The sequence below is a fragment of the Benincasa hispida genome, chromosome 11 (genome assembly GCF_027475165.1).
Source record: "Benincasa hispida cultivar pf3 chromosome 11, pf3_genome.v1.1, whole genome shotgun sequence".
NCBI classification, from domain to species: Eukaryota; Viridiplantae; Streptophyta; class Magnoliopsida; order Cucurbitales; family Cucurbitaceae; genus Benincasa; species Benincasa hispida.
The window spans coordinates 8,729,267-8,801,355 of NC_143488.1; the positions used below are offsets into that span (position 1 = coordinate 8,729,267).

The 72,089-nt window shown below is 33.1% G+C and overlaps 2 protein-coding genes across 5 annotated transcripts; both read left to right on the forward strand.

The window, feature by feature from the left end:
- The first annotated feature begins 21,233 nt into the window (after positions 1 to 21,233).
- LOC120069014 (uncharacterized) lies at positions 21,234 to 23,286 on the forward strand. Of its 3 annotated transcripts, none has more exons than XR_016524848.1 (3): positions 21,234 to 21,542; positions 21,704 to 22,068; positions 23,087 to 23,286. XR_016524848.1 is itself a non-coding variant. In XM_039020671.2 (2 exons), exons 1-2 carry the CDS (start codon positions 21,608 to 21,610, stop codon positions 23,154 to 23,156), a joined length of 531 nt encoding a protein of 176 aa, XP_038876599.1. In that variant the 5' UTR covers positions 21,553 to 21,607; the 3' UTR covers positions 23,157 to 23,286. The 3 variants fall into 3 exon arrangements, 1 of the variants encoding a protein (XP_038876599.1); XR_005479417.2 differs by having other exon boundaries at positions 21,242 to 21,532; XM_039020671.2 differs by lacking the exon at positions 21,234 to 21,542 and having other exon boundaries at positions 21,553 to 22,068.
- Positions 23,287 to 26,931: 3,645 nt separating this feature from the next.
- Positions 26,932 to 29,579, forward strand: LOC120069029 (thaumatin-like protein 1). 2 transcript variants are annotated; one of them, XM_039020687.2, is made up of 3 exons: positions 26,932 to 27,256; positions 27,351 to 28,026; positions 29,254 to 29,579. In XM_039020687.2, exons 1-3 carry the CDS (start codon positions 27,184 to 27,186, stop codon positions 29,477 to 29,479), a joined length of 975 nt encoding a protein of 324 aa, XP_038876615.1. In that variant the 5' UTR covers positions 26,932 to 27,183; the 3' UTR covers positions 29,480 to 29,579. The 2 variants fall into 2 exon arrangements, with proteins under 2 accessions (XP_038876615.1, XP_038876616.1); XM_039020688.2 differs by having other exon boundaries at positions 26,986 to 27,256; positions 29,271 to 29,579.
- Positions 29,580 to 72,089: the final 42,510 nt, after the last annotated feature.

The window sequence follows — 72,089 nt, forward strand, 5'->3', positions numbered from 1 at the left end:
ATCGACTTTTAATAAGCTCGCTAGATTCTATTGGTACCTCTCCCTATATTCCATAACGAACAAAAATGATTTTTTTAATATTGGTACCAATGACATTGCTAAACTTTGTTGCATTATCACAAATTGGTTTCTCCCATATAGGATTGATCTCGATAGGAATTCTCACAAATGCTTGGACATGTTTATCCAAATCAATATTCCGAGAGTATCCGCGTGTCAACCTACTAGTCGCAGAATTAGTCTATGAAGAAATTATACGTTGTTTTGAATACAAATTATACAAACTATACGTTAGTTCAAACATTGGTTTAAATACAAATTACACATTTTTTTTATAAAAAGAAAACGTAGTTCAAACATTGGTTTAAATACAAATTACACATTTTTTTTATAAAAAGAAAACGTGTATATAAAATAACCTGAATTCTCTCCCACGGAGGATGATGCATCGATATGCTCGGACTCTAAATACTCCATTAATGACTCATCCTTGGTGTGATCCACCATTGTTCCCGTGCAGACAAAAATGTATATTATACAACAATATGTAATTTGTGAAATGAAAAATAAGATAATTATTTACATGATTATTTGATATCATCAAGATGTTCATCGAGACTCAAACTCCTATCAGAAGATGATTGCACATCATTTTCCTTGTCATTTATGAAGTCATCATTAACTTGCTGAATTATATGTTCTTCTATGACTATAGGATCAACATCAACTCTACATAAATTGATATCGTTCATTGATTCATCGATTATATTACATAATCGACAATTAATGAATACAAAAACGTAAAAAGTATCAACACACAGATATATGTGGTTCACTAACAGTGTGTTAGCTATGCCAATGGGGCAGAGGGAGAACAATATTATTAGAGAGAATGTTTTCTGAATACACCAAAACAACACCTTTAAGGGATAGTTTATATAGCGTACTACTCTAAACCCTAGGGTCATAATTGTAAATAACTACAAATAAATAAATAGGCTAAATACGAATTTTGAATAGGTTTCGAGGGCAACCCTTACTAGGGTGCGCTGTCCCTTGACCTCGACTTGTTGACCGAGCAGCGAGACCCTCATACTTGGTTGTTCGAAGTGCCAACAAACAAATTCAAGGCATTCCAATAGATTATACAAGGAATAATTCACAACTTCTAATAACTTAGGTTGGTCATTCTTATGTTCTATTTCTAGCCTATCCCACACACGCTTATTTTGCATGACTTGCACCACTTTATTAAGTCTTCAAATAATCTCGAATTGTTATCTCTTTCTTGGGCATTGCTATGCATCTCATTTTCGTTATCTTCTTCATTCACATCGGCAATTGGGCACTGTAGATCATTTATAATATTCAAAATTTTATTTTCTTCATCCATAACATTCATCTCTGTCGTACTTAATCCATTATCACGTATCGATTGAGATGTCTAACTCTTGTATCCCCTAGACAAGTTGACTGGTTCTCCACGATATACCCATTGATAGGGTTGGCAACGAGGCAGGGGGCGTCCCCCATCCCCGGCCCCGTGGGGGAAATTCTCTCCCATCCCCGCCCCTGTCCTCGCCATTTAAAGGCGAGGATGGGGGCGGAGATTCCCCTACTAGTTCTCGCGGGGATTCCCCATTTTTTAATTAAAATTTGATTAGTCCACAAAAAATAAACATTTTTTTTTAAAGTTTGGGTTTGGCTTCTTGGGCTTAGAGTTAGAATTTGGATATTTAATATTGGCTCCAATCCAACACTATACATTATAAACATACATATAAATAAATTATTTTATATATTATAAATATATATTTATAAAAATATAAATATATCAAATTGGGGGTCGGGGTCAGGGTGGGGATACCGTCCCTATCCCCGCCCTGTCACTAGACGGGGCCCTGAAAATTTTCTCCGGTTTGACCCCATCCCCGGTCAAACCAGGGATTCTCCGCCCCAATCGAGACGGGTCTTCGTGGGGAGTCGACCCCGCGGAGAATTTTGCCAACCCTACCCATTGATGATACGATGGAGATATTCTATCAATGATTAAATGTCATTCAACTCTATCTATTGGCTCCCACATTGCATTCATATATTTTCTGAATGAATATCTATTTTTCTCGAGTTATTAACATGAAGTTTTGCAAGTTCAAGGAATCATGCTACTCCTTCTACATATTCAGTTGATAACTTGTTCCTAGTCTTAATACACTTTTTATCCATTTTTAATAATATATTTAATAAGTTGAGCCTGTATGATTTAAACAATTAGTTATATTAGAACTTATACTTTCATCTTCTAAGTATTAATTTTTTGTTAGAAGAGTTGTTTTCTTTAAGAACAAGATTGAGTAGTGGAGGCAAATGAGTAATTAAAACTTAAACTTTTAAGTATCTAACAAAAATATTCAACCATAAATAATAAATCCAAATTAAAATATATATTTATACTTTTAATTTCATTTCATATCTTTCTTGTTTGTGTTTCTTTTTTGGGTGAACTTCTCCAACCATACTTTCTTTTTAATCCTCTTTCTTTAGTTCATTCTTTGATTTTTGGTATCCGAGGTTGTGTTTTTTTTTCCTCTTTTTCTTTTATTCTTATCAATTGTATTGTGGTTTTCAAATCCAAAGTCATTGGTTTGAATTTGGGGATTTCATAGGTTTTTCAAACAACCGTCGGGATAGCCTTTTTTAAATAAAAAATACCGTTTTTTTTCCAACCTATCTCCATGGTTTTTCAACACAACCGTCGGGATAGCCTTTTTTCCCGACGGGTTTTAAACCATCGAAAAAACTACTCTCTCCTGATATTTTTAAAGGCGTTGGGAGAAATTTCATCAAAAAAGAAATAGAAATCTTGTAGTTTACATTATGTCAATATTTTTAAGTAATTATGTAAGCATAATGGACTTATTAGAATTAAATTCAAATACTCAAAAACAAGAAATTTGTGGATTAAATTTATGATTTACCACATATATGTTTCTTGTTAAAAATTACTTGATCGGGTAGAATTTAGAATGTACCTTAAAACTTGCTACCATATATATTTTTTTCTTTTTAAGAAAGAAAACTTGCTACCATACTCTTTCTATTTTATTAATTTAAAACAATTATCTATAAAAATCTTATAATACTTTTTGTGAGTTTTTAAATTGGCCATACAAAAGAAAGTTGCACTTACCTTGATAGACAAGATGTAACGGCTCATACCAAACCTTTCTTTCTTCTAATGTCAATTTTTGCAATACTAGAGTAATCTAGAGATTAAAGTCTAATCAACAAAAAGATATATCACAAACATAAATACGTGAATGATATATTTGAGAGTGATTCTAAAAGGCTTAAAATAATCACTTTTGTTCATTTTCAGAATCACTTGAAAAATGTTTTTAATAATCAAATTATTAAAAACATCTTTCGAGTGATTATGAAAATAAATAGAAGTGATATGAATAAAACGAAATATGCGTTTAAAAGTGTAGAATTAAATATTGAATTGATTTTGAGTGATTGTAAAAGTGTATTTCAAAGTAATTTTAAACATGATAAAAGTGATTTTATTCATTTCAAAATTATCATTGAACAAGCACGAACATGAGCAAGATGGAAGCTATATTTTTTATATGATCTTCCAAATTTTCTACAAAACCTTTGACACACCATCTTATCTTATCAAGTAAGAAATTTCCATGCATATAGATAATGAATCTTAGCCAAAACTATACTTTTATTTTTCTAGATTATGCAAAAGCATTAGCATTGTATCTATTTGGCATGGTATTGTCGCTTATAAAAGGTAAATAAAGCTTTAAAGTTTGATCAAGTGAAAGAAAATTAAAAGGAGAGAGAAAAAAGAGAATATTATTTATTTAGTCATCGAGTTTCGAAGAATAGGTATATTTAGTCCATAAATTTTTAAAATGTAATTTTTTTAGTTAAGAAATAGATTCTAGATTTATGATCTCTTCTCTAGTCCCATTTTTTAAAAATTAGTTTTCTTAATTCAATATAACATATCATTGTTTAAAATAATAAAAAAGTTATTTTAGGGACTTTTAGTTATTTTAGCACAAGAAACAATGGAGTTCATGTGGGCTTTTAGATTGAGAATATGAATGTGAATATATGTATGAGATTTTTGAAAGGTGCTATTCCCACATCATCCCATGTGAGTTTGTTGACTTATTTTGGTAGTTAATTGGTTGCTTTCTTTTTGTGTTCCATCTCTCTCAAACCATCTCTAAGTCTTTTGACAAATCATCAGAAAGAGAGGTATCAAAATTATGGATATATTTTGTTTTTGGATCTCGAAGGATCTTGAAAAAGATTCTCCAAACGTAAAAGTTACGAGTATGTTTGAGAGTACTTTTTGTAAATATTTGCATATTTCATTCTTATCATTTGATGTTTTTGTAAGGAAGATTAGAAAGGAATTAGGACAAGATAACATCGAGCTTGCATATATCTACATGTAATATTTGTTTGATGCGACTTTTCGATGACAGTCTAGGAAGAAATGTGATGTGCAATATGCAGTATTATGTCATTGTAAGCTTCACTAATATGCTAAATATATAACTCTGCTTGGCCAAAGACGTATGTGGCTATCTTCCATGCATGAAAGATACACAAATATTTAAATTACGCCAAAGTTTGAGTATTTTGAATAGCAGAGAAAATGATCTTATATGGTTAGATGATCCAAAAGACGACTCTCCCTTTTATAAATAGTTAAAGTGGATAAAAAAAAAAGTATTATTATCTAATTTTTTAAGGAAAAAGAAGACTAATTCTAAAAAAAATAGAAAAATTAGGAAACTATTTATATAAAATAGCAAAATTTTAATATTTGATAGATGCTAATAAAAGTTTATTAGTAATAGATGCTGATAGAAGTTTAATATTAATAGATGTTGATAGAAATCTATCAATAGTTTTTTATTATTTATGTAAATAATTTGATATTTTTTTTATATGCGAAAATTTCTTGAAAAAGAATGTAATTAGAAAAGACCAATACTATTGTATTGATCTGTAGAAATTCCAAATGGAAAGAACAATCTTCCAAAGGCGCCGAAAGAACGATCGCGTGGTGTGGCGTCCAGCAGAATTACCATGTGTCTCTGTTTCAGCTTTCGAGGCATCATAATAACACGTGTCATCATACACCAATCAAATCATCTTTTAGATTTGTAGGTTAACGTCGTTGTTTAAGAAAAAAATTTCCAAGTACAAATAAATAATTTTACAATTAAAATTAGGTAAGAAAACATCCCTTTGTACTCTCCTAAATTTTGTTTGATAAACATTGGGTAAAACATTTAATTGTGATTAAACCTCTAAAATTTCATAAATAAATCAATTTAGAGTTTTAGATAATTTTTTAAACAAAACATCTACTCTAAACGTTCATTTTGTAAAATTGATATTTGAAGAATTTACACAAGTTTGAAAATTAATGCATGGATGATCTTCAAATGTATTCCTAATGCAAGGTCTAAATTGATTGGTTAATAAAAATTTAGGAGTTTAATGAACTTAAATTTTAAGTTCCATACAATATTGATCGAATGAAAATTGGAAGAGGATATAAAATGATACACTTATGAAAGTTTACAATTTTAATTGATACGAACCTGAAATTTGGAGGTATAAATTAATATTTGCCATAAAATTTAAAAGTTTCAGAATTAACTTAAATATTCGTAAAGATTTCGTTTTGAAAATGTTGATGAGATTAAGGCCACGTTTACACATGTTAAAAAGTAATCAATCAATGATAATGTAAAAAGTGAGTCTCAATTGAATAATTTTGTTGTTGTTTACCTGCTTTTCGATTACTTGCCGAGTAGGACCAATCCAATTGCGATGGAATCCAAGACCCTGTTGACACAAAATGAACCAGAAGAGCCTGAGACGATGGAACCTGAAGTTGCACCCATCTCTAAGCCTATAGAATACAGAATCGTGAAGGTACAATTACCACCATTCCCCCAAAGACTGAAGAAAAAGCAAAATGATGAAGTTCAGTATTATCGCTTCATGGAAATGTTAAAGCAATTACACATCAATATCCCGTTTACAGAAGCGATAGAACAAATGCCAAAATATGCTAAGTTTTTTAATGACATGGTGTCAAAGAAAAGAGGCACGGAAAAGTTCGCAACGGTGGCGTTAACGCAAAAGTCAAACACCATAATCCCACCGAAGATGTGCGACCCAGGAAGCTTCACGATACCCTACTCAATTGGCGGGATCTATATCAGTCAAGCGCTATGCGACCATGGGGCCAGTATAAATTTAGTGCCCCTTTCAATCTTCAAACAATTGAATGTGGGGCAGTTGACGCCCATGATGGTGACTCTCCAGCTTGCGGACAGGTCCTTAGTTCACCCTAAGAGAAAGTTGAAGGATGTCCTGGTTACAATTGATAAATTCATTCTACTGGTAGACTTCATCATTCTTGATTATGAGGCAGACAAAGATGTGCCCATCATATTGGGACGACCATTTTTATCTACTGGTCGTGCTCAAATTGATGTGTACAAGGGAGAGATCACGACGAGATAAATAGGAAGAAGCTCAGGTTTAACATCGTCAAAGCCATGAAGTATCCAGAAGATGAAGACCTATCCGAGGACGCGCAGCAAAAGTGTTACAAAGTGGATATTATTGGCCAACACTATCCAAGGACGCTCGAGACTATTCTGTGAAATGCGACAAGTGCCAACGCACGGGAAACATTTCATGGAAGAATGCGATGCCAATGAACATCATATTAGAATTGGAACTCTTCGACGTGTGGGGCACAGACTTCATGGGACCATTTCCACTATCAAATGGTCACAAGTACATTCTGTTGGCCGTCAATTATGTCTCCAAGTGGGTTGAAGCGGTATCATGCGTCGCAAACGATGCGGCGATAGTCTCCAGATTCTTGCGAAGAAACATCTTCACTCGTTTTGGCACCTCACGTGCCATAATAAGTGATGAAGGCTCCCACTTTGTCAATGGCGTCATCAACAAACTATTACTCAAGTACAGTATCTACCATAAGGTCACCACCGCATATCATCCACAAACAAACGGCCAAGCCAAGTTGTCTAATAGGGAAATCAAACTGATCCTAGAAAAGGTGGTGAATCCTTCACTCAATGATTGGGCCATGAAGCTTGACGATGCCTTGTGGGCATATAGGACCGCCTATAAAACACCTATAAGCATGTCCCCGTATGCGCTAGTGTTTGGGAAGACATGTCACTTACCGCTGGAATTAGACCACAAGGCACTGTGGGCAGTGAAGAAGCTCAATTTTGATTTGAAGACTGCAGGGGAGGAGAGAAAACTTCAGTTGCTCGAGCTAGACGAATGGAGAATTCAAGCATATGAAAATGCCAAGATCTACAAGGAACGTGCAAAGCGTTGGCATGACAAATGATTATGCGAAAAGAATCTCCAGGTTGGGCAGAAGGTCTTGCTATTCAACTCTAGGCTACGACTCTTTTCGGGAAAATTAAAGTCACGCTGGTCTGACCCATTTATAATTAAAGAAGTATTCCCGCATGGTGCGGTTGAATTAACTAATGAAAAAGGGACCAACGCATTCAAGGTCAACGGGCAAAGAGTCAAGATATATCACGGAGAAGACTTTCATCGCGAGAAAACCTCCGTGGACCTGAGGAATCCTGACTGAAGAAGAAATGAGCGGTCCCTGTGTTGATACCAGACACAAACTCATTAGGGATGCTTTTTTTTTTAGTATCCTTTTGATATCTTTCTTTCATGAACTTACTTTACCCTCTTGTACAACCACTACTCTTTAAAATTATCAACTCTGCCTTTCATACTTTTTACCCTCTTAATATTTAGCAATGATTGTAGTGAACGATTGCGATGGAGTTATGCGATAAACTAAAAACACGCGATCAGTTCGATTAACCTATCGCAATCGAGGAATCAACCCATCGGAAGAAAGGATGCGATCAAAGATGATGCGGGCAACAAAGCAAATTTGGAGGTTGTATTCTTCATTGACTCTTTTATTTCAAATTTTTGCACTGCTCGCATCTCATTTTAATATTGTTAAATTTTATTATCGCATCCTCTTTAGTTTGACGCAATCATTGAATTTTGATTACTTTATTTAGTCACCACATTCTTCCTCGTACCAATTATGATGTCAATGATGAAATTCATTCCTTTATTTCTTACCACATGTACTAGAGTCAACTTAATTTCAGGACAATCAATTCATGAAATATTTCTAGAAGTTAGCGGTCCACCAACTTTCTTTCAAAACAATTTTTACGAAATTTCCTAAGAGTATCACATGAGTTATTTCAGTCTATCAGCAATGAGGACATTGCTGTGTATAAATTTGGGAGTGCTAGTATTTGTTTTCAACCTTGCTACTTTTAGAGATTTCAATAAAAAAAAATCATAATGTTGAGATCGAATCCTACTCGTAGTTGGATGTCCGCATGACACCCATGGGGGCAAGCCAAAACGAAGGTGGGAATCGTGATCAACGCATAAATTAAGTGATTGCAACTCCACTGCCGAATAAAATGGGCATGAGTTTAGACTGAGAAAGAGCGCCTTGCTCGTAGTTGGATGCTCGCTTAAAGACTGCGCATCAAGATGACAGCATAATAAATCATGATGGGACGGAAAGCTGATGACGGTCGAATCCGAATTTAGTTGACAAGCCGTTAAAGCCACACTGTAGCAAGTACACTCAAATTTCGGTGACCATTAATCGGCGCATCAGAGCATGAGATTTAATGACTGACCATTATTGCAATCATTAGAGAGAAAGGCTGCTTCACCTTAAGCTCTATAAATACCAAAGGCCACCATTGTAATGGGGGTTAACAAGTTAGATCATATATACAAGTTAGAGAGTCATTAGTCTGTTCACGTACATACTTAGATTTAGAGGACGACGACGAGCTAGGAGACGAAGAAGCTGAGAGATCATTCCCGAACAGATCGAGAGACAGCTGGAAAGTGTTACAAAGGGAGAGAGTGCCAACACTTGCGAAAGCAAGAATATTCATCTAGACAGAGTTGGAGTGAAAAAGATAGTGTAAAAAGCCACGGGAAGCAAGACATTGCTTATCGGGCTTCTTTATCTCTAAATTCCATTGTTATTTTGTATTCAACACTTTATCTATAGAAAATGGAAATCTCATTTCAATCTATGTTCAATCTCTTCACACTTCGCATGAGTAGCTAAATTTTCGAATGGGTTGAGAAGTACTTAGCTAGCATGACCTAAGATTTACATTTTATGCGATCATCTTGTCTTATGTATGCGTCATTCACCCTTTAGAGATACTTAAGAGAGTAGTCTAAAGATAGAATCTAGACTTGAGAGAGTCAGATTAGAATCTAGGCTTGAAAGAGTCAGATTAGAACCACATAAGCAAGAGATAGAAACTTAGACATAAGTTCTATTGCTATTAACACATCGCATGCACCCTAGAAATAGGATATGATAGTATGCGGTCACCTTGTTTATGTGTGCATCATTCATCATCACATAGACAAGAATAGAGGCTTAGACATAAGTCCTATCGACTTTTTCGTATACATCGCATGCGTCCTAGAAATAGGAGTTATGGCATTTGCATTGAGAGATGACATGCTGTTATTTGTGTGTAGCATGATTGCATAACTTGTATGTAATCTTAGGAAGTGTTAGTTAAACCCCTTTTCAACCCATTCATCGTATACTCATGGTAACTCTCGATTTCATCAACTCTTTGTTCGAATACCGTCGCATAGGAAGTATACTTAATCAAAACACCATCTAACTTATTTGTTTTCACCACCGCAAGAGAATCGAAGTAACTGTCGCATATTTACTCAGTAGTCCCTATGTTCGACCCTGGACTTACCAGGACACCTAGTGAGGCTTATATTTGGGTCTTATTAGGAAAACTTGCATGTGCACTGCATAACACATACCACCGCAAACTCACATCATAATCGCATCACAATTCACAACGCATCAAGTTTTTGGCGTCGTTGCCGGGGATTACGACAGTACATATTGTGCTAACAGTAAACCTTTTTTATTTTCTTTGCAGCTTTCGACCTCTGTGCACTGCCATTCCTTTGGTAAGGGAAGATGCAGGTGTCGCATGAGCGAAGGACACATTTCTGAGCCCAACTATGACCCAGAGGTCGAAAGAATGTTCCAAAGAAGACAGAGAAACAACCGTCGACAACAACAAGAAGGAAATCCCAGAATGGCGGAACGATCGAAAGAAAGAGCCGTAAATACAAACAACATCATGGCAAACCCCATTCTCCTGGCGAACGACCGCAATAGACCCATCCGGGACTATGCGTCACCTAACCTATATGATTTCTCCCCAGAAATCATGAGGCAAGCTTTAGACGGATCGAGGTTTGAGATGAAGCCGGTTATGTTACAAATGATCCAGACAGCCGGACAGTTTGGTGGAAGGCGTGGTGAGGACCCGCACGCCCATCTTCGAAGTTTCATTGAAATCTGTAACACTTTTGTGTTTCTAAATATCTCAGCTGAAGAAGTTCAACTAACGCTGTTCCCATTTTCGTTATGCGATCAAGCAAGGAAATGGGCATATTCCCTCGAACCAAGGGAGATAACTTCGTGGGAATAGGTTGTAGAAAAGTTCATGAAGAAATATTTCCCTCTTACTGAGAATACAAGAAGAAGGAAGTTAATTATGAATTTTGAACAAGAAATAGACGAATCGCTCAGCAACGCGTGGGCGAGGTTTAAGAGATTGATGCGAGATTGTCCACACAACGGATTACCAGACTGTCTCCAGATGGAGATATTTTATCACGGTTTGAACCTTGTATTGTAGACAGCTGCCAATGCGGCGGCATCTGGTGGTCTGCTCGATAAAACTTATGATGAGGCGAAGAATATTCTTGATCGCATATCAAAGAATCATGAAGATTGGCAGAAAAGCGATCAACAAGTAAAATTTCGTGAAGGTAACGCAAACAATGGGGCCATCGCATCTCTACAGAATCAAATGAATGCAATGATTAATCTGTTACAGGGCATCACAATCAAGAGGCCTGGGACGCAAAGAGGGCAGGTCAACGCAATTGAACAGACAAGCACGAGTTGTGCTACGTGTGGAGAATCGCATCCGATTGAAGAATGTCCAAGGAACCAACAGTCAGTATATTTCGTAAAGAACAACCCTTTCTCTAATACATACAACCCCGGGTGAAGAAACCACCCCAATTTCGCTTAAAAAAATAATCAAGAAAGTTACCAACCTATGGTGCAAAAAGAAGTACCACAAGGATTTTTCCAGCGAACGAACGGTCAACCGCAACATCAAGCCAACACTCGCAAGCACCGCCATCTTCCTCTCTGGAGAGCCTATTAAAGCAGTACATTGAAAAGAACGAGACGGTCCTCCAGAACCAAGTGACTTCTATCCGCAATCTCGAAATACAAATAGGACAGATTGCAGGAGAGCTGAAAAATAGACCACAAAGGACCCTGTCAAGCTTAACGGAGCTCTCTAGCAACCCGGGGAACACAGGAAAGAAGCAATGTCAAGTTGTGACCTTGCAAAGTGGAAGATGATAGCGGAAGAAAAGAAGGAGTCGAGTAGGACCAATCTAATTATGATGGAATCCAAGAACCCATTGACACTAAATGAACCAGAAGAGCCTAAGACGATGGAACCTGAAGTTATGTCCGCCTCTAAACTTATAGAACACGGAATCGTGAAGGTATAACTACCACCATTCCTGCAAAGACTGAAGAAAAAGTAAAATGATGAAGTTCAGTATCATCGATTCATGGAAATGTTAAAGCAACTACACATCAATATCCCGTTTATAGAAGTGATAGAACAAATGCCAAAATATGCTAAGTTTTTTAAGGACATGGTGTCAAAGAAAAGAGGCACGGGAAAGTTCGCAACGGCGACGTTAACGCAAAAGTCAAACACCATAATCCCACCGAAGATGCGCGACCCATGAAGCTTCACGTTACCCTGCTCAATTGGCGGCATCTATAACGGTCAAGCACTATGTGACCTTGGAGCCAATATAAATTTAATGACCCTTTCAATCTTCAAACAGTTGAATGTGGGTCCCACGACGGTGACTCTCCAGCGTGCAGACAGGTCCCTAGTTCACCCTGAGGGAAAGTTGAAAGATGTCCTGGTCACAATTGATAAATTCATTTTACCTACAGACTTCATCATTCTTGACTATGAGGCGGACAAAGATGTGTCCATCATATTGGGAGGACAATTTTTATCTATTGGTTGTGCTCAAATTGATGTGTACAAGGGAGAGATCACGATGAGTATAAATGGGAAGAAACTCAGGTTTAAAATCATCAAAGCCATGAAGTATCCAGAAGATGAAGACCTATCCGATCCAGAAGATGTATATTGTTGAAGGATCTCTTATCGAAGAGTTCTATGTGCACGTTCGGATCGCTCCGATCTCACCGTGACCAAAATATAACAATATACATTCAAACTCATGTTATGCAAACAAACAGTAATTATCAGCATGCTATGAACAAGATATAACAAGGGAGAAAGTGTATACCAATTGAAGACAATCTTCAATCTTCGGAACTTAATGCAGCGAAAACCTCCTCCCGGTCGTCAACGTAGCACGCACAACCGCAAACTCACGACCGCAACGGGGACGACACCACCAGAAAAGAGCCCCGGGTATTCTCGAAGTGAGAACCCAAAGTGTGGTCTTTAGTGAATTTGGTAGAGGAAGAAGGAAGACCAGATCGTGTAGGCGATAAGTAAGTAGAAGGGAAAAAGGCGCTATCCTATAACAAAATACTTATCGTTTAGGAGAAGCTACACGATCGTGTAGGTTTTATTGAACAATCATTTAGGAAATGGATACGATCGTTTATCAAACTCGGCACATTATACGATTGTTTAGGAAAACTATACGATCGTGTAGGAATTAGTGTGCGATCGTTTAGACAAAAGGTGGACGGTCGTTTAAAAGGAGAGTGACTATCGTATAGGCTGTTGATTTACTTAAGCGGTCGTTTAGGTTTCACCAGCACGCTCTCTCTAATTTCTCTTCGGACGGTAGATTTAACGAATGATTCAAAATGAAATAATTTCATTTTTATTTCATCGGTTACAATAACCGATGCATTCCCACTGACCCATGTCCAAACGTGATAATTTGGCTTAGTTATTATATAATTAATCAATTAATTAATAATAAATATAATCATATTATATTTTTACCCTATAGTTTGATATTACATATCTACTATAGTATTTTCTCCTCTACTTGATATAAATCATATTTATATCTAATTTCCTCCAAAATAATGTATCTCATATATTTAGGCAACTATATCATATATAATTAACCAGTCATATTATATCATATATAATCGAACTTCCTCTTGTCAATTTGAACATTTCAAATTAACCCAAATATTGGTTCTCGACTTTATCCAAGCTACCCAAAGAACCTAATGGACCTGTGGCTCGAAGCTCTAACGGTCCGTGAATAGCTGACTAAACTCTTTAGCCACGAGATCCACAATCCGTTAACTGTTAGACATTCCACTAAAGACCAACAGTTAAACTCTTCTTACCACAGATATATTTCTGTGTCCATCGGATATAACCAATGATGAGTACGATGACCCTTCACAGTTGCTCGTAAGTACAACTGGGCCAAATTATCGTTTTTCTCCTGTAGTTACATCTCACTTCTTAAGTACCACTGATTCCTCTAATGAACAATACAACATAGTCTAACTATGTGTGAACACCTCTCGGGCCAAGAGAAGGTGTGTGGTGCTACATCGTTCAAGCCCTGGAATCAGCCCTTAAAGGAGCTATCTATCTACTTACCCCTGCCTCGAGGAAGGAGTGAATTCCATCTTGTGTAGCTAAGTTCCCAGCTCCCAAATCAGACGAATCCCCAAAATGATAGGTTTCAATCGAAGACCTGGCCACTCGCACCCATACAAATCAAAGGACCACCCTCAATGGCAGGAGTTCCCAACTCACTCAGAATTGAGGTCATGTTACCTATGGTCATCCTAGTGAAGTGAAGTCTCTATCATGAATGGTGTTATATAAAGAGACGTTAACACTTCGTGGTTAGGTCTTATACAAAACTCTTTGTATAGGACACACCCGCTCGCATGTCCCCAACACGAATGATCAGGATCAGACCATATGTGACAAGTCACAACACTTGTGACAATTCCACAAATCGGGTCACATACGTAATGTTACCAGGATAAAGTTTCCCTCTTACATCCATATACTACAGACCATTTTGGTTATCACTCAAGACATGATCCACTTGTATGTCACCACATACATGATGTCACCACATACATGCTTGAGTCACATACAGATAACCAGGGATTTTATGTTTATTGGTTTGTGGTAAAGCAAATAAAACATGTAACTGAGCAAAATACAAGATGTGAAGTAAATATCATATATTAACAACACAAGCGTTCGTACAAACTGTTTACAAACTACAAAACACGAGATTTTAGGGCATTAAGCTAAAAAATCTCCCACTTGTCCTAAAGCGAAGTGGGGTGTACAAAATACTAGTACAAAACAATAAACTAGGGCATAAAATCCTAGTACAAGAAAATCTCCCACTTGCCCTAGTCCAGCGGCGGGCGATCCTGTAGACCCATGCTCCGTAGGTGACCCTCAAACACTGTAACCGTGAGAGCCTTCGTAAACAGGTCAACAACATTAAAATGGCCTGGGTTAGACAAACCCATCTCATCTCCTCAACCTTTTGAGTTGTCTTAGAACACATGTCGTTAGACAAAGTGACTTCATGCCTGAACGACAGTGGGCCCCTTTTAGAGTCCTGCATCGAGTACTTGATCAATATCTTGTCAATGTATGATGTCCGAGACAGTTCTAGCACTCTGTTCTTACGATCCCGAAAGATCTGTATACCTAGAACAAACTGAGCCTCTCCCAAATCTTTCATTTGGAATTGGGTCGCTAGCCAGTTCTTAACTACAGTCAATAGACCAACATCATTTCCAATGAGTAGGATATCGTCTACGTACAACAATAAGAAGACTACTAAAGTGTTGATGATCTTCTTGTAGACACAAGGTTAATCAACGTTTTGGTCAAAGCCATACTACTTGATCGTAGTATCAAACCGTATGTTCCAAGATCGAGACACCTGTTTCAGTCCATAAAGGGACCGATTCAGTTAGCAAACCTTTTGCTATCTTCCTTGGGCTATGAACCCCTTGGGTTGCACCATGTAAATGGTCTCCTCAAGATTTCCATTCAGAAAGGCCGTCTTGATGTCCATTTTCCTGATCTCATAATTATAATAAGCTGCAATGGACAAAAGGATGTGGATTGATTTTAACATGGTAACAGGCAAGAAAGTCTCATCACAGTCGACTCTCTCTACCTGGGTATAACCCTTTGCCACGAGTTGAGCCTTGAAGGTCTGTACCTTCCTATCAGCACTCCGTTTACGCTTGTAGATCCATTTACAACCTATAGGTCTTAACCCATCAGACTGATCTACAAGATCCCATACTGAGTTGAAGTACATCGACTCCATCTCGAGATCCATGGCCTTGACTCATTCATCCCAGTCAACATCCTCCATTGCCTTTCAATAAGACAACGGATCCTTAATGTTGCCATCTGCTACCATAGCAAGAGTTTCCGTGAAACCCAGATAGCGAGTGGGTGGGTTCGCAACCCTCTCATTACGTCGAGGTTCCCTCAACTCTTGAGGTGGAATTGACCAACTTGATGGACTTCCATCAACAACTCTTGCTGATGTAGCAGGCACTTCAACAACTCTTGTTGAAGTTTTAGTAGTTTCATTGGAAAGCTCATGCAACATGACTTATCTTCGTGGACTGTGTTCCTTTATATGATCCTTCTCTAGGAAAGTAGCGTTTGTTGAAACAAACACTCTATTTTCCGTCGGATCATAAAAATAACCCCTCGTGTCCCTTTGGGGTAGCCTACAAAGAGGCATAACCTCGACCGTGGTTCTAACTTCTTGGGATTAGCCTCAAGCACATAGGCAGGGCAACCTCAAATGTGGAAGTGATGGAAACTAGCTTTACGTCCATTCCACAACTCCAGAGGTGTTCTTACAACACTCTTGGAGGGAACACAGTTGAGTATGTATACCACAGTCTCCACTGGAAAACCCCAAAACGAGTCCAGTAAAGAAGCGTAACTCATCACCAAGCGAACCATGTCTAACAAGGTCCTATTTCTCCTCTTCGTTACACCATTCTGCTGAGGTGTACCCGACGCTGAGAGTTAGGAAATGATTCCATGTTATATCAAATAGTCCTGGAATGCCGAGTCCAAAAACTTTCCACCTCGATCCGATCGAAGTGTTTTAATCCGTCTATCCAATGCGTTTTCAACTTCAGTTTTGAACTCTTTGAAATTTTTTAAGGATTCAGACTTTCGTTGCATAAGATAAACATACCCGTACCTAAAGTAATCATCAGTAAAACTGATAAAATACTCAAATACATCTTAGGCTCGCACATTCGTAGGACCACAAAGGTCAGAATGTACTAACTCAAGAGGCTCCTTGGCTCTATAACCTTTTCCAATAAAATGTGGCCGCACCTTCTACTGACCCGAGAGGGACTTGGGATTATGACTTATTGTTCATTAGAGGGATTAGTAATACTTAAGGAGTTAGATGTAACTACATGGACAAAACGATAATTTTGGTCCAGTTGTACTTAGAGTAACTTATGAAGGGTCATCGGACTGTTGACTGGTTATATCCAATAGACACAGAAATATATCTGTAATACAAAGAGTGTAGCTGTCGGTCTTTAGTGGAGAGACCAACAGTTACTGGATGTTGGGTAATTTAATTAAAGAGTTTAATGAATTATTCAAGTACTATTGAAGCTTCAATCTACAGGTCCATTAGGTCCCCTCTGTAGCTCAATATGGATTTATTGAGAATTAAGTTTTTGGATTAATTTGAATTGTTCGAATTATTTTAGGGAATTAATTATATGTGATATAATTAATATAATGTATCTGGTACACTATAATATAAAGTTTATTTTGAAAGGAACTAAATATTTGAATGATTCAAATATTAGTTATGTTGGGATTGGTATCCTAATTCTCCTAGAGTCTCGTAGTTTGTAATCTATACACATTGTTATGAATAAAATAAGAGTTACTTTATTTGGCATTTATTCATATCCAATAAACAAAGCTCCATGGTTATTGTATGCAAACTTAAGCATGTATTTGAGATATACAAGTGGATCATACCTTAAGTGATAACCTAAATAGGTCTGTAGTATAAGGATTAAGGAGGGATACCTGATCCTGGTGACACTACGCAACGACCCGCTTTGTAGAGGTTTGCAAGTGTTGTGAACTACTACAGATGGTAGATCCTGACCATTCATGTGGAGACATGCGAGTGGGGATGTTTATACAAAGAGTTTGTATAAGATCGGACCACGAGATGACTAGTCTTTGCATATAACGCCACTGATACTTGAGACTTACATCTCACCTAAACGACAATAGGTGATATGACCTCAATCTTGAGTGTTTTGGGAACTCTTACCTTTGAAGGAGGTCCTTTGATTAGTATGGGTGAGAGTGGCCAAATTGCCAACTCAACATGCCTACCTTTTTAGGGATTTGTCTAATTTGGGAGTTGGGAACTCAGTTACACAAGATGGAATTCACTCCTTCCTCGAATTAGGGGTAAGTAGATAGATTGCTCTCTTAAGGACTGGTTCGGAGTCTTGAACATAGTGGCCACCACTTCTCTTTGGAAGAGAGGACTCAGTCATAGTAGGACTATGACTTATGTTCATTAGAGGAATCAATGGTACTTAAGGAGTTAGATGTAACTACAGGGGCATAACGGTTATTAGACCAGCTGTACTTACGAGCGATTTGTGAAGGGTTATCACACTGTTGATTGGTTGATATGGACACATAATATATTTGGAGTAAGGAGAGTTCAACTATCGGTCTTTAGTGGAGTGCCCGAAAGTTAACAGATGGTGGATCCCGTGACTAAAGAGTTTAGTCAGTCATTCACGTACCGTTGGAGCTTTGAGCTACAGGTCCATAAGGTCCCCTTGGTAGCTCAATGGATTCAAGTTGAGAATCAGTTCTTAGTGTTGATTTGAAATGTTCAAATTGACAAGAGGTAATTCGATTACATATAATATGAACGGTGTGATGTATAAGATACATCAAGTGAAGAATTAATGTAAATGAGATTTACATTAAGTACCATGAAATAGAAAAAGAGTTATGGTTTATATGTTTCATGAGATGAAATATTAAAACTATAGGTTATAAATATATTATGGTAAGTTGGTTATCATTTTATTTATAATAATATTAATTATTGGATAATTATATCTTTTTCTCTAATAACCAATTGAGTGGGAGGTTATTGGTGGTTTCATGATAACCGTGAGATAAAAGGAAAAATGTTTTCCTGAATTTAGAAGTTGTTGTGAGAGTTTCTATTCTCGGAATTACTCACGATAAGGCTGTCAAGTGGATTAGATTCACTAAACGATAGCTGAAGAGAGACTATACAATCATGGATGACACTACACGATAGTTCACTCAACTGGCCATTAGCTAAACGATCGCAAAGCTTTTGCTGTACGATCAAATAGCATTTTTAAATGATTGGACATCGTCTATACGATAGACCTTTGTCATCTCCCACTTGCTCAATCATTTACACGATTGTTCTTCCTCCGGTCTCGTCCACTAACCAAGTCCATATTAGATTTAAACAACATACAGCGGAAGTATCAAGGATCCATAAGCATTCTAATTCACTAATTTTGGCAAAAACTAAAGCATGTTGTTCATAAAAATGAGTTTTCAGAACATACCTTTGATGAACTCTTCAAGAAAATGTCTTTTCAGCTGCTATTTTCACTTGATGTCAACGTGAACCACCTCAAAGTAGTCCCTACTATGCTCTTGGAGCTTTAGGCAGAGTTGTGGGACTCAAGAACAGCTTGTAGATGTGGAGAAATAAGAGAAGTTCACAGCAACAAGTTGAAGAAGACAACTTCTTATTCACCATGATTTTTCTCTCAAAATTTTGTATTCATCTCCTTCTCCAACAACTCCAATCTATTTTATATATCAAGATGAACATGCAAAGAGATGGAGTGCATGGTTTGTAGCTCATGCTTAGAGAATCATGGCATAGAAGATCATGGTTTGTGTGTGAGCACAAAGATGATGATAATGGAAAAAACTCTTTTTCCATTATGTGCAACCCATGCAAACGAATTTCCATTTTATTTTTAAAATACAAAATGACTTTTAAATCATTTTAATTTAAAAATGGATTTTCTTAAATTAATTTAAAAAATTAATTGATTTAATATCAAATATTAAATTACTTTTTGCACAATAATCATCTTTATATATTTAAATCATATTTAAATATTTATTCTCTTGTTCCATTTAATTTGAATTTTTCAAATTAATTTCTCAAGCTACCCTAAAACGTACCCATTTACGAGCTAGTACGGGGACATCGCAGAGCTACAGATCATGAGCTCCAACGATCCGAGATTAATCGGCTAAACTCATTAGACCGATCTAACCCCCATTCGTTAACTAATGGGTGATTATGCTAAAGCCCATAGCTGAACTCCCCTTACTGTAGATATATTATGTCCACTTGATATAACCATGATTAGTAAGTTAACCCTTCACAGGTTGCCCGTAATAACGGTTGGGTCGAATCTCTGTTTTACCCCCGAAATTACCTCTTGTTCCTTAAGTTCCACTGATCCCCTAATGAACAATTGATTTATGATCCAATCAACAAATCGAATCCCTCGCAGGCCAATGAGAGGGTGAGGCCTCTTGTTCAAGACCCAGAATCGGCACTTGAAGGGAACAACTTCTCTACTAATCCTAATTGGTTAGGAGTGAATTCCCTCTTGCACCCTATGTTCCCAACTATTCATTCGGTCTTATCCCCAAAATAGTAAGCTTATTGAGCAGAGGCAATTGGTCTACTCTCATCGTTTACAGATCAAATGATAATCCCGAACAAACAGGAGTTCATAGTTAGCTCAGGATTAAGGTTAAGTTACCTAGGTCATCGCTTTGAAATTGTCAGTCTTAAACAGTAAACAATGTTATAAAGTAAGAGTGACAGGTTTCATGGTCCGATCTTGCACAAAACTCATTTGCATAGGACACCCCCACTCCTCATGTCTTAACATGCACGATTTAGGATCATTTTGTATGCAGCACTTTACAACACTTTGTAACAACTACAGAGTAGGCCGCATCCAATAGTGTTACCAGGAATAAGGTACCCAACCTTATTCATATACTATAGATCATTTTGACTATTTACTCGAACCTGATCTACTTGTATGTCTCCACATAAAGTTCAAGTACTCATATAATAGTTAAGGGACTTAGGTTTATTGGATTTCTAGAAAAACAATATATTCAACAACAACTTTATTGAATTCTTAGAATAAGTTCTAATGTTTACAAACCACGAGTTTTAATTCATAAAACCCAACAGTCCACATAGAGCCCACACTTCTGGATTCTCACACCGAGAATACCAAGGTAGCCATTATGGTAGTGTCGTACTCAACTCGACATAGTCGAGGTTTTTGGAGGCCATTCGTGGTGTTCCTGTGGTGGTTGTTGATTGATCGTGTTATGTTCGAACGTTCGTGTGTTGCAATCTTGGAGATTGTACGAGCGTTCATGATCGAGGGAGTTTGAAAATGAGTCTTCAAAGGTATTTATAATTCTTCCCTTGATCTTAATTGTCAAGTATGCTATAATTTCGTTTTGTGCATGACCTGTAAGTTTCGTTTCTTGACTGTAATTATGTATGTTCAAATACGAATGAAATTTTGGAACGATCATTCCGCTGCTCATGGAAATCCCCATGTCCGATTTCCTTTAAGTTATATGGATGAGATTCATATAATTTAATTTAGTATAAACATGATTTATATTAGTTGTCATGTAATGATGAGAAAAAATAAAACTATAGGTTATATTGTATTTGATACAATATAAAAACTATAGGTTATGTGTTATATTTGATATAATATATAGTGTGTGTATATATATATATAATAAGGTAGTTATTATATATATATTATTATTAATTAAAATTTAATTAATGGGAGGGAGCCCTCCCCTGATCTTTCTCATCCAGTACGTAGAGAGGGGGCAAGTAATTCAGTTGATCATCTTCTTCCCAATCTCTCTGAATGTCAGTGAGATTGCTCTATGAAAAGTTCCTGTCCCTCTCAATTTCATTTCTTCTTCCAAGAATTCAAGCAAAGCCCACAACTCTTGCTTGAATTCTCAATCCCAATAGAATACAAAGGGTTCTCAAGTGGTGGTGTCTTGGTTTGGAGTTCAAGATCTAGATCGAAGCTTTTGTGATCGTGAATCGAGAGAATTACGCGAAGAAGGTGTTCTTCAGTATGTATTTTTCTTCCCTATTTTTTATTTAATCAACATACTGTAATTTAAATTTTAAATACATAATGGCTGCATGTTTCTGTAAAATTCACAATTATGTAATTTTTGGAATTCGGGTCCGTTCCCCGTTTTCGCTCACGAACTTTAACAGAATCTTTCAGTTACGTGGATTGTCGCCGTTCAGACTGACGCCGTCGAACTCGAACCAGTCGCCGGATCTGGTTCTCACGTCGTTGCCTCATCGCGCCAATGATCCGAAGCCACCAAGTCCGTGTCTCATCTTCTCCGTGTGGCTTCAAGGCTCGACGCCGTCGACCTCCAATGCTAGCTGGAGTCTCCAGCCGCGCCGCTTATTTTCTCTGTTTCGACTTCAGATGATCAACCAGTCGCCGTCGTTCACTTTTTCTCTCTGTTTTCCGCCGGCTGTGGGTTGTTTTCAGTGTGGGTTTTGTTCAGCGCCGCCAGTTTCGGCTTCTGCCATCATCGCTGTCTTGGTTGTCAGAATCAACCAGTTCTATCGGTTGGGGTAAGTGTTTTTGGATAAGATCTTCACATTTTTGACGAATTTCTTGGAATAATTCGTCATAATTTTTTGTGAGTATTTTGGATTCCAAGGCTATTTTGGATTAGCTATCAATGTTGGGAATTTTGGGTTCTGTTTGTGTGAAGATTAGGACCTTGGTATTATTTGGGAAACATCTTGACGTAAATTGGGAGTTTTGGTCTAATTGTTGATTCTAAGTTTTATTTATGTTACAGGTCATGATTCGAAAATTTGATTAGAAATTTACTTGCTCGGATAACGATATACGAGTTTGCAATTTGAGATAAGTGTCTTTCGATTGCATGATAATGATGGGACTGTTTATTTTAAACTGATTAAATTGTCTATTTTAGACTGATTGGTCTGTTTAATTTAGATTAATTGAATTGTTTATTTTAGATTGATTGGACTGTTAATTTCATGATCTGGACTGTTTGGACTGTTTTGATTGTGATGTTATGTAAGATTAACTGAGGCCATACTGGAATTACTTTTTTTCCCCTAAGATAAACGACTGTGATTATAACAAGGGGTTATATATGAATTGATGCATGCTAAGTTTATATGGTTCTTGTTAACTTTTCTTATCTGGGCATGTGTACACGTACGACTGATTGTGTGCTCTTTCGGGTCCACACCGTGACTGATGCGTGTTCCTTCGGGATCACGCTTACGATTGATGCTGATGTGTGTTCCGTCGAGATCATGTTTACGATTGATTTATGTACCCTCGGGTTACACATTATGACTGATGCGTGTTCCCTTGGGATCACATTTACGATTGATTTGTGTATCCTCGGATTACACACTATGACTGATGCGTGTTCCTTCGGGATCACATTTATGATTGATATGTCCCTTTGGGATCACCATAACTGATATAATATGGGTGTACACTAATGCCTAGATAGACTAGTTAACAAGTTACCTAGAGGGCCTAGTAGCGGGTCACTTATTGGGTATTATTATACTTATCATTTCTTCTTTTATGTTTTTCTAGAAAAGGACAAGAATTGACTAGCGAGGGACAGATGAAACTCGTGATAGAGCCATACGGGGACAATAGATAAAGCTTCCGTGCAGTTCATATTTTTTAAGTTACTTAATTGTTTGAAATTTCAGTTTTTCGTCAGACGGAATAATTTACGGTTTTGGTTTGAACATTATCTTTGTCAATTTAATATTTTTTGTTTGAAATAATCTTTCTTGTGTCATTGAACTTGTGATATATCGGTCAAAAAGTTTTGAATAAAAATGAGTAGGTAAGAGTAATAATTCATGTCAAAGTACTCAAATGATCGGGTCATTACGAAATGAGATGAAAATCAAAATGAAAATATCAAAATAACCTTTCTTTAAAAGTCCAAAAACTACCTACTAGTTTATGTACCAACCAAAGCTAACATAAATAACTAACTTGTATCTAAATATTTATCGGGCAACGTCACAATTACTATAATTCAAAAGTTGTTTGTTTGCATATACACATTAATTAATTATTCATACAATGTCAAAGTAAGTATAATTTAGAGTTAACTAATATACTAGGCTAAAGTTATCATTTATACTAATTGACATGATATTCCTCTTTAAAGATTAGAGGTTCGATGTCCCATACTTACAGTTGTTGTACTAAAAAAGAACTCTTCTATCTTTTTATAGAATTTACGTATATAACATAATAAATTTAGATTCAATTCTCGAAATCTAACTATATCGTTGATAGTCTATACAGATTTTTCTATATTTATAATTTTTTAAAATATTGTTATATACTTACTTATTAATCCAAAAAGTGTTACCAATTGTAATTACCCTTTATAAAAATAATGAACAAAATAATTAATTGTTGATTTATTATTAAATGGTGCAAGTGTTGTTTGGGGGAGAATCTGGCATGTTGGAAAGTGACATTACTCATCGTAGTAGAAACGTGGATAACGGTAGTTCATTACGGGCCAATTACATACTGCCACGTCGGTGTTCTAATGACCTAATTTAGAGTTTTTTTTTTTCCTTTTTTAATTTATATTTTTCCAAGAATTTCTGTTATCTTCCAATTTGTGGGGTTGAAATGCCACAGTATTTTGTTCCTCATTGTCATCATTATTGCTTCTATTATAATTATTGACATCATCTTATCTTCTTAATCATTCTAATTGGTATTTTCTAAGTTTTAGTTAAAATTATTTTTCTTTTTCTCACCCAATAGAAAAATCCAAAAATTGAGAATGTATAAAATTGTTGTCCAATTAAAAAAAAGCTCAAAGAAATTATTTTGGAGAACATGAATGCAATAATACGAAGAAATTAGAGAAATTGTTTCAAAGAATAAAACTGTTAAAAATATTTACAAAATATAGCAATATTTTTAGAACTATAAATGATAGACATGATAGATTTCTATCATTGATAGCTCTAAAATTTTGCTCTATCTTGTAAATATTTTGGTTATTTTTCTATATTTAAAAAAAATCCAAAAAATTATATATATATTAGAAAAAACAACAAGATACTAATTTTAAGGATAAAAAGAGAGAGGAGAGTAAAAGTTAAAATTCTTCTTAAATAAATTCCAAGGAAATTAAATTTAAACTTAAACTGTGTATTTATTATATATTTATAATTCTCTTTAAGCTTATCCATTATATACTCATCTTATTAGGTAGGGTGTTGCAATCTGATCAATTGTGATTTCACTAACGCGTTGTAGATGCATTATTATTCTAAAATTTAATAATAAACAACTTAATTTCAAAATAAAATAAACAACAATATGTTAAAAAGGGACAAATTCTAGCATCTGAATTAAAAAAGAAAAAAAAGAAATATTTGTTATAGGTGACATTTTTAATGTTAAATACATATTCAACCACTTCTACTAGATTGAAAAATTTAACTAACTCTTTTTTATTAAAATTGATTTTTTTTAAGGTCTAAAGAGGAAATTCTTCCATCCAAATTGTCTAATAATGGGTTTTTCGAACATGACTAGTAAGGTCGTGAACCACCATATAGAGTTGCAATTTTTTGGAGTGAATAGAAAACTACTTAAACTATCTATGTAGGATTGCATATCATTTTCAAACTGATTCTAACGAATCAAAAGTTTTCAAAAGATATATGTGAGTCAATTTCTACATTCAAAGATATAAGTTTTGCTTGAAAATGTAAAGAGATGATCTTCTTTAAAGTTACAGAGCGTGGATGAGCTAAAAAAAATCCTATAAAATTTGGTATCTTTTTTTCATGAGCATAACATGTTTTTCAGTTGAATCTCGAACTATAGCAACTCCATCTCATGAATCATCTAACTTCGTGAAATCTTAAGACTTTAAGGAGAGATGAGTATTTAAGCTAAAAGCTAAGTTATTGATAAGTTACAATTTTACCTTAAACATTTTAAAAAGTTTCAATTTTGGTCACAATTTTTAAATATATTTAAGAAAAACCCTCATTAGAAATCTTGGTTAAAATGCCCAAGAAAAATACAAGATTGGGAGTAATATTGAAACTTTGAAAATGTTAGGGCAAAAATTGAAATCAATTACATAAACTTCACAAACATTTCAAAATAATTTATTTTGTCCTAATTATGCCACGTGGGTGTTTTAAAAATACCAATAATCACCTAAGCTAAGCTAGATGTTAAAGAATAGATAAGTTTTGGTAACATATTGAAAGACTAGAGGTAAAATTAAAAATTTTAAAGCATGAAAAAGTTAGAATTAACACCCTACTATGTACATATATAATTGAAACATATCTGGTATAATTTAGCAAAAATTCTAAATTAAATCATCATAAAATTAAAAAATATTAATTACACGTGTTACATATTAAATATACCAATTATTATCTAAAAGGTTGGTTGTTCAATCTTTTTCTCTTTTAATTGTTGAACTTACAAGATTAAAAATATATTCCATATTTTCACTAATTTTTATTAAAGCATCTTAACATATGAAAAACGTTATTTTTCAAACTTTCACTTTTTTAAGTTGCAAACTTCCAATACAATCCAATAATGTTCTAAAATATAGACCAACTAAAAAGAAATTTACTAAAATTCATTGGATTCCATTATTTTGGAATAAGATACCAAACAAAGCTCCATCATTTTCACTTAGCAATAATGAAATGAAACAATAGGAGGGATATCTTCTCCTCTTTCCATCATTTCAAACCACAAAAAACAAGTCACCCACCATCCATTGATGGAATGTTAAAGATAGATTACAAAAAAGAGAAGTTTCAATAAAAATTTAGCCACTAAACTTTTTAAATCAATTTTAAAGTTTGAGAGGTATCTAATAAAAAATTTTCAAAATTTAATTTTGTAAGGAATAAATTTTATAAATATTTAATAAGTACTTAAACTTTTATAATTTATCTATGTCTAACTAATTTTTTTTTTAATTTTCAATTTTATCGAATAGGTATTTAAACTTTAAAAATATCTAATAGGTACATGTTTCAAATTTTAGTGATCCTTAATCTATTATAAAAAATTAAAATTAATCGCTCTATTAAATTTAAAATTGAATTTTAAGTGTAAGAAGATTTTAAAGTTTCAATTTAGTGTTTAACATGTTTGTAAATTTAGAAAAATGTTAGAATATTATTGGATATAAACTAAAAAATGACTTATTAAAGGAAATTTAAAAGTTAAGACTTCTTTTTTTTCTTTAAAAGTAAAATTTATAGATTTTAAAATTTTGATAAAATAAAAAATTGAATTATTATATTTTTAAAGTTTAGAATCTAAAATAGACGGGTAAAAATCCTAACGAGTTATTTATCCATAAAATAGAAACTATTTTCCTTTTTTTTTTTTTTAGTTTCAACTTTCCCCTTTCCCTTTTCTACATCAATTCTTCTCCCCCCAATTCTCTTTATATATACTCATTTTCATATCCATTATCAGAACTCTCTCCCACCGGACACAAAAACAGAGTCCCCACAACAAACAAGTTCCAATCCCAATACCCACTTCCATTTTCATCACCAAAATCCCACATTACTGAGAAAATAAGGGATAAAATCAGAAGTGTTGAGTGAAAAACAAAAAATAATTGAAAAGTTTTTTCATTTCTTATGGACTTGTTTGGGAATCAATCTGTTTCTTGTTCCATTTTCTTGGTCTTCTCTGTTCTCTTAATTTTCCATGGTAATTTGAATTTCAATTCTCTGTTGCTTTTTTGAGCTTTTGGGTTTTGATTGTTCATGTTTTTAGTAATATCCATTTCAATTTCTGATTTTAGGGGCTTTTGGAGCTAAATTTACATTTGTCAATAAGTGCGATTTTACAGTTTGGCCGGGAATTCTCTCCGGCGCCGGCAGCTTGAAGTTCGAAACCACTGGTTTCGAGCTTCGAAAGGGAAGTTCAAAGTCTTTTCAAGCGCCGGCCGGCTGGTCCGGTCGCTTCTGGGGCCGAACCGGCTGCAGCTTTGATGGCGCTGGCCGAGGTGCCTGTACTACCGGGGATTGTGGGTCCGGCGAAATTGAGTGCAACGGCGCCGGAGCCGCACCGCCAGCGACTCTGGCGGAGTTCACTCTTGGGTCCGGCGCATCATCGCCGGATTTCTACGATGTCAGCCTCGTCGACGGGTACAATTTGCCGATGATCGTTGAGGGGACCGGTGGAACAGGCGCCTGTGGGTCGACCGGGTGTGTAACGGACTTGAACCGGCAGTGTCCAGCGGAGCTTAAGGCGGAGAACGGTGGCGCGTGTAGAAGCGCGTGTGAGAAGTTTGGGACGCCGGAATATTGCTGTAGTGGCGCGTATGGTTCACCGGCGACCTGTAAGCCAACGAAGTACTCGGAGATATTCAAATCAGCTTGTCCACGATCGTATAGCTACGCCTACGACGACGCTACCAGCACTTTCACTTGCTCCGGCGCCGATTATACCGTCACATTTTGCCCTTCGTCTCCAAGGTACAGGAGATGAACCCATTTTTCAAATCAGCTCAATTTTGGATATTTATTTATTTATTTAAATTTGGGTTTATACTAATTTGCTCCTTTTACTTTTGGTTTTTTTTTGTTCATTTTAATCATTCTACTTTAAAAAATATTATTTTAGTATTTATACTTTTAACTTTGGTTCATTTTGGTCCATATATTTTAAAAATGTTCATTTTAATATTTTTAACTTGTTCATTTTAGTTCTTAAACTTTAAAAAAATGACATTTTTATCATTTAAAAGTAAAAATAAAGGGAGCAAAATGACAACTTTTTAAAAATAAGGACCAAAATGAAACAAAGTTGAAAGTACAATGATTAAAATGAATATTTTTAAAGTATAGGAATCAAAATGAACAAAAATTGAAAGTGTGAGAACCAAAATGAACAATTTGAAAGTGTAAAGACCAAAATAAATAAAAACTAAAAGTATAAGAACCAAAGTAGTATTTAAACCTATAATTCTATTTGCAAGTTTCTACATTTTCTTATCTATTTATTTTATTAATATTTTGAAAGCTAAACAAATAGTTTTTAAAGACATATTTTTATTTTAAAATTTGATAAGAGTTCAATTGTTTAATTGGCAAACGGGGCATAAGTTTTTTTCCCTCTTTCTTTTCTTTTTTCTTTTTTTTTCCCGTTTACTCAAACTACTTTTTACTTTCTATATATATATATAGTTTTTATTTATTTTAATCTCACAACTTTAAACAAAGATTCATTTGGACCATTTTGCAAAAAGATTCTAAACCTCAGAGAATATGTATTCTTTTCACCTGTAATTAGACATGTGATATGTTTTCTTTTATTTCATTGGTCATACTTTTTTTAAATGTCGCTATTAAGAATGGATGAAAATAGTATATATAATCAACTTGAACATCAATTGGTCGCTCCCATATTTTTTAAAATTTTAAAAGAAAGTATCACAATATTAATACTCTCTCCATTTTTTTTTCTAAAAAATCATTTTTAACAATTAATTATGGGATAGAGAATAAATTTTAAACCTTTAAGATGGTAATTGACAATAATCTGGATTAATTTAATTTTTTTAAAAGTTAAGAAAATAAAATTGACCTTTTAAAAGAGGAAGGTCATTGAAAAAGTATTAGGAATTTTGAGTAGTAAAATGATTCTAACCATTTCGTTCACTTGGAATTTACATAAAATTTAACTATTGATTCATTTTACAGCTTAAAATCATCAACAGATTCATCGCCAAGGACCGCGACGGGAACAGGGACGACAACCGCCGGGGCGGTGGAACAGACAACGTCGTTGCCTGAAAATTCATGGCTGGCAGATTTAGCCATTGGAGATTCAACCAGAACTCACCCAAATGATTTGTCTTTTCTTTTGTTTGTGTTAATTTTTGGAAGCTCTTTCTTCTTCTCATTTCTAGATTTCTTTTCATCTTAGCATAAAAATTTAATGTCTCACAATGAAGAGATGATGATTTTGGAGAAACAAATGGATTCAAATTTCATATCACTAAAAGAAAGCTCCATTTTGCTACCAATTTCAAGAACTATATTTGTGTATAAAAATATTCCAAGCATTATTTTTTACAAAAGGAATGCCTTTCCTAATCACCCTTTTTCTTTTGAATAAACCTATAGTAATGTGACCATTTTAATCATAATTTTGTGGCTATACTTGTTTAAAAAATGGAAGCATTAGCTTCGAATATGGATATATTTGAGTCATGATTTTCGTTCAAATATATCTCTAATATAGATTGTGATGGTCTATATTACTTTAACCTAAATAATTGTAATAGGACAAATTATCTCATAACTGTAATTTAAACATATTTTTATCATTAGATATGACATCTATGATCTATATCACACCTTTACCAAAAGAAACGAAACAAATATAACACTTTGACTTGATTAGTTACAACGAATGACAAAATAGAAATTATGTTAAACTACCATTTTGATCCTCAAACTTTGAAGTTTCTTTTTTTTTTTTCTTTTTTTTTTTTTGCTTTTTTTGCTTTGATATTGTTGATTAATTTTCAATTATACACCTATTTTCTTAACCCTTTTATTATTAAAACTGTAAAAAATTCTATTTTTTTTCAATTTGTAAAACATAATAGATTCTTTTCAACGTATTCTTTTAAAAATTGTAAAAATTCTAATTTTTTTTTTTAAAACATACCACTAAAATACATGTCATATTGCAATAAAATGAACATTCTTTCTTTATTTTCATTATTTATTATGTCAAAAGATAATATCATTGAATATATTTATATATGACGTAATCAATGGTTAACTTAGTTAAAATTAATAATTATAATAGTTGCGACCATTAAATTTTTCTAAGATTTATTTCTTATTCTTATCACCTAGAAAAATTCAGGCAATTTTTTTCCATCCTTCACATCTTTCATAAAAAAATATGAATTTTATTTTATAATAAAGCCTTAGTATAAATAAATAGGACATTATATCATCTATAATTCAAAATTAAATTAAGATTTTAAATATTAGCATGTAATTGAAAAAAATGTTGAACTAAATCAATAATTTTATCTATTTACAACTATTCTTGGTTAAAAATAGGTTTTTTTTTTAAATTTATTTTCTACCATTTGCAATTTTTTTTTAATTTTCTAGAAAATTGTAAGACAAAATAAAATAAATAAAAATCGATCTAATTTAAAATTATAAATGGAATCATAAATTGAAAATGTCCAAAAAAAAAATATCTCCAACAATACCAATATACATGTGTAAAAATACAAAACTACAATAAATTACAAATCTTCACCAAGTCAAGCAACAAACAGTAGACCATAACAAAGAAGTTACGAAAGATATGTTTGATTAGTTTGGGCCTATAAGGAAGAAAAAGAAGTATATTTAGACCGTTGGGTAGGAGAAAATATACTAGAACATACCTTTTGAAGTTAGAGATGGAGGAAGGAAACAAAATATATTGCAACAACCAAACCATAAAAGAAAACTGTCGAAAAAGAGTGAGAATAAAGATCTATAGATCTTTCATTGGAACGAATCCAACTCCAAACAAACAAAATAAATAGTTGCAAACATTTGTAAAATTGAAATTCAATTTCAATATATGAAAATTAAATTTAGTTGAATAACGAAGGCATTTTCAACCGAACAAAAAAAGAGCCCATTGATGAGATGAAAAATAACGAACAAATTCACTACGTATGGAGGAAGATATTACAAAATAGTCCACAAAACATAAGGAGAAACCGAGATGCAATAATCTGAAACCAAAATAAGAATGCAAATTTTTAATCTAATTACCAAAATGAAGTAAAATCGAATATGAAATTGTACTAAAAAATTGGAGTGCAGAATTTGAAAATAATTATCATCGACCTTAGGGGGAAAAATATAGAAAAGAAACCTGTTGTAGGGTGGGTTGAACCCCATCAAGCTCAGTATCTCCTACTAAGAATTTACTCCTTGTCCAATTTTGATGGAAAAGCATAAAAAAAGGTGAGAGAAAGATACATGGTTTGTTATTGAAGTGACAAGAGAAGATGTGGAAAAAAATAGGGAAGATAGAGATGAAACAGAATCGATATCAACCGGGGAAGAAAGAATAAAGACGAAGAAGTAAATAGAATATAAATAGAAAAAAATAATAGAGACTTAGCTGTAATAACATAATAGAAATGTAAACAAATTATAAGAGACGAAGAATAAACACATATAATGATCGAAAGAGGTAGTACACCCTAGTCAAAAAATGGAAACCAAAAAATCCGAATAGAAAAAAAACCTCACAAAATATATCTGTCATGCGAACCGTTTTCGGGAAATCGAGTCCATATCATTGAAAAAATGGAAAACGACAAATAAAACATTGGGGGAACCAGATGAAAATGTATAAATCCAAACCAATAAACCAAATATTCCAAAAGATTCTAGATCTAAAAAATATGTAGTAGAAAAACCAGTTAGATCTACTAAAAAATAGTTCATATCTACTAGATCTAAAAAAAATACTGTAGAAAGATAACCAAAGAAGGGAAACGCTGGATTCAACAAAAAAAGTTAGATCTACCAAAAAGATGGTGTAGAAGAACAAAAAAAAAAAAGTAGTTAGATCTACCAAAAAATTGTTCATATCTACTAGATCTACCGAAAAATAGCCTTACAAAGAAAATCGAAGAAGAGAAATGCAGACTTCAGCAAGAAAATGCAAATATAGAATGAAGAAATGCAGACTTCAGCAAGAAAATGCAAATATAGAATGAAGTCTGAGGAGAATATAATTTATATGGGTCAAAAGGAGAAAGAAGAGACGACTGAAGTAAGACGAACCAAACGGCGAAAGAATAAAGAAATGGGAAAAGAGAGAGAAACGGATGAGTAAAGGGAAGAGTAATGAAAACAGGTGAAAATGTTGGAGAGTAAAACGGTGGGTTATCCCACCGTTTTCTTTTAATCAATTAAACAAACACCGGATAAGCTTAAAAAGTCCACCCAACTCAACTCTCTCTTGGGCTACCAAATGCACCCTAAATAAGATCCATGCCATATTTTTCAAAACTAACTTCTGTTTCACATAGAAAAGGGAATAAAAAGATGTCATAAATTACAAATGACACTTTACTCAACCTTTTATACAACAAATTTGTCAATGTATAAACTCCTATTGTCAACGATTATTTGAGTAGTACTCATAAAATAAAAGTGCGATTAAGAAATAAAATCTTATTATTGATAGCGAAAGCGAGCATATAGTTCAACTGACAAACGAATGTGTTAATAAATACGAAATTTGTAGTTTAAATCCTACTATATATCCCCAATTGTATTAAAAGAAAAATCTTATTATCGATTAAATATTTAATTATTAATTTTTTTGGCAAGCTACAACCTTACAGTTCATATGAGAATGAGACATCAACCATAATGTTTCTATCAATAAATTAAGTACTAATAAACTGTTGTTTCCAAAATCTCAATCATTTAAAATAACATTTTAAAATCAGCATAGCATATATATATATATATACATAAACCCCTTCTACCTTCAGGGAGGAAGTAACACTTAATTAAGTTTAATTTGATACATGATTGGATAGATTTGATCCTGTTAATTGCAGAAGAAATTAATTAATCCAAATATAATTACTATTTTAGGAGTGGATAGTTAGATCCTCCCCCACCTAATTTGATACTACTCCTAAAACATTAATAAGATTTATTTAGTTTTTTTTTTTTTAAAGATTATGTTGAATCTATACACTTTAGAAATATTATTTTAGCATCTGTCAAATAAAATATTCACCACCCTACAATCAATTCAACCATCCTATTTTATTCTATTATATAACTATGTTAGCATGATAACACAAATATTTAAGCTATGATATCTTTCTTTTGAATAATTTCTTATTGTGTTAACAACAATGACTACTCTAGACACTTTTGAATAATTGATTATGAATTCACAAAAAGAAAAAAAAAACCTACAAGTTAGAAAAATAACTTAAAAAGTTCAAAACAAAAGTACATTGAAATATATATATATATATATATATTGAAAATTTGAAGTTAAATAGTATTAAATTTTCATCGACATGTCAATATTTTCACGTTTCCATGGATTCGATATCGTTATGAGGGATGAATCGATATTTCCATTATATCGTAGAAAAATCTATCAAATACAAAAAAAAAATAAGCATCAAAACGTCATTGATATATTTATAATATGAATAATAGACATATTTACTTATTTAAAAACAATAGAATGTTTATTTGCTCATTTAAATTTATTTTTTCTATTTTTTATAATTTTTTTTTAAATTTATCCTAGTTTGTCTTTCAATATGGAAAGGATATGAATATGATTGGGCAAATTGTGCTACCCCATTTCCAATGGGAATCAAAATAGGGAGAGAATAAAATGACAGAAATACTAAAAAAAAAAATATTCATCATGCCTATTATGATTAATGCTTCATTTTTGGTGATGTTTCTCAAAGTTAGATCAATTATTTGAATAAACCAAAATCACTCCCAAAGAGGGAATGATGAAGAAATTAGAGAGTGAAATTTAAAAACCTTTCAAAGCAAAATTAGGTTGGAGTGTTTACTATTATTAATAAATTTATGGATATTTTTTATGTTACAAATTGTATATAATTATTAGTTTATAATATTATATAATTTATAAAATATTATGTTTCACTTATTTTAATTTTAACAAAAACTATACAAATTTACAATATCAAATTCAATATTTTTATTAATTTTTTTAATGTATTTTCTACATTTCAAGATTTCAAATTTGAATACACTAAAAACAAAATTTGGAAAATCTATTTGATTAAATGAACCGAAAAACAAAATTTATATAGTAAATCAGATGACATGTCTAATTATTGTGTTTTTTTTTATTAAGACATGGGAAATGACAAAATGCACCCTCATTGGTCGTATATGAAAAGGGTATGTGATTTAAATGTATTGGGATCAAACTAACAAAAAAAAAAATAAATAAATAAATAAACCTTGTTGCATAGTCTTTCCAAATTCACCTCTTAGAACTGATCCAGAAATTATCAGAAATTTGGCAACATCCTTTTCCTCTTCCTCTAGAAGATAATTTCTTCTTATTATTGATAGAGTACTCAATAATAAAACAATTGTCCTTATTTCATATTATGATACTATTATATTGTCTTTATACATTATAAGCCTTGTTACTTAAATGAATGTCATTTGCTTAATTCTTTTTCTTTTGTGGCAAAACAAACATATTTATAATTCAATTGATAAAAAAAAGTATATTTGTAAAAGTTCAAATATCTCCGTAAGAAGAGAATTCTGTGTTGTAGGGAACAATAATGACATTTAAATAATAGTCAATCCGGGTATAGGTTAATATTATAAACAACACTAATTACCGCTCTAAGGTATCGATGGATGACTTAATCCTCCACTTTTTACGTAATTGTTAACTCAATAATAATAATAATAATAATGATTTAATATTTCAACCTAGCTCTATTTTTTTTTATAGTATAGCTAGGTGGCTGAATGAGACTTTGGTATCTAAAAGACTCTCCCTCATCAGTGGTTGACCCAATCCTAACTCAACCTTAAAAGGTAAAGATCTAAGCTCGACCCAAGTCTAAGACTGAGAGCGTAAAATATTATTTGGACTTGAATCGAGTCGACTCAACTTTCAATAACCATATCCATGCATTACACAACCATTGGGCTTTTTCATTGGATCAAAGTTTATGTTGAGCTTGGACTGACCATTAGATTAGCCTATTGCTATTAATTAAAAATATATATGTATATTCTAGATTTTTTAATGAAATATTATGGAAATTTATGAACATTGTATTTTTGTTTACTTCGTATATTTATTATTTTTTCTTACTAAAATTATTGATATTATAAAGTTTTATTTAGCAATTAATTTTTCAAAAGTTTTATTAGTTTTTAAAATTTTTAAAATATCTATGTTGTAAAATCTAAGATATATCTAAAAATATATATTTTTAAAATAATAATCAAACATGTATTTTTCATATATAAGAAATAATATTATAGGGGAAGTATTATTCATATGCATACATATTTGGATTGACTCAATGATAAGTTTACTAGACCGATCCCAGTATGACTCAAACACAATCGACCCATGGACCAATTTAACTTTTAAAAGGGAAATTGAAATGTTTGACAAATTTTAGGGTTTGATTTTGAAAAATGGAAAAACTGATGAATAATAAGACTTATGGCAACTAACGTGACATGCACATGGTTGCAAATTTTCAAATCTCTAGGTAAGTGTAGAATCACAATGACGGTACCGTATACAAGTAATTGCTGACTTCATAGTTTTCTACCTTCCCTCTAATTGATTCATTCGAAAAAAATAAAAATAACGGTCTTCTTGAAAATAACCGTCATTCCTAATTTTCCTCACCTAATTAACATTTCAATGCTGATTATATTATTAGTTTAGATTCTATTTAACCATTCTTCGAATTAATCTCACTTGAGCTAAATATCAAATTTTTCTAATAAATTTATATTATAAATATCCATGTATTATCAAATTTTATTTTATCAAATTTCTTTCTATCAAATCACATTTTTTTCAAATATTTGAATTGTTTTTCATTACTTTATACATATTCTTAATAAATTATCTAGATATTTTCTATATTTTTGAAGGTTTAAATTGTTTTTTTATATGTTATTAGATTCAGTTGTACATATTTTGTATTTAGTCATTATTTTTACTTCATTTTATATCATATCATATTATTATATTATCATTGTTAACGTTTTGAAATACATTTTTGGTTATTTTACATGTCATTATCTAAAAATCATGTATTTGTTATTGATGTATAAATAATATTAAATTTACAAATTTGTTTTTCTTCTTCTTAATTTCAATTTTTTTCATCCTCATCTTTTGATTTTACCAAATGATTCTATTCATTGATCCATCGGTTTTCCTATTTTCCTCTTCATCTATTCTTGTATGACTGATTCAATCTTCTTTTACTTCATTATTATAATCAACTTTCTTCTTTTTTTGGCAAAAGAAGATGAAATCTGGTTCATCAGAGAATTAGAGTTAGACACTACAATAAATCAAAACTTCCAATATTGCGTTGGATGCTAGAGAATCAAAGTTATGATTTTTGTGTGGTGGTTGACTACACTTTAATATCTATGAATCTTTCAAATACAGTCTATTTAAATAATAATTCAGCAGAAACATATCTTCTCTCCAATCTTCTGAGAACATTATTATCAAATTTGGTTTATCTAACTCTTTTTAAATTTGTTTAACTTTTTGTTACCAGATTTAGTTTTATCTAAATCTTTTTTTCATTGATTCAAGATGTAATATGAAGTTAAACATATTTTTAGTTTGTCTTCAGTGGGCTCTGAAAATTGACTAATAGACATTTTCACATACAGTGTAATTGTAACATAAAGTTATGAGATTCACTAATCTCTACATCTACACCTACAATATAATTGTAATATGAAGTTATGCGATTTTAATCATCATTTTTCGTGTTTTCTTATTTAATTTAGAGATTCTCCTTGATTTTTCTCCAGCAATATCCATTTGAATCTATCTTTTGTTACTATCTTATTCTTTTTTTTATTTGTTTATATGTTTTGTTAGCATATTCATATTTTTTCATTTAAATTATTATTATTTGTATAGTTTATACTTTTTAAAATGTAATCCAGTGATATAACAATATATCAACGGTATATAAAACATATTTATATACCTATTTATTATTTTAATAAGATTTGTTATCTATTGTTTCATTTTTTAAAAAAAAAAAAAACAAATCCTCATTTCCAAGTTCCAATATATTTATAATTTTTTGTGCAAAATAAAAAAATTTAAACACTCTCCTTCTTACATATTTATAAATATATATTTTTTTAAAAAAAAACACTAATTCTACTTCTCCATCTCATCCCACCCTTTTCTTTCTCTCTTTCTTATTTTCCATTTGCAACAAGCCTATAACCATAATAGCTCCACAACCTCTCATTTAAAATTGATGTCAACCATCCTCCTCGCCACAGTCCCATCTTGGGTCTTTTCTTTTTGAACTTTCCATTATTTCTTCTCTCACCATCACCATCTCTGCTACATTTGGCTTGCATGATTGTCAAATTTTCTTTTACTCATCACCAACATGGCACACCATCATGGTCGTCCATCGAAAAAGTAGCCGCCAATTAGTTGTCAATGAGGACCATGTTGAGTGATTTTTGGATTTTGGAACCCTGTCTAAGATTTTGGCTATGTTATTTGCTTTTTAGCTAGCTTTTGGTTGAGATTGTAAGTTCTTTTTTTACTTTCTAGAATGCTTAGATAAAGTGTGTTTGCGGTTTTCAAGTTTTTTTTTGAAACATTGTCTATTTGTACTCATTTTGTTAGTCTTTAGAGTGTTTGGTCCTTTACTAATTAGTATTTTCTATTATTTAAATTCATTTTGCTGTTTTTATAATTTTGAATTTTTTTTTTGTCATTTTTCTAAATGAAACTTTAAAATTTGCTATTTCTCTTATTATCTCTTTTTAAAATGATGATTAATATTCATTTCAATGAATAAATAGGCTGGGTGGTCAAATATTGACTTTAGTCCAAGCTTTGATTGAGATTGGGTTGATCTTTGGGCTTTGGACTCACGGATGAGACTAATTAAGAGACTTGTTAATCATTTTGAAAGCATTTTTTTACTTTGATTTTTCTTTTTTTTTTTTTTTTTTTTTTTTTGTGAAAAGATTTTTTCTATAGAATTGTGAAAAATTTATTGGTTCATCAGGAAGAGTCTTTTAACACTTTATGAAAATTTGGTTAAAATATCATTTGTTTTGTTCGGTTTTAATTCATATACTTTCAAATGCTTAATTTTGTTTTTTTGTGCTTTCAATAAATTGCAAAATTTGCTTATACTTTAGTTTAACTTTATCTTCTTTTTCAAGGTCTCTATTTGCTGTTGTCCATAAATTTTAGACCACTACAAGAGAAACAGTGTTTCTTGACCTTTTTGCAATGTCAAGTGTCACTGTTCTTGACGTTTTACATCCAGTCAAGAATGTGAGTGTTCTTGACAAGGACAAAAAAGTCAAGATATACCGTAATTGACATATTAGAAATGTCAAGAATATGAATGTTCTTGACAGAGAAAAAATGTCAAGATATATTTTACTTGATATGTTAAAAATGTCAAGAATATGAGCGCTTGACAAGAATAAAGTGTCAAGTGCAGAAATTCTTGAAAGTTTTACTTGTCAAATATATCTATATTTTGATGGTCAAGTTTGACTGTGATTTTTTCCAAAATTTGTAATATAGATGTTTACCTATAAATTATTCATGTATTTTGGTCCAACAACAACATTGATATATATAGGACAAACATTCATTAACTAAATAAACATCAAACAATTTTCAATCTTATCAACCAAATTTCCACCAATATCTTTAATAAAATTTCACTTTTTCAATATTGTCAATATATAACTTACAACCTCATGAGGATTTCTAAGTTAGAAGAATATAGACAACTCTAGATGTACTGTTGGATATTTCATTTGATTGACTTTATATTTTTTCTAAGGCATTGGTTTCTGTAGCTGTCTCAAACAAAGTCTTAAGACCAGTTAGTGACAGCATAATTTTTCCCTACAAAATATTTTTTCCTAATCTGGAAATATCTGGTAGATTTGTTCCGTTTGATATCTTCCTTGATTAAGGCGTAACTTATCTTTTCCAATTTGGGAGTTGTTTCCCTTTTTTTGGAGTAGTCTATAAAAGTCGTATTAGGTCTTTTTTCTAAGGAAGTCATTTTTATTAGCCGCACTGTGTTTTTTAGGGAGCAAGACGTTTGACGGTCGAGTTGTTTTGTATTGTGATCTTGCTCGTTGTTCATTATTCTATAGTGCTTGATTTTCACTCATTGGAGTGTTTTACTCTGAAGTTAATCTCAAACTTAGGGAGAGCCTAAGTCTTTGCTATTGGAGAAGGGATTCTTAATCCTAAGGGGAGTCTAGGACTTAGCGTCTGGGAAGAGAGTTCACTGAATTGGGAAAGATATCATCGTGAGTGGAGTCCATCCGTCATTAGAATTCGTGATGACTGACACTAATATTATCAAACTTAGGGGGAGCCTAAGTGTGCTTGAGAAGGAGTCACATTTAGGGGGAGCCTAGGTGGTCTGTGAGTTAAGCTTTACGTAAGTCACTATAGTTGTTGAGTATTACAGATAAGTACTATTGGAGTTAATGTCCTAAATTGAGTGTATCTTATAGTTTGTAACACACCAAATTATATATCTAATAAAATAAGAGGTGTTTTATTAATTGAGCCACCAAGGGGACCTTGTGGACCTGTAGCTGAACAATTCATATATAATTAAATTCTCTCTTATTAATTTGAACAATTCAAATTAACCAAAAAACTGATTCTCAACTAAATCCTTTTGAGTTATCAAGGGGACCTTGTGGAACTGTAGCTTGAAACTTTAACAGTACGTGAATAATTAATTAAACTCGTTAATTATATTATCTACCATCCGTTAACTGCCGAACACTTCACTAAAGACCGACAGCTGCACTCTTTGCACTATAGATATCTTCTGTGTCCATTGGATATAACCAATCAATAGTAATCAGATGACGCTTCACAAATTGCTCGTAAGTACAGCTAGACCAAATTACCATTTGCCCCTGTAGTTACATCTAACTCCTTAAGTACCACTAATCTCTTTAATGAATAATAGATCATAGTCCCATTATGACTAAACCCCTCTCGGGCTAGGAGAGGGTGTGACGCCACATTGTTCAAGACCTGGAATCAGCTCTTAAAGGAGCAATTTATCTACTTACCCTTGCTTCAAGGAAGAAGTTAATTCCATCTTGTGTAGCTGAATTTTCAGCTCCCCAATCAAATGAATCCCCAAAATAATAGGCTTGTTGAGTCAGCAATCTGGCCACTCTCACCCATACAAATCAAAGGACCGTTCTCATAGGCAGAAGTTCACAACTCACTCAGGATTCAAGTCATGTTACCTATGGTCATCTTGGTGAAATGAAAGTCTCGATTATGAATGGTGTTATATAATGAGACTAAACATTTCGTCGTCCAGTCTTATACAAACTCCTTTGTATAGAATATCCCCACTCGCATGTCTAATACATGAATGATCAGGATCAGATCATTTGTAATACTTTACAACAATTGTAACACCTACAAAGCGGGTCATACTCGTAGACAAAGTGAATAAAAATATCATATATATATTATTACAGACCATTTAGGTTATCACTTAAACATGATCCACCTGTATGTCTCCACATACATGTTTGAGTTACAACGATAACCTTGGATGTTAGTTTATTGGTTTGACATTAATGCAACTAAAATATCACATATTTTATAGACAAAGTGAATAAAAATATCATATATTATTAATCATATGTGTTGGTGCAAAATCCAAGCTGAGACGTCATTCAAAGGTATGCCTATTTGTAGGTTATCCCAAAGAGACAAAAGGTTGTTACTTTTATGATCCTCAGGAAGATAGAGTATTTGTGTCGAGAAATGCAACATTTCTGGAGGAAAACAACAATAAAAATCATCAATCTCGCAGTAAGCTAGTATTAAGTGAGATAACTAGAGAATCTACAGATAGATCAACAAGAGTTATTAATCGAGTATGTCCTTCAACAAGAGTTGTTGATCGCACTGGTACTTCACATCCTTATCAAGAGTTGAGAATGCCTCGATGTAGTGGGAGGGTTGTACAACAGCCTGACCGGTACATGGGTTGAACCGAACTCAGGTCGTCATACCTGATGATGGCTTAGAGGGTCCATTAACTTTTAAACAAGCAACAGCTGATGTGGATAAGAACTAATGGATAAAAGCCATGGACCTTGAAATGGAGTGAATGTACTTTAATTCAGCCTGGGATTGTGTAGATCAATAAGAAAGGGTAAAACCAATTGGATGCAAATGGATCTACAAGAGAAAACAAGACTAAGCTGGTGAGGTACAGACCTACAAAGCTAGACTCGTGGCAAAAGGGATTACCCAAAGAGAAATAGTGCAATATGAAAAAAACCTTCTCTTCGGTTTCCATGATCAAATCGATTAAGATACTCTTGTCCATTGCCACTTTTTATGATTATGAAATCTTGAAAATGGATGTCAAGACATCTTTTTTGAATGGCTATCTTGAAGAGAGTATTTATATGTCTCAACTAGAGAGGTTTATTGCACAAGGTCAAGAGCAAAAGGTTTGCAAGCTTAATAGATCCATTTATAGGCTAAAACAAGTGTTTCGATCCTAGAACATGAGATTTGATATTGCGATCAAATCTTATGACTTTGAACAGAATGTTGATGAACATTGTGTTTACAAGATTGTCAACAAAACTGTAGCTTTTTTGGTTCTATATGTTGATGATATTCTACTCACAGTTGATGATATTCTACTCATAGGAAATGAAGTAGAATTTCTAGCTGACGGTAAGACATGGCTAGTCATGCAATTCCAAATGAAGGATTTGGGAGAAACACAGTATGTTCTTGGGATCTGAATCATTCGGAACCGCAAGAATAGAACGATAACCTTGTCTCAGGAATTTTATATAGACAATATATTATCTCGATATAAAATGTAAGATTCCAAGAAAGGTATGTTGCCTTTCAGGCATGAAATTCATCTGTCTAAGGAACAGTGTCCTAGACACCTCAAGAGGTTGAGGTTATGAAACGAATTCCATATGCTTCAATAGTAGGAAGTTTAATGTATGTCAAGTTGTATATTCATCCCGACATATGCTATGCAGTTGGAATTGTCAACAGATATCAATTTAATTCTGGATATGATCATTGGACTGCGGTTAAAAACACCCTCAAGTATCTTTAGAGAATGATGAACTATATGCTCGTGTATGGTGCTAAGGATCTGATCCTTATTGGATAAATTGAGTCTGACTTTCAGATCGATATAGATTCTAGGAAATCTATTTCGGGGTTAGTTTTCACTCTGAATGGAGGAGCTATAATGTGGAGGAGTATCAAGTAAAGTTGGATTGTTGGCTCCCCCATAGAAGCCGATATGTAGCTACCAGAGAAGCAACTAAAGAAGCGATATGACTTAGAAAGTTCTTGACTGATTTGGAAGTCGTTCGATGGATAAATTTGTTGGGCCGTATGTCCAACAAGTACAATGTTTATTCAAATGTAGGTTAAATTAAATATGTGATATTTAATTTAGTAATTAATTAAATATTTAATTGAATTAAAACTATAGGTTATGTGAGAGATTTTAATTTAAATATGATATAAATAAAAATATTAATTAAATTAGATTTAATTATTAATATTTTAATTGATTGATTAAATTAATTGTTTAATTTAATTTGTTAAAAATAAATTTAAAATATAACTCCCACATATCAAAGTTATAAAAAAAACATGGAATACTTCCCACGTTTAACTCTCCTAAATAGACTTGAAGAAGGAAGAAGTTTTTTACATAAAAGTTATTGGTGAAAAAAAATTCTCTCTAAAATTTCTCTTAAGGAAATCGATGATTTCTTTTTCCTAATTTGAGATTGGTTTTTCCACAAACCAATAACCCTAATTTCTCAGAGAATAGGGAGGTTCCCAAGTGGTGGTGTTCGTGTATTCCATCCTAAGTAGAATTGGTCTTTTCTTCTGAGACATCAATGAGAGTAAGTGACGTTTTTCATTATCTGTAATATTAAATTCCAAAAAGATAAAGCATGCTTAACCTAGTTCATACAGTAGGTTGATGTTTTTTATATCTTTGTTTTATTCTTTATGATTTACCAGTGCACTAGTATTTTGGATTCTAAATAAATTTCGAGTTGGGTCTTGGTTCTTCCGCTGCATTAGGCTTTTATCCTTGCATCCACATACATGTTTAAGTTACAGAAGATAACCTTGGATCTTAGTTTATCTGTTTTGTGGATCAATGCAACTAAATGTCAAATAAAATATTCTTATTTTATTAGATAAATAAAAAGTTTGTACCATACAATTATAAACTACAAAACCACGAGATTCAGGACATCAACCCCAACACAAAGTACTTGTTCTTTTTGTTTTGCTAATTATTAGAATAAGCAGGTTTATGAAGTTTATAGACTGATGTGCATTTGGATATAAATTTTTCATAGCATAGACCTCAATGGATGACCTCATGATACAAATTTTTTGTAGGTTGGGTTGAAATCCTTCAATGGAAAACTTAATAATGTAAAACCATCCTTGTCTTCATGGCTGGTCGTAAAGTGGGTAAAGCTTTCTTGCATGTTTATAGGGGCATATCATGAACATCATGAAAGGGGTTGCCCTTGATACCCGAGTTCACAAAATACATATTTTGAAGTATAAATGTATGTGGTATCTTATTGATATTGATGGTAAAATTGATGAGTTTGACTCTGTTTATGAATTCTATTGGCATGACGATATACGAAAAATTTACATTTCTTTGAGGCTCTTCTTATTACACCACAAGCATTTGTGTCGCATATTCTTGTGGAGATTGAACTCCAATTCTTCTTCTTTCTAATGAGAAGCTTTTTTTGTTTGATTTTGAGAGTCAAAGTACCAATTAGGCATTCTTAAGTTGTTTTGAGAATCAAAGTGTCACTTAAACATTTTTAAGGACTTTTTAGTTGAGTTGAAAGCCAAAATGTCACTTCAATACTTTTTGGGAACTATTTAGTTTGTGTTTAAGAGTCAAAATGACGATTGGGAACTTTTTAGTTTCGTTTTGGGAGTCAAAATGTCCAATATCTCATTTAGACACATTTTTGCCACTTCTTAGTTAATTTGTATGTCAAGTTCAATAGAATAATTTATCGAGTAATTCTATCTTCCCCTTTTTTTACATTTTTCACATTTACCAAGGAACTTAATTTTTCCCTCTATCTCTACTTTCTTATTTACTAAGTAACTTCATCTAATTTTTATTAATCTATTTTTTACAATTATCGAGAAACTCGATTTTATAACTCTACATCCCAAAGTCCTCGATGATTTCTCGAGGTGTTTTTCTAGGAAACAATAGTTTTTGTTTCACTTTTAATGTATAAGCCGTTGAGAAGAAGCAAGAGAAATCCTCCCGTTTCTCAAGAAAGGTAAGAATTAAGATGTATTGTTGGAGAAATTCTCTCACGAAGATTTAGCTCTGGATTATATTATACTAAATTGGATTACATAATCATTTCAATCGCTCAGCACTGACATGAGGGATATTGATTGCTTTGTGTTCTTATTCTTTTATTTTTGTATTCATTTATGTTTATGTAGTTGGAGTAAGACATTTAATCTTTATGTCCTTTCGGTGATAAAGAGGGAAAAAGGCAACTAGGTGAATTGGAAATTCAACTTTAATTCAATTAAAGAAGTTAAGTTTCAAAATGTTCTTGAATAGTTTGGTAATTCCTTTATTTTTTTCCCCACAGGTCTATCTGGTTGAGCATTGTTCTGAGATTGAAGTTATTGATTTGGTGTTTTCACGCATCTACTAGTAAATAAGGAGCAGAAAGAGCAGTGGCTAGAAAATGCAAAAGTGAGCCATTCTCTCATTGATGCCATCGTTTACATTACCCTCCGAAAATCCACTGCCTTTATTTTGTATAGAACATACCCCTCCTCTTTTCGGATTTTTTACACGAAAACAAGAACATCGTTGCAGGTAGTTGAACCGTTGTCGACATCTTTCTGTTATGTATTGTAACCACCAGAACTTCATCGTTCACTATAATGTTTGCATATAAAAGGAAAACAAATATGAGTTGAATGTAAGAGAATAAAAAAATGAGAGAGCAAGACATTCGTTCTGTAATAACTTTAAAGAAGAAGTAATAAAAGAGAACCTCCCGATCTGCACGGTGGACGTAGACCTTTGGCCGAACCACTTAAACTCCCATGTTTTTTCTTTCTAACTCTACTATCGTTTAGCATTTACTAAAGTATTGTTTACATGATCGTGTAGTTTCTATCACATCGTGTACTCGATCGTTTAGCTCCACATCCAATCGTCTATACGATCGTTTAGTTCTTCAACTGTCTTCTACACGATTGTCTAGCTCCAGTCAACTGTCAACGACAGAAGAATTTCAAGCCTCAGCATATTATCTACTCTTGAATTATTTTTAACCATTAAATATGAGTGATTTGTGATTGTGATCGTGAAGATCATAGTCATGTGGGACAACATTTACATTTCCACTCTCAAATACGCTTTTTCTCCTCTCCTTCTTTCTTTTTGTGTAGTAGTAAGAGCTTTCTTCTAGCCACTATCTGATATGAGCTTTGTAATCATTCTTGGGTCATGCCTGTTTTAGCTATTGGGCTCCTTATTCTGGCCATGACTGACCATTCAAGTAAGCTCTCTGCAATTTTATGTAGTTTGTTCTCGACTTTTGTAGTGTACACTAAAGCCATATACTTGTCTTTTTACTTCTCTTTTGGTTGAATCAAGCAAATGTGCTAAATGTGTATTTGAACCTCTTTGCAGAAATGTGTCCATAAATCTTTTAGTTATGGGCTCCTCTATGTAGTTATGTGCTTTGGTTTAAAAGAGAGTTTCTTTTTTAGTTTGAAATTTGTGGTTCTTTTTGGATGGAAAAGGGGTTTAAAATTTCTGGGAGTATCCTGTACTTTTGAAGTTTCTTATAGATGGTTAGATCTTGTCGTGCTTGGTCTATTTTCTCCTGTTTCTTAAACAGTCTTGAAATGGTGGTTTCTGGAACTTGTAGGTGCACCATGGTGCGTTTGCAAAGATGGACTGGGAGATACTTCTCTACACCCCCAAAGTAAAAGAATTGGAAACATAAACAACAAAACACAAATACCCTTTTTATAGTTATGAAAGACATATAATTAATAAAACATTGAGGGTTTTTTCATTAATAAAGAAGTTGGGATGAGTGGTTATATGGTATATGATGGACAATCCTAAATTAGATTATATATATATATATATATAGTTCTTTTCACACAATTTTTAAACTTTTACGGTATCTACAAATTTTAGGTTAGGTGTATTTTTTTTTTTAATTTATTGTTAATAGCAATATTTTTGCTTGTTTTTATGAGTTGTTTTCAGGATTTGTTTTCAAAAGTTGGTTCATTAAAATAAATTACCTAATATTCCTTTATTTGAGGGATTAGTTTGTTTTTATTTTAATTTTAAATTTGTTAGTATTTCATAAAGAATATTTTTTATATTTGATAAATCCGATTAAAAATTCTAAAACAATCATTAGGTTATTTATTCAAAGAAAAAGTTTGACAACCATTTGTTCAAACAATCCTATAATGATCCAAGCTTGGCCTAGGCCTAAGTTCAAGAGCCTAAAATATTATTTGGGCTTGATCGAGCCGACCCAACTTTCAAATAACAAAATCCATGCATGACTCAACCCTTGGGCTTGACTCGTTGGATCAAGTTTGTGTCAAGTTTGGGTTGACCCATTGAATTAGCCTATAGAATATTAATTATTTAATTATTTTAAAATACATACGTATATTTTAGATTTTTAATAAAATATTATGAAAAGTCTCTAATGTCTACAAAAAAGTAAAATATATGTATATTAGATTTTTGTATTGTTTTTTAATCATCTTTTATTCATTATCATCTTATTATGTTATTATATTATCTTAATATTTTGGATATACTTCTCATCTTATCAATATTTCAAGAAAAGTCTATATTGTCTATCCGTTGTTTCAATCTTTTTATTTTTGCTATGGCTCTACAACGAGTAAGGATTATTTTTTATAGTACATAGAATGAAAGTTCATAATATCACGATTATCGTGTTATTGAGGCTTATATTTCATTAGATTTTTCATTTTAACAATTTGTTGATTGTGTTCAAGGTAAGCTTTTTTTGTCTTCTGATCTCTCTGTGTCTCGTTTGACAGTTTATTGTTATGGTTCCAACAATTCGAATATTATTCAAATTGTTGAAGATAAGGATGTTTTGTGGCTTATGTTAGTTTCATCAAAATTCTTCCATAATGATTTATGTGTACTTGTTGACACTATATCGTCTAATACTTCTAGAAATACAATGTATTTGAATAGCGAGTTAATAGTAACAGAGCATTCTGTCCAACAATTAGATCGAAATACCGAAATGATTGATTTTTTAAACTTTTGAATCCTATTTGTTTGTCGGTTTTTTCCACCACTTATTCCAACAGCTCTTAATATTTCACTAACCCTTGTTCTTCCTTTTGTTTTCTCTTTTTTATAACTTTAATCCTTCTTTGAATGCATTTAAAAGGGTATTATTTTCAAATTTATTAGTTGAAAAACGTTACTAAACAATTAATATTTTGTTTAGGTTGGAGAATCCTAAAAAGTGAGAAAATATTTTTGTATATAAATTTTTTTTTCTGTTTGCCAAAAGATTTCAAATAAAATATTAATTTATAACAATCTCGTAAATCTGTAATAATTTTTTAAAATTATAAACATCTCTACATATAACATCCAAGCATTCCTTTTCAGCAATTATTTGTTATCTTTAATTGCTTGAAACAATGTATATATGAGATTACAGTGCCTTGTCGAAAAGAAAAATTGTATGGTATTTTTTATTTCGCTACCTGTGAAGACGATGTAAAGACCGTAGAGATCATTGAGTTGCTTCTTCCACAAAATAGGTTGTTTGGAATCGTGCTTCTGCTCTTAAAATGGCACTTTGCGAGGAACTATCCGAGAAGGGGCTGAGAGGGAGAGATCGACGAGTTGCCCACCGGTCAGACGATTTCGATCAACAAAGGCGAGCAACATCAACCTCGATCCATGACGAACGAGTGGCAGTGTCGAGTTAGACTAAGCTATGGTTGACACGACTGAGAAAGAGAGAGAATGATTCGGCTGGCACGACGATGGTTCATGTGGAGGAAGAAGAAGATGAATTTTTTCCCAAATTTTATTTTGGAAAAAATTGTTTGGTATTTTGAATGAACTCCTTGGGTTGTGTATCAATCTTGTCAAGTAGGTTTTATTTGAGGTTTGGCAGATGCATTGATTACCTTGGTAAGTGATTTAATTATAGTGTATTTTGATTATTTTTTTTTTTTAATTGTTTAGAAACTCTTCAATTCTATATTTGAACGTTGGGAGTTTTAACTTATGTGGGGTAGTTTTGACAACTTCGTACTTTTATTTTTATTAAATTTCTGGTTTTGCCATTTTTATAATTACTTTTTTTTTTGCTATTTTTTTCAAAATAAACCTGAAATTTTGCCATTTATCTAGTCAGCCCATACACATTTGTGTTGGCCCAATTCTAAGCCCATTGGGTTGATCTAAATATGACCCAGACAGTTGGTCCATTGGCGAATTCGATTTTAAAATGGTGATACATATTCAATTCAATGAATAAATAGGTTTGGGCGATCAAACATTGACTTTAGTCCAAATTTGGATCGAGATTGGACTAACCTTTGGGCTTTAGACCCATTAATGAGATTGACTAGAGATGTCCAATTTCCCCACGGGGCGGGATTCCCCGATTAGGCGGGGAATGGGAGAGGGAGTGGGGAAAAAAATTCCCATGAACTAAAGGGGGACGGGGATGGGGAATGCATTCCCCGTCCCCGCCCTCAGCCCTGCCCCGTTCCCCCCGATTAGCTTTTACATATTTATTTAGTATAGTTATCTAATGTTATGTTATTATTATTATTATATAAATATTACATTTAAATTTCAAATTTGATTATTTATTGGGAAAAATAATGAATGTGTTTAAATTTAGATTATATATGTGAATAATTTGATTTATATTTATTTATTTCTAATTTATATTTATTTATTTCTATTAAAAAAATTAATTAGTTTTTTTAGGCTAAAATTTGAGTAATTTATCTTTAAATTCAAATTTTCATATAAAACTAACCATAATAAACAATTTAGTGATAAAGTTAATTATTTTAATTAAAATTTGCTCACAGTAGCGATTTAAATTAATTGACTTTTTACACAAGAAAAAAAAAGTAACGGGCAAAAATTCCTACGGGGAACCAGATCCCCGTAAATTTCCCGCTGAATCTGTGTCCCAATCCCTATAGAAAATTTCACGGGGATGGGAAATAAAATGGGGAGTGGGGACGGGGATGGGGAATGGCATCCCCGGTCCTTCCCCGCCCCATGGATATCTCTAAGATTGACTAATTAAGGACTTAATAAATATTCGATTTTAATTTTTTCCCTAGAATTTGTAACATTGTCATAGATCTAGCAAAATGGGCTAGGGCGGAAGATTATAATTGGATGTGGTTGTCTCATTTTCCTAATTGGTTATCTAAACGGGTTATTGGACAAATATAATCCTTAACCCATGTGGCATCATAAATAATATGAGGTAATTTTTTTTCAAAAAAGAGAAATTAGGCAGGATGGTTAAAATGAAATACCTAATTACAAAAATGGTCATTTTTTGAAATGTGTAGGGCTCACCCCTAGGGGTGTTCAAATTACAAGGGTTGGGTTGGATTTTTTTTGGGTTGGATTGGGTCTCGAATTGGGATTTTGAAAAATTCGGATTGAGCCAACCCAACGAAAATTTCTAATATCAATATTAACGTTAGTTTATATTTTGCCATTAATATTTGTTTTTTATGACATGTTTTCTGATGTGTTACTATGATGAACATTTAGTGATAAGTTTTAACGACGTTACTACAAAGTTTTCACTAAAAATAAATTTACTTGTAATGATATATTTTCAAATGCTCAATTTTAATATTCATGCTTTCAATTAAATCTCAAAACTAGTTCATATTTAGTTTATCATTATCTTCTTTTAACAGTCCCTATTAGTCTTTGTCTATACATTTTAGAAAAGCTAGATATTTACCTGATGTCTTTTATTAATGAAAAACATTGTTTTTATTTCACAAAACTGCATAAAAATAAACTTCAAAGCACTAACTATAAAAATTAATATTTAATATAATTGAAAGTATATAAACAAAAATGATAATTTAATGTTAAATTTTTATATCCTAATTGACATATTAGAGGCATAGAAGATGCAATTAGATGGAATAATTTGACCACAACTATTGTGAGATTAAAATTAATCATATTCATTCCATAGGTTGGGTCAAATTCTTTCGTCTAGGTTTTGGTACTTGCTATAATAGTATCATGATGTGGTCTCCATGGCCTATGGCTAGCCAAGACACCAATTTTCATTTTTTTAAAAAAAATACTATGTAACCTTTTTATAGCGTTTTTGACATGTTGTCGTAGGCGATGTTATTAAAAGTCCCGACACTTTTCATAGGGTTTTTCTACTACAATAAATAATGTTATGAAAAGTCCATCTTTTCTTACATATTTATCATACTATGGAAACATTTCATAACGTTGGCCAAAAAGACTGATTTTTCTTCATAACTGTTTTGATAGCATGAAAAAAATGCTATGGAAATTTTTTTATAACTATTTTAATAGCATTTAAATAACGCTATTAAAACGATTCTGTAATGTTTATAGCATAAAATAAACGTTATTGTATTATTTTTATAGTGTTTTGTATGCACGCTCTTATAGCCAATGTTATTTAAAGTGAAGACTAATCTATACGCAATGTTTTACTAGAGAGGGGATATAGAAGAACTAAATATTATTTTTAGATTAAATTACATTTTTACTCACTCCATGTTGCTATCTTAATAGGACTTGCAAGAATGGCTAAAATAAATACAATATTTGAAAAAATATGGTGTGTAGCAACTCCTGTTATATAAATAATCTAGCAAAAAAAAGGTCCAATAAACCATAAAGATGAAAATGTCCAAAATAGTAAAAAATTCTAGGATTTTTTTACAGCCTATCAATCAAAATACCAGATTAAAATACCATTTTGGTATCCATATTTGTCCATTTCCTCGATGCTAGTTTATTGTTCATTTTAAAAAAAATTGATATCTTTTAACATCTTTACTATAAACTCTGAAAATATATTTATATATGGGATTTCTTTGCATGAAAATTATTATTATTATTTAACCAATTTTAGTAAATATCAACTTTGAGAAATTAAATTAAGATTTATTGAAAATACTGATACTAAAATTAGACAACTAAAATATAATGATTAAAATTGAACAAATTTCAAAATACGAGGATTAAAATGATATTTTAACCTAAAATTTATTTTTAATACATCATTCAACATAAAACTCGACTAATTCAAATATATATTCTATAAAAAATGATAATGTAGGATAAGATTTTCATGACCACCATACTCCTACTAGACTAAATAATAATGATAATACCAATAATAACCCTAGTCATTAAGACGGTTCATAATATATCATCAAAATTAACAAATAAATAAATAATGCCAACAAGAGCGTAGCTCAACTAACCTTGAGGTTTGAGATTCGATTCCCCCACCCTACACTTTAATTACATTAAATATTTGGATGGACTATATATGGGATTAGTAGGTGCACCGGACCATTTCAACTAAGTTGATACGACCTTAACATCCTCATCATACCCCGAATTAGAATTGCATTCATTCAAATCAAGAAAAAAAAAGTACAAAAAGAACTAGAGAAAAGATCGATACAAAAGCAAATAAAGGTTAAAGAAAAGTTTTCGAGTATATATAGACTAGGTGTGATTGACTTTTCCAATCGTGGAAGAGCAATAATAAAAATATCAAATAAGATTGAATTTTCTTGTAGCATAAATATTTCCAATTTACTAACTTCACAAATATTGTTTTCTTCATTTCCTATGAATACATCATGAAATGAAATGTAAAAATAATATTTGAAAATATTGCTAATGATATGATATGAATAATAAACCATGTTTCCATAACACATGATCTTACCCCTTTTACATATCTTCTCAATATATACACAATTTTTATAGGTAGAGAGAAAATAGAAAGAAGTAAATATTAAATTTTAGGTTAATTTACACGTTTAGTTTCGATGACATTGATCTTTGTGCTATTTGTTTGGTCTCTAAGTTTTTTTTTTTAATCCAAGGATCTATTGAATGCACGTTATTGTAAGTCTAAGACCTTATTAGACATAAGGTTCATATTTATATATAAAAGATTAGTTAATTTTTTCAACCATTTTAAATTTCTTAGGAATCTATATTATTGAACGTAAAATTAAAAGATTAAGGACCATTTTCTTGTTTTAATTGTGGATTCATTTTTCTATATGGCCGTGAAATTTTGAGTTATAGGTTTTATACGATGAAAAAGGAAGAAGGAAATGACCCCAAATAATGGCCATGCAATCGAAATTCCAGGATTTTGAATTTGGAAAAAAAAATTGGAAAATTGTCCAAATGGACTAAAAACCCAAAATCTTCTCTATGATTGACTTCTGGTTGGAAATAGGTTCGTTTTTTACTCTTTCCACGTGTGAAATACCATTTATACCCTCAACATTAAATACTTCATTTCCCCTCTATTTTATACGTCTCTTTTACTCTTCCCTTTTAACAACCAAAAAAAAAAAAAAAAAAATTAATGCTATTTAAAAGCAAAGATTTTTTTAACATTTTACTCATTTTATAATCATGGGTGGAAAGAACACCAAAAAACTTATGAAAATGAGTGATCATTTAACAAAAATGGAAGTTGTATTGACGAGATATGACCAAAACAAAATTATCATTTGTACAAAAAAAAGTTTGCAATCATTGACATCAAGTTCTAGTTTGTGTTGCCTCCTAGCCATAATGATGTATTTATAGAGAATGAGATAGAGTTTAGCTTCTCTTTTTATGATAAGGATGAGATAGATCTTTCCTAATCCTAATAAGTTAGGACTAGATATGATAGGATAATTGATTAACTGACACTCGAACTTATTTGAATTAAGTCTACTTTATCTTGTATTTATATTTATCTTCACTTATTTTTTCCTATTTTGTCAAGTCCAAATTTATTAACAACAAAATGTTTATGGTTTCCATTAAATATAAAATTCACATTTATATCTAATAGATATGTGGTTCTTTTTTAACACTTTTTAATTTATTAGAAATCTATAATTTTGAACACAAATTAAAAATTTAAAGATCTATTAAACGCTTTAAACAATTAAGAGATCAAATAATAACAAACTTTAAAATGTAAAAACTAAACTTATAATTCAACCTAAAGAAAATTTCATAGTGCATGCCATTTTCTTGTTTTAATTGCGCCTTCCATTCAAATTGTGGGGAAAAAAAATGCTTTCATTCTTCTAATAAGCCCGTTTGCTTTCAATCCATTGTATGTTAATGGATGGGATTACATTAAGTTCTTTCTATTTCCATTGTTATAAATGTCCATTATATTTTTCAATTTTTTTAAGCATCAAATAGTTTGATATTTAAAATATATCTATAATCTGTAATATATTAAAAAGTGAAGAGGTGGGAAAAACTTTTTTAGACATTCTATCCATTCCCCAATTTACTAATTTACAAAATATGCAATTAAAGATTAATTACTATTAGTAAATAAATGATAAATTACTAGCTATCGATATAATACATAATTAATTAGTTATTAGTTATCAATAGTAAGTATAATAGAAATTCAAAAGTTGAAATATAAAAAGTTTCTCTTACTTTAAAGATTTTCTTTTCTTTTAATTTAATTCAAAAATGAAATTTTAATGGTTTTAGAATTCAAAAAGTTTGTAATTCTCAACTTCTACAACTATAAAAAATAGGTTTTTTTTTATCACCAGTAACACCTAAAGCTTCTTTTTATTTATTTATTTTTTTTATTGCATTGTTCTTCTTCGAATCTCTCGATCTTTTAAGCATCTTAAGATGCTGTTACATTCAAGTAGCAAAGAAGGTATGTCTCACGTATATATCTCGAATCTTAAGATTGTGATGTGATACTTCAATTTTGATGAAATTGAATAAGAATGTTTGTCTACCTATTGTTAGAAAGAAATGAGTGTATATAACTAAAGTTTTTTGTTTTTTTCTCATGTTTTTATATTTTTTATAATCATTGTATTATTTAAATATTTGTTGAAAAAACGCAATGATCTATCTATTTTTTATTTTTTATAATCATTGTATTGTTTAAATATTTATTGACAAAACACAATGATCTATCTATTTTGAGGAATGTGTATAGTTAAGGTATTAAATTTTCTTGGTTACTTTTTTATTTTTTTATAATTTGTATATTATTATTTTATTTAAAATGATAATTAGAAAGACAATAGATCAATCTATTACATGATTATATTTCTTTGTTGAATAAAAAATCAGGTACCCTTATGCCTAATTTTTTTAATCAATTATAGATAGGAAATTAATTATCAATAATATATTAAAAAAATAAATATGTTGTAATTATTAAAAAAAATAAAAGGATGGCGCATAAAAGTTTTATTCCTTCTTTCACAAAGAATTCCAAGAAATTTTCTTTAATTATAATAAACAGCTTTAAGTAAGATTTTATCGAAGTCATAAAAGAAATACCTATTTTATTTTTTAAAATAAAAACACGTATGCATTTTCACGTAGTAAAACACTAGTGTCTAAAAGTGAAACTAAAATAATTTTTTTTTTTTTTTTTTTGTCTTTGTATGAGGAAAATTCTTATAAATAAAAAAAATCCCAAAAATATGTATATTTTATAGCAAAAAGAGTGCTGGCATAATAAAAAATATATTTTAGAGTGATTTTGTACTTGATAAAAATGATTTTAACTAATTCACAATTACTATCAAATATTCCCTAAATCATTATTATATTTTTTCTAAAACGACTGTTATATATATATTCCCTAAATCATTATTAAGTTTTGTAAAACGATTTCAAGGACACAAGCAATCGCTCGCTTCCACTGTGGAAAATCAATTCCCTTCAATTGGTATCAAAGTTATCTCGTCTTTGAATTTTGCTTTTTGACTTAATTACAGAGTTGGTGGGATATTTGGTTACTGTATTTTGAATGTATGTGGTATTGCACATGGATGTTTCAAAATTGGTGTAGATTTACTGCTTTAAAGTGTTTAAAGTTGTAATTGCCCAATAATTTGGGCATTTAATTTATGCTATCAAATCTGTAAGCCAATGTCACTCGTTGGTTTTTGGTTGCTGAAGAGTTTGTTGGTGATTGGGGCAAGATTGGGCTAGAGATTGAAGGAGAGGAAGCATTCTGCTCTAGAGTGTAGAGCACAACGTTGTGACGTTGTGCCTTACACTATGAGGCAAAATTTCCGGCATCACTATGCTCGACAGTAGCGTTGCAATGCTGCAGTGGAGCATTGCCAAAACTGCGTGCATTGTAGGGGTATGCTACGGCAGCACAAAAACCAGCGTTGCAATGCTTCAGCCACACCCAAGTTCCTTCAGCTTGCAAGTCAAATAGTTTGTGGTTGTGGGATCGAGCTTGCAGTGGTTCTAAAATAGTTTTTTAGCTTTTTTCTGAATTTATTGTAGTTAATTTGTAATTAATTAATTAATTTATTTTTAATTAATTAAATTAATATAATAGTTATATTAATCTAATTAATTGTTTAGGATGTCTGCATGTGATTTATGATTTAATATAATTATTTTAGAGCATAATGTATGTCATATAGATTAAAATCCCACCATAGGATAAACGTAAAATCATTGTATCATATTTAATATAAAAATTATATTACATAGTTGCATGATTTAATTAAGCATGCCCATGCATCATATTTAATATAAGAGTTATATTATATGATAGCTTGCATAGTAACATGTCCATGCATCATACTTATAAAAGTTATATTTGTATGATGTATAATATAAGTGTTATATTATGTGATGGATATGTTATTTATTTTCATTATTGTATAATATAAGTGTGATATTATTAATGAAAATGGAAATGCATGAAGCATGATATTACTGTAAAAAAAAAAATTGTTATATTTTTTATGTATATTATTAGATGCATGGCTTAGGTTTTAATTTTCATTAACCCGAAATAAGTGTTATATGTTAATGCAATTAGAATTAAAATCTATAATCAAGAGTTGCATGCAAACATAAATTAAATTAATTTTAAATGGTTTAAAATTGATTACACGTAGACCTATATTAAACATGTTTCTAATGTAATTCGAAATAAGATTAATCTTTTATTTTATTTTTAATAAGATTAAATTGAATTAATAAAAAAGATTTAAATTTATAACATAATTATCTATAAGGGACCTTTGTATAAGGAAGTTTCTATCTAGGTTGGGATATTTAAGTTGACGAATACATAATACCCCTACCTAGAACTAACCTAGAAGGTGAATTAGACAAATATGTTATAAGCACCAATGATTTAATCTATTAAATTGTTTAATGAACAAAATAATTTATTGCTAAACTATCCAATATAAGAATTATATTGGGTTAATTTAACAATTCACTTAGATAAATTAATTAGTCGGATTCACTTATAATAAACAATAGGTTTTAAAATACTCGATGGGAGGAAAAAGAAATATATGATACGTCCTTTTTTCACTCACGTTCTCCATTAAAGTTCACGCCATGAGATTCATGCTTGGCCTTGAAGTGTATTGGGAGTGTCCTCCTTTGGATGGTGTTTGCATGGGTCAATATCAACATAAATGGAGAGAGTATTTATAGTAAGTGGGAGAAGGATGTATGTCAACATGTCTGAAGGGAAACCATCGAAGGTTTCATAGTAGAAACGGGGATCGTTTCCATTTTAGTTTTCATAAAATTCATAAATATTACAGATCACAAAAATTATGCATTATCAATCTAAACTTTACAGCATACTATTAAAAAGAGAAATAGAGAAGAAAATTCACTTACCCTTGAAGAACACCTTCATCGTATAACTGCCACTAAAGACCGACAGTTGCATTCTTTGCGCTATAGATATATTTTTATGTCTATTGGATATAACCAATCAACAGTGCAATGACCCTCCACAAATTGCTCGTAAGTACAGTTGGGCCAAAATTATCGTTTTGCCTCTGTAGTTACATCTAACTTCTTAAGTACCAACGATCTCTCTAATGAACAATAAGTCATAGTCCAATTATGACCAAACCCCTCTTGGGCTAGAAGAGGGTGTGGCGCCACATTGTTCAAGCCCTAGAATCAACCCTTAAGGGAGAAATTTATCTATTGACCCTAACATTGGGGAAGGAGTGAATTCCATCTTGTGTAGCTGTGTTCCCAACTCCTCAATCTGACGAATCTCCAAAATGGTAGGCTTATTGAGTCGGTGATCTAACCACTCTCATGCATACAAATCAAAGAACTGCCCTCGTAGGCAAGAGTTCACAACTCACTTAGGATTCAGGTCATGTCACTTATGATCATCTTGGTGAAATGTAAGTCTCTAATATGAACGAAGTTATATAATGACTAGTCATTTTATAGTCCGATCTTATACAAACTCCTTTATATAGAACACCCTCACTCACTTGTCTCCATATGAATGATCAGGATCAGATCATTTGTAGCACTTTACAATACCTATAATATCTACAAAACAAACTGTGCTCGTAGTGTCACTAGGATAAGATATCTAGCCTTATCCATCTACTACAAACAATTTAGGTTATCACTTAAACATGATCCACATGTATGTCTCTACATACATATTTAAGCTACAAATGATAACCTTGGATGTTAGTTTATTGGTTTGTGGGTTTAATGCTACTAAATGTCAAATAAAACATCTCATATTTTATTAAATAAATAAAATGTTTGAACAATACAATTACATACTACAGAACCCTACGAGATTTAGGGCATCAGTCCCAATAATCTTCCACTTGCCTTAAAGCTAATTGGGTGTATAATATAAAATTCATATTAATATACAAGTACACAACGCAATAAAGTTGGGCATAACATGTGCCCAGGACAAAATTTCCCACTTGCCCTAAATGAAATGTGGCCTGTCTCGTAGACCCATACTCTGTAGGTGAACCTCAAATACCTTAGCTGTAAGGGTCTTTGTAAATAGATCAGCAACATTGTGTTTCAAAGCTATCTGTGTGACGATCACGTCTCTTCGATGCACAATCTCTCGGATGAGACGATATTTTCGCTCTATATGCTTTCTGCACTTGTGACTTCGAGACTCTCAGGAATTAGCCATAGCACCACTATTATCACAATAAAGGGTGATGAGCTTTGACATGTCTGGAACCACTTCCAGACCAGTCAGAAATTGCCTGAGCCACACCCCTTCCTTAGCAGCTTCACAAATCGCTACGTACTCAGCCTCCATGGTGGAGTCAGCTATGAACCCCTGCTTGGTGCTCCACTAGACTACTGCTCCTCTGTTAAAAATGAACATTGATCCTAATGTGGATTTCCTAGAATCCTTGTCAGTTGAAAATGTGAATTCATGTATCCTGTAAAGATAAAATCCTTAGAACCGTACACGAGCATGTAGTCCCTCGTTCTACGTAGATACTTATTAGTCTTAATGGTGGTCTAGTGATCAAATCTTGGATTAGACTGATATCTACTAACTATCCCCACTGCATAGCAGATGTCAAGTCTAGTACATAACATCGCATACACTAGGCTGCCAACAGCCAATGCATAGGGGTTCCGTCTTATTTCCTCAACCTCTTGAGGTGTTTGAGGACACTGCTAATTAGACAATATAATTTCATGTCTGAAAGGGAGTAAACCCCTTTTAGAGTTTTGCATCGAAAATTTGACAAGTATCTTGTCAATGTACGATGTCTGAGACAGGGCTAGCATTTTCTTCTTTCGATCTCTAAATATCTAAATGCCCAGAACAAACGTGCCTCTCTCAAATATTTCATTTGGAATTGGCTCGCTAGTCAATTCTTAATTTCAGTCAGTAGACCTACATCATTCTCAATAAGTATGATATCGTCTACATACAACACTAGAAAAGCTACTGTACTGTTGATGATTTTCTTGTAAACACAAAGCTCATCAACATTTTGATTAAAGGCATAAGATTAATCGTAGTATCAAATCTTATATTCCAAGATCTAGAAGTTTGATTCAATCTATAAATGGATCGATTAAGTTTACAAACTTTTTGCTTTTGACCTTTGGTTATGAATCCCTCAGGCTGCTCCATATAAATGGTCTTCTCAAGATTGCTATTCAAAAAGGCAGTCTTAACGTCCATTTGCCAAATCTCATATTCATAATATTAGGCAATGAACAGGAGGATCCAGATGGACTTCAACATGGCAATAGGTGAGAAAGTCTCCTCATAGTCGACTCCCTCAACTTGGGTATAACCTTTTTGTTGGCTTTTTGGCCCTTAATCTCAAATTAATTAATTTTAATTAACTAATTAATCAATGTTTTGATGATAACAAACTAAATTTTTAATTACTAAAAATCTTAGTGTTTTAATATGTCCATAACGTAGAGCTCGGAACAGCGATTCCAACACCTCTTGAATCACTCAAATCGGAGCTAAAACGAAGACGATATGACCGAAACAAGTCTATGGAGAAAATACTATGGTGGATGACATGACATAACCAGACCATTTGCATGTATAACCAGACCATTTGCATGTAGACATGTGGCAGCATATTGGTTGAATGGTGGATCATTAAGAGATTAACATATGATGGACTTTTGATTTTTGGATTGATTTAAAATTAAAAAAAGAAATTTTAAAAGAAATTTAAAAGGAAAATAAATTTAATATTATTTATGTTTGTGTCTAATGGCTAGTTTTTTACCCATGGTATGTTTTTTATTTTTGGATTGACTTTAAAAAGAATGAATTTAAAAAGAAAAGGAATTTAATATTATTTTATGTTTGTGTCTAACGGCTAGTTTTTGACACATGGTATTTTTTTTTTTTTGGATTAATTTTAAAAAGAAAAGGAATTTCGAAAGAAAAGGAATTTAATATTATATTTTGTTTGTATCTAACGACTAGTTTAGTTTAAAATCTCCACCATTGATTTTTCTTTTCCAAAATCTAATGGTCCAAATTAATTGTGATTTCTAAAAAATTTTCCATCTCTATATAAACCATCTTCCTCTCCAAATCTTACATTTTATAATCCTCCAAAGCTTAAAAGTTCCATTGTTGCTATCTCTAAGTTCCCAATTTTTTTTTCTTTTCATCTTATTCTTGAAAGAGTGTTATTGTATTGTGAAGATAAACTTGTTGAGTGCTAAAACTTGTAGATTCACTCTAGTGAGAGTTGTATTGTGTTATTAAAAAATTCCAATATTTGTAACGGTTTAATCCTAAACCGTGGAAAGGATCGAGTTTGCTCTTGAACCCGTAAAAGGAGCGGTGGTGTAACGGTTGGGCTCTAATCCGTGGAAAGAGTCGGAAAGATTTTATTCAAAATCCCAAGAGGCACTTGGGGAGTAGAGTAGGTCGAGTTTCACGAAACCACTATAAAAATTACGGTGTCTTCTTCTCTAACTCTTTCCTTTTTATTTCTGCAATTAATTTAAGCAATTTATTGTATGTTTTAGTTTGTTCTTATTTATTTGCTGAAATTAAATTATCACATTTTTTTGTCATCTTATTTGTTGCATAATTTGAATTTTTCTTATTATTTATAAAAAGTGTATTAATTAGTTTAATTGGGTTAATTTAGAAAAAAAAAAGTTTAATTAAACCTTATTCACCTTCCTCCCCCTCCTCTCTAGGGTTATCATATCAATCCAACATCTTTGTCACAAATCTAACCTTGAAGGTTTGTACCTTCCCATCAGCACCTCGTTTTCTCTTGCAGATTCACTTGCAACCTATATGTTTAACACCATCAGGATGATTTACAAGATCCCAAACAGAGTTGAAGTATATAGACTCTATTTCGAGATTCATAGCTTTGATCCACTCATCTTTGTCGACATCCTCCATAGTCTTCTTGTAAGACAATGGATCCGCAACATCTCTGTCAGCTACCATAGCTAGGATTTCTATTAAACCCATATAACGAATAGGTGGGTTCGCAATCCTCCCATTATGTCAAGACTCTCTCAACACTTGAGGTGGCTTTGACCTACTAGATGAACCAACTTCAACAACTCTTGTTAAGGTGTTAGGTTATTTAACAACTTTTATTGAAGGTTCAGTAGTTTCCTTGGAAAGTTCATTCAACACAATCTTACTGCGAGATTTATGCTCCCTTAGGTCATCTTCTAAAAATGTAGCATTTGTCGACACAAACACTTTATTTTCTTTAGGATTGTAGAAGTAACCACCTCCCGTTCTCTTAGGGTAGCCTACAAATAGACACAATTTTGAATGAGGTTTCAATTTCTTAAGATTTGCCTCTGGCACATGAGTTGGGCAACCCTAGATCTTGAAATGGCATAAACTAGCTTTACAACTATTTCATAATTCCAAAGGTGTTCTTGTAACACTCTTGGATGGAACACAATTCAAAATATAAGTTGCAGTCAATACTGCATAAGCCCAAAACGAGTCCGGTAGAGAAGCATAACTCATCATAGACCGAACCATGTCCAACAGGGTTCGATTTCTCCTTTCTTATGTACCATTCTGCTGAGATGTACCAGGTGCTAAGAGTTGGGATACAAGTTCATTTTCTATCAAATAGTTTTGGAATGTAAGATCCAAAAATTTTCCATCTCGATCAGATCAAAATGTCTTGGTTGTTTTATTTAATGCATTTTCAACTTCAGCCTTAAACTTTTTGAACTTTTCAAAAGCTCCATACTTCTGTTGCATTTAATAAACATGCCCATATCTTGAATAATCATTAGTAAAAGTGATGAAATATTCAAACTCTCCTCTTGCTCTAACATTCATCAGACCATAGAGGTATGAATGTACAATCTTTAAGGGTTCTTTGCCCCTATGACCTTTTCCAATAAAAAGATCTTTTAGTCATTTTGCCTTCAAGGCATGATTCACACACAAGTAAGGAATTTTCTTCTAACTCACTTAGAAGTCCATGCTTAAAAAATCTCTCAATCCTATTGAGATTTATGTAGGTGCCAAAGACGGACATTTTCCTTAGGAGAAATTTTAAGTCGTTTATTTTGAGTTATCGCAGTTTTAAAAATTTCAGTGTTTGGGATGGCTTTAGTTGCTAATGGTCTTAGTACATATAAACTATTTTCCAGCTTAATAGAACAAATTTCTATACCATTCTCGAAAATAAACACTTTATTTACAAAGAAATTAACAATATAGTTTTGTTCAATCAAATACTTTACAGAAATTAAGTTCCTTTTTAAATCAGGTACAACAAATACATTTTCAAGTAATATGTTTATTTTGTAGAGTAAGCTAGAGTCCTCCCACTGCCATAGCTGAGATGACGTGCCTAATTCCAACACGCATTATCATCTCCCCAACCATCAATTGCCTCTAGGAACTAATTCCCTTAAATGAAAAACAAACATGGTTAGTGGAGCCCGAATCAATTATCCAGGTTAAATCATCATTCTCCATTAAACAAGTCTCCAATACAAGTAAATCGTATTTACCTTGCTTGGTTTTCTTCTTTTCTGCCAAGTATTTAGGACAATTCCACTTCCAATATCCCTCGTGGTTGAAATAGAAACAGATTCCCTTTGCAGCCTTGGCCTTCTTACCCTTTTAGGCAACAACTAGTTGGTTAGCTTTCCCATTTACACCTTTCTTCTTCTTCCACTTTTTGGTACTGGAAGAAGAAGGCACAGACTTAATCCCAAAGGTATAACCTCTTTAGAACTTCTTGGAGAATGAAGCAACATTTGCCTCACCCTTTTGTTCCTTGGATTTCATCAGGGATTGAAATGTCTAAAGATCATTGAGCAAGATCGTTAGGTAACTTTCAAGAAAAGATTCCAAGATGAAGCTAACCTGACTGGCCTCATCGATGACAGATCCATTCATCTTTGTCACATTGAAGTGGACCATCATGTTGAGAACGTGTTCTCTAACAGATGCCCCCTCTTGTATACGGGCATTGAAGATGTGTTTTAGAGCGTCATGCCTGAGCTGTGCGAACGATTATTCGAACATCCCCTCTATGGATTCCATGATCTCACGAGCAGTGAGCATGGGCTCATACTTCTTGGCCAAGACTTCAGAAAGGCTTTCCAATATATACGCTCAGGCCTTTTCATTTACTCTTATCCAACGCTCATATGCCTCTCGAACATTTTGAGTGGCATTTTGAGCAGGAATAGGAGGACAATCCTCTATTAAGACAAATCTTAGGTCATCGATGATAAGTATTGTGTTGATTTTATTTTTCCACATTGTGTAGTTTTCGTTAGTAATTTTGTTGGGGGCAAGCAAGTTTAAAGTTGTGGAAGTCATAATGTAATTTGTTAAAACCATACAATTTATTTATATAAATACTCTATGCATTAACCCATTTGTAAAAACCAATCAAATTTAGCAACATAATATAATGTATCTTAATTGATATCTATTTTGCAATAATGTTTTAGTGAGACAGGACAAAAGCCACTGTAGGGTGATCAAGTGTCTCTTCACTAAAATGAGACTATCTCAACCAATAGATAGAACAACTCCTTATTACTGTAACTATCAGTCACCATTGTTCAGTCCAGAAATCGTTAAACTCACTTAACATTTTCTTGTAAGTGTAACCCCTCATTTTAGATTCTAGAGTTCCACCCCAATGAGCCAACCACAAGGAAAAACCAACTGGGGCAAAAACTAAAGCAACCCTATCTATTTCTGGAGTTTGAAGTAAAGAATCATGCAAATCTTATCCGTAGGGGAACACAAGCAAATGCGCCTCAAGGTCAAGCATGAAACTTTACTATAAACTAATGAGAGAGACCATGGGATGTGTTGGCATACACCCCATCCCCATTTACTATAAAGACTCTCTCCATTCACCTTGATATTGACCTATACAAACACCATCCATAGAGGAACACAACTAAAGGTGTCTCGAGGCCAAGTATATATCTCACAATGTGAACTTTTAAGGAGAAACATGAAAAGGTCAAATGAACTATCATATACCCCATTTTCCTCCGACTTAGTGTTTTATCTAAGATTATTTAACTTAGGAAAATCTGGCTACTAATTTTAACTAAATGATTGTTTAAATTTGCCCAAAAGTAACACTTACTTTGGATGGTTAAACAACTTTGATTAATGTTTCTTAAACACTTTAATAAACCTTAATCAACCATTGCATGCTTGTAACAAATCTATCTAATTCATCTTTCCAGGTAAGTTCCCAGGTTGGGGTGTTACGTTTTCGTTAACTTAAATACCCCAGCCTAAATAGAACTAGTCTTAGACAAAAGGTCCCTTATAGATACATTTACTATAAAATTAATATTTTAATTAAAATCAATTTAATCCTATTAAACAGATTAAAAGATTAAACTTAATTTCTAATCTCATTAGAAATGTGATTTTAGGTTTATGTGAATCATATTTTAAAACTATTTTAAAATTTTATTTTAACCTAAGGTTTGGATGCAATTCTGAATGATTGATTTTAATTTTTAATTTTATTTAATTATAACTTTTATAAAATAAATGAAATAATTTGAAACCATACAATTTCATTCATTGACACACTTAGTAAAAATATAACTTATAAAATTACGTAAAATAGTGTTATGTTTCATGCAATTCCATTTCATTACTAAACATACATAACACTTATATGTTAAAGTAATGAAATAATTAATAACATACAATCATCCATCCATACATACTATATGTTATAACTCTTATAATAAAAATGATGTATGGATATGTTATTAATGCATGCATACATATATTATAACATTTATATTATATAATGCCTGAGTATGCTATAAATATAAAATCATGCAACTATATAGTATAACATTTAGAATATAAATGATGCATGAATTATGCATAACCTATGGTGGGATTTTTACTATATGGCATACATTATGACATATAATAATAAATAAGAATCATATATCAAATGCATAATTAAAAGTAATAATTATTGGGCCGGAATTGGACACTTAAATAATTAATTAAATTAATATAAAACTTACATTAATTTAATTAATCCAAAAACATCTAACTATTACAAAATAATAGTCAACCGGTCTGAAACAAGTTAACTGGGCCTTGAACCGCTCAAACCGGACTGCCGAGAACATGAACTAGACCCGAATTGCTCGAACTAACCAAATCAGATGAACCAAGAGCTGAAAAAGCAACAAACCGTGCATGAACAGGAAAATTTTTGTTGCCTTGAAATGTTACATTGTTGTGACCTAGCATTGATATGCTACAGAAATTTCCGTCCACCCGCCCTTTGTAGTGTTGCAACGCTACTGTACAATAGCCACTGTATAGTTGCGATCTCCTTCGAATTTCCTCCGTTTTGGCCTCGTTTTCTCTAGAATTTCACTGAAACAATCACAAACAACTCAAAGAATTTAAATTACAGACTCCATTGCATAATTTATGCCCAAAACACGGGCCCTTACAAACAAATTTGTAAAAGTAAAGGGATAAATCTAAAAGTACACAAGATGGAATTCCAGTGGAGACCATCTACATGTAGCCTTTCTTAATGATAATCTTGAGGAGACCATCTACATGGCTCAACCAGAAGGATTCATAGTTCTAGATAAAAAGCAAAGAGTTTGCAAGCTTAATAGGTCAATTTATGGGCTGAAACAAGCATCTAGATCGTGGAACATTCGATTTGATAGTACGATCAAATCGTTTTGCTTTGACCAAAATGTTGATGAGCCTTGTGTTTAGAAGAACATCGTCAACAGCTCAGTAACTTTCCTGGTACTGTATGTGGTGAAGGATCTCATATCTGAGAGTTCCATGAGCGCGTGCGGATTGCTCCGATCTCACTGTGACCGAAATACAATATTATACATTCAACACATATAGTTATGCAAACAAAGATTAATTAATGGCATGCTGCTAACAACAAATAACAAGGGAAAGAGTTCCATACCAGTTGAAGAAAATCTTCAATATTTGGAAATCCAACGTAGTAGAAACTCCAAGCAATCTACCACCGCCCAGCAATATCGTCAACAAAAGCAGCACGAACAACTGCACCGGAACGCCATGGGGACGACACAACCATAAATAAGCCCCGGGTATTCTCAGAGTGAAAACCCAAAGGGTGGGCTTTGGTGAATTTGGTAGAGGACGGAGGAAACACGAATCGTGTAGTCGATAAGCAAGTGGGAGGGTGAAGGTCGCTATCGTATAGCTGAAATGCTTATCGTCTAGGAGGAGCTACACGATCGTGTAGGATTTACTGAACGATTGTTTAGGAAAAGATATACGATCATTTAGTTAAATCGGCACACTATACGATCGTTTAGAGAAGCTATCTGATCGTTTAAACGAGTGTGTGCGATCGTTTAGCACGAGGTGGACGATCATTTAGGAAGAGAAGCGACTATCAAATAGGCTCTCGAACGATCGTTTTCTTTCACTGACGCGCGCTTCATGAAATCTTTTTGGGCGAATGATGGACGATCGATTGAACGATTCAAAATGAAAACATTTTTCACTTTAACCCATCGGTTATCATAACTGACGTTGCCCATTAACCCACGTCCGAACTTACAACTTTGCTTAATTATCTTATAATTAACCAACTAATTAATTAATAAATATAATCATATTATATTTTTATCCTATAGTTTGATATCACATATCTACTATATTATTTTCTCCTTTACTTGATATAAATCATATTTATATCTAATTTCCTCCAAAATAATGTATCTCATACATTTAGCCAATTATATCATATATAATTAACCAGTCCAATTATATTATATATAATCGAACTTCCTCTTGTCAATTTGAAATTTTCAAATTAACCCAAATACTAGTTCTCGACTTTATCCAAGCTACCCAGGAGACCTAATGGATCTGTGGCTCGAAGCTCCAATGGTACGTGAATAACTGACTAAACTCTTTAGCCACGAGATTCGCCATCCGTTAACTGTCAGGCATTCCACTAAAGATCAATAGCTGAACTCTTCTTACCACAGATATATTTCTGTGTCCATCGGATATAACCAATCACGAGTACGATGATCCTTCACAGATGCTCATAAGTACGGCTAGGCCAAATTATCGTTTTACCCCTGTAGTTACATCTCACTGCTTAAGTACCACTGATTTCTATAATGAACAATACAACATAGTCCAACTATGTGTGAACACCTCTCGGGCCAAGAGAAGGTGTGTGGCGCCACATCGTTCAAGCCCCAGAATCAGCCCTTAAGGGAGCCATCCATCTACTTACCCCTTTCTCAGGGAATGATGAATTCCATCTTTTGTAGCTGAGTTCCCAGCTCCCAAATCAGACAAATCCCCAAAATGGTAGGTTTGAGTCGGCGACCTGGCCACTCACACACATACAAATCAAAGGACCGCCCTCAATGGTAGGAGTTCCCAACTCACTCAGGATTGACGTCATGTTACCTATGATCATCTTAGTGAAGTGAAGTCTCTATCATGAACGGTGTTATATAATGAGATATTAAAACTTCATGGTCAGGTCTTATACAAACTCTTTGTATAGGACACCCCCGCTCGCATGTCCCCAACAAGAATGATCAGGATCAGACCATCTGTGACAAGTCACAACACTTGTGACCATTCCACAAAGCAGGCCGCATCCATAGCGTTACCAGGATAAGGTTTCCCTCCTATATCCATATACTACAGACCATTTTGGTTATCATTCAAAACATGATCCACTTATATGTCACCACATACATGTTTGAGTCACATATAGATAACAAGAGATTTTATGTTTATTGGTTTGTGGTAAAGCAAATAAAACAAGTAAATAAACAAAAAACAAGATGTAAAGTAAATATCATATATTAACAAGACAAACGTTCGTACAAGTTGTATACAAACTACATGACACGAGACTTTAAGACATCAACCCCAAAAATCTCCCACTTTTCCTAAAGCAAAGTGGGGTGAACAATAAACTTAGTACAGAACAATAAACTAAGGCATAAAAGCCCAGTACAAGAAAATCTTCCACTTGCCCTAGTCCAACCGCAGGCAATCCTGTAGACCCATGCTCCATGGGTGACCCTCAAACACTGTAGCCGTGAGAGCCTTCGTAAACGGGTCAACAACATTGTACTCAAAAATTGATCTGCATGACGATCACATCCCCTCGATGCACTATCTCGCGGATCAGATGATACTTTCGCTCTATGTGTTTATCGTGCCTGTGACTCCTTGGCGCTTGGAGTTCACCACTGCCCTACTATTATCACAATAGAGGGTAATGGGCCTAGACATATCTGGAACAATTTCAGGTTTATCAAGAACAATCTTAGCCAGACGGCCTCCTTAGCAGCTTCACAAGCCGCTACGTACTCCGTCACCATAGTGGAGTCGACGATGCACCCCTGCTTAGTGCTTCCCCACCCTGCAGCTCCTCCATTAAGAGTAAAGACTGACCTTGATGTGGACTTGCGAGAGTCCTTATCAGTCTGAAAGTCAGAATCTGTGTATCCTGTTAGGATCAAATTCCTCGAACCATACACGAGCATGTAGTCCCTCGTTCTCTGGAGATACTTGAGGATATTCTTCACTGTGGTCCAGTGACCCTGGCCTAGGTTAGACTGATACCTACTGACTAGGCCCACAGTGTAGCAGATGTCTGGACGAGTACAGAGCATCGCGTATATCAAACTGCAAACGACAGACGCATATGGGCCCCGTCTCATCTTCTCAACCTCTTGAGGTGTCTTAGGACACATTTCCTTACACAAAGTGACCCCATGCCTGAACGGCAGTAGGCCTCTCTTAGAGTCCTATATCGAGTACTTGAGCAACATCTTGTTAATGTATGATACCTGAGACAGTGCTAGCACTTTGTTCTTAGGATCCTGAAAGATGTGTATACCTAGAATAAACTGAGCCTCTCCCAAATCTTTCATTTGGAAATGGGCCGCTAGTCAGTTCTTAACTGCAGTCAATAGACCTACATCATTCCCAATGAGTGGGACATCGTCTACATACAACACTAAGAAGACTACTAAAGCGTTAATGATCTTCTTGTAGACACAAGGTTCATCAACGTTTTAGTCAAAGTCATACGACTTGATCGCAGTATCAAATCATATGTTCCAAAATCGAGACGCCTATTTCAGTCCATAAATGGACCGATTCAGTTTGCAAACCTTTTGCTCTTGACCTTGGGCTATGAATCCCTCGGGCTGCACCATATAAATGGTCTCCTCAAGATTGCCATTCAGAAAGGTCGTCTTGACGTCCATTTTCCAAATCTCATAATTATAATAAGTTGCAATGGACAGGAGGATGCGGATCGACTTTAACATGGAAACAGGTGAGAAAGTCTCCTCATAGTCTACTCCATCTACCTGGGTATAACCCTTTGCCATAAGTCGAGCCTTGAAAGTCTATACCTTCCCATCAGCACCCCGTTTGCACTTGTAGATCCATTTACAACCTATAGGGCGAACCCCATCTGATTGATCTACAAGATCCCACACTGAGTTGAAGTCCATCGACTCCATCTCGAGATCTATGGCCTTGATCCATTCATCCCGGTCAACATCCTCCATTGCCTTCTTATAAGACAACGGATCCTCAATGTCGCCATCTTCTACCATTGCAAGGATTTCCATAAAACCCAGATACCGAACAGGTGGGTTCGTAACCCTCCCACTACGTCGAGGTTCCCTCAACTCTTGAGATGGAACTGACATACTGGATGAACTCCCATCAACAACTCTTGTTGAAGTTTTAGTAGTTTCATTGGAAAGCTCACGTAACACGACTTTGCTTCATAGACTGTGCTCCCTTATATGATCCTCCTCCAGGAAAGTAGCGTTTGTTGAAACAAACACCCTATTTTCCGCCAGATCATAAAAATAACCCCCTCGTGTACTTTTGGGGTAGCCTACAAAGAGGCATAACCTCGACCATGGTTTCAACTTCTTGGGATTAGCCTCAAGCACATGTACAGGGCAACCCCAAATGCGGAAGTAACGTAAACTGGCTTTACGCCCGTTCCATAACTCTCGAGGTGTCCTTGCAACACTCTTGGAGAGAACACAGTTGAGTATGTACACCGCAGTCTACACTGCGAAACCCCAAAATGAGTCCGATAAGGAAGCGTAACTCATCATCGAGCGAACCATGTCTAAGAAGGTCCTATTTCTTCTCTCCACTACACCATTCTGCTAAGGTGTACTCGGCGTTGAGATTTAGGAAACGTTCCATGTTCTATCAAGTAGTCTGAAATACCGAGTCCAAAAACTCTCTACCTCGATCCGATTGAAATGTTTTAATCCATCTATCTAATGCGTTTTCAACTTCAGCCTTGAACTTTTTGAACTTTTCAAAGGATTCAGACTTCCGTTGCATAAGTTAAACATACCCGTACCTAGAGTATTCATCAGTAAAACTGATAAAATACTCATAGCCACCTCGAGATTGCATATTCATAGGACCACAAAGGTCAGAATGTACTAACTCAAGAAGCTCCTTGGCTCTATAACCTTTCACAGTAAAAGGTCGTTTAGTCATCTTACCCTCAAGGCAAGATTCGCACACAGGTAAAGAATTTTCTTCTAACTCACTTAAAAGTTCATTCTTCACCAATCTCTTAATCCTTTTGAGATTGGTGTGCCTTAAACAAAGATTCCAAAGTTGGACATTTTCTTTTGGAGAAATTCGTCGAAGTTTTGATTGAGATACGACAGTTCTGAACATTTCAGTATTATGGAGGGAATTAATGGCAAACGACCTGAGCACATATGAATTCGATTCCAAATTTGTTATGCAAATAAAAACACCATCCTTATGAATAAACGCTTTATTCAAATTAAAACAGACAGTATATTTATATTGCAAAAAACACTTTACAGAAATAAGGTTCTTTTTTAGTTCAAGAACAATATATACATCATTTAAAATAAGAAATCTATTCTGCAAAGCTAACTAGAGTCCTCTCACTACCACAGCTGAGACGACGTGTCCGGTGCCTACTCGCATCGCCATTTCACCAGCCTCCAACTGTCGCCAAGATCTAATCCCCTGAAAAGAAGAATAAACATGGTTAGTGGCACCTGAATCAATTATCCAGGCAGAATCATCATTCTCCACTAAATAAGTTTCAAGCACAAGTAAATCACATTTACCTTTATCGGCCTTGGTCTTAACCTTGACTGCTTTCTTCTCTTTCAGATATCGAGGACAGTTTCTCTTTTAGTGTCCATCTTGGTTGCAGTGGAAACACTTTCCCTTAGCAACTTGTGGATGCCTCCTTGGGGCGACAGACGGTGGGTTAGCAGGTGCGTTCCCTTTACCCTTACCACCCTTCTTCTTCGTCCCCTGTGCAGAGTTAGAAGTAGAAGGTGCAGACTTTGTTCCTGAGGTCGAACCTCTATGGAACGTCCTGAAAGATGAAGCAATATTTGCCTCACCCTTTTGCCTCTCCTTACTTT

Coding starts and splice junctions, on each gene's coding strand:
- LOC120069014 (XM_039020671.2), top strand. CDS start 21,608: ATGGCTGCATGTTTCTGTAAAATTCACAATTATGTAATTTTTGGAATT. Junction 22,069..23,086: donor AACCAGTTCTATCGGTTGGG/GTAAGTGTTTTT, acceptor ATGTTTTTCTAG/AAAAGGACAAGAATTGACTA.
- LOC120069029 (XM_039020687.2), top strand. CDS start 27,184: ATGGACTTGTTTGGGAATCAATCTGTTTCTTGTTCCATTTTCTTGGTC. Junction 27,257..27,350: donor TGTTCTCTTAATTTTCCATG/GTAATTTGAATT, acceptor TTCTGATTTTAG/GGGCTTTTGGAGCTAAATTT. Junction 28,027..29,253: donor TTTTGCCCTTCGTCTCCAAG/GTACAGGAGATG, acceptor TTCATTTTACAG/CTTAAAATCATCAACAGATT.